Raw genomic sequence first — 72089 nt, 5'->3', positions numbered from 1 at the left:
GGTCTTGAACTTCATCTCCTCTGGTTTGGGGGCTTTCACAACAGCTCCTGGTCAATAAATCACACACTCATAAACTTGATGACAATGATGGACATTTTATGAGAGCCTCCAGTAGAGCTGATGTCACACTCAGGCACAAAAGACCACAGGCAATTTAATTCAGATAAACTTGGGCGCTTAGTTGGGAAACACACAGAAAGTCATAATATATCACTGAGTGAGAATGGTTGTACATTTTTAGCAATAGCCCAGAAATATCACTGCAGATAAACCAGAGCTTCACAATTGGTCACTGACAGATGTGTGATGTCACTGTAATCTGAAGGAACCACACAGGCTGCTTAGAAAGAAATACATGTATACGCAAACAGCAACAGTGTAATGGTGAACTCAGATTATATCTGAATAGGGGCTCATTCAAACAATAAAACTGTACAATAGATACTTGTCTGTAAATCAGTGTATTCAAATCATCAATCTATACAGTGTTATGTTTTTTTTCCAACCTAACCAGAGAATTTGCAAAGAAACAATAATCATTCAAGTGCCACTAGACAAAGACAGATTTGGAAGTTAAAAACACAGCTTGAAGTGTAAAACATAACTTAAGAGTGATTCTGTGGACGATGTCATACCTCCACTGCTCTGACTGTACCGGGTCTCAGGGACGAGGATCTGGACGACATTTGGGTACAAGGAGCCAACTAGCACTGCTGACACAAGTTTCCAGTTCTTAGAGTTAACATTGGCCTGTAACACAAGCAAATATCAAGACAGTTCCTTGGTTTGGTCCTGAGTGAGTGGGTATTGTTTTACGCCACTTTTAGCAAAATTCCAGCAATGTCATGACACGGGACGCCTGGAATGGGCTTCAGCTCAGGTCGGAGCTAACTTTTCATGTCTTTTAGTCTAACCCCCTTCTTCACAAACACTACCAGACCATTTGACACACTCACCTCCTGTCCTGTAGCCTCCAACACTCCATCCCTCCTCCCGCCGGGATGCCTCTCCACGACCCTTAGTGTCACTCCCTCCTTCACAAACACTACCAGACCATCTGACACACTCACCTCCTGTCCTGTCCGGGCCTCTCCTGTCCTGTAGCCTCCACACACTCCATGACACCTCCACCCTCCTGTCCTCCAAGATGCCTCTCCACAACCCTCAGTGTCACCCCCTCCTTCACAAACACTACCTCACCATCTGACACACTCACCTCCTGTCCTGTGGCCTCCAACACTCCATCCCTCCCTCCTGTCCGAGATGCCCTCTCTCCGACCCTCAGTGTCACCCCCTCCTTCACAAACACTACCTCACCATCTGACACTCTCACCTCCTGTCCTGTGGCCTCCAACACTCCATCCCTCCCTCCTGTCCGAGATGCCCTCTCCACGACCCTCAGTGTCACCCCCTCCTTCACAAACACTACCTCACCATCTGACACTCTCACCTCCTGTCCTGTGGCCTCCAACACTCCATCCCTCCCTCCTGTCCGAGATGCCCTCTCCACGACCCTCAGTGTCACCCCCTCCTTCACAAACACTACCTCACCATCTGACACACTCACCTCCTTTCCTGTGGCCTCCAACACTCCATCCCTCCCTTCCGTCCGGGATGCCCTCTCCACGTCCCACAGTGTAACCCCCTTCTTCACAAACACTACCAGACCATCTGACACTCTCACCTCCTGTCCTGTGGCCTCCAACACTCCATCTCTACCTCCCATCCGGGATGCCCTCTCCACGTCCCTCAGTGTCACCCCCTCCTTCACAAACCCAATATCGGACAACAGCTCCACAAACTGCTGCTTCAAACTGCACAGCATCTTCAAACAGATTTTCACAAAGACTTCACACAGTATCTGACAATGGTCATAGAAAATAGTGCAACCTTCATCATAGATGCAGCAAGAACAAGACAAACTACATTCATACTGTCATAATATGGTTAACAAAGTAAATTCACACTATCACAATATGGTTATTTTATTTCATCAATTCCTGTCCAGAGGCACCCCCAACTCCAGCTCTATTGAGAACACTTTAACTGCTTCTTGCTGCAACACCAACTTGATTGGATTGAGAGCAGTTTGTCTTAGATCAGATCCTTGACAGACACGTGTTGAGTTTCAAAATAACACCTCATGTTTCATACTGAGTATCAAACTTTTGTATCACATCATGTCTTTTATCGCGTGTCAAATTGTGCATCACATCTTGTTTCACATCTAATTTCATATCATGTTTCATAGTATGTATCATGTGTCATATCAACAATCACATTTTTATCATACCATGTTTATATCATGTATCATGAAACAAAACACAATCAACTTATCAAGATAACTTTAGCCCTACTCTGACTTCGGTGTCCTCCCATTAGTCATATGTCCCACTAGTCATACGGGTTAAAACAACATATGGTATGGTTGACTGCACCAACAACTACCTTTGTTTCGACGATTCAAAGCTAAAACATTGTCTGAATAGGTGTGTTTTAAGTTTTTGTTTTTTTGGAATGAATCCCTTGATTTTGCAATTTTCAGTTGTGGTGTATTATGTTCATATAACTTCAATGTAATAACATTGTAATTACTTTAATAACATTCATTTATATGTTTTCATTTCCACAGACTGTGGCATTCTCAGTGTTAGAGATTAAACTAACCTCAAGCTCTCAAGCGGGCTAGTCCATTTTGCGCAAAGGGTATATGCCTGTTGTTGTTTTAGTGTGGGTATGACTAATGGGGGTATGATTAGTGTGGGTATGACTAATGGGGTATGACTAGTGTGGGTATGACTAATGGGGGTATGACTAGTGGGCGTATGACTAATGGGGGTATGATTAGTGTGGGTATGACTAATGTGGGTATGACTAGTGGGCGAATGACTAATGGGGGTATGACTAGTGGGTGTATGGCTAGTGGGTGTATGACTAGTGGGTGTATGGCTAGTGGGTGTATGATAAGTGGGTGTATGACTAGTGGGTGTATGACTAATGGAGGTATGACTAATGGGGGTATGACTAGTGGGTGTATGACTAATGGGGTATGACTAGTGGGGTATGACTAATGGGCATGTGACTATTTGGGGTATGACTAGTGGGGGTATGACTAATGGGACATGACCCTGACTTCATCAAACAATACAGGGAGATGTTAACTTACCTGCAGTGATTTCATGGACAGGAAGTTCTCCCGACAGAAGACATACTGGGCGTGTGAACCTCTTTCCTTTGCATCGATCCAGCCCTGTAAAGAAGAAATATCATATTCCAGCTGCCTTAGGAAAAACAAATGAAACACAATGGCCTTTGCACAATACATAGGATTCATAAACTGAGGTTTTAGTAGAAGACAAAATATGAGTGGGATTATGGTTTATCAGAACAGAACAACAGAAAACTGATCTGCTGTTTGGTTTCCGCAGCACAAAAAGAACTGGATCAGTTATTGTTGCATATTTTTCTCTTGAAGCAAGATTCAACACTTCCTGAAACATCCCCATGGGGAGAGTAATGCCCATTAACCATATACACTACACAACTCACCATGTAAGCATTCAACATGGTCAAGTGGTCAGAATTGCCCACAGCGAAGTCCAGCTTCTTTTTGTCGGCTTCATCCCTCTTGTCAAATGGAGAAACCTAAAACAACAGCGCCAGTTGTACAGATTCATACTTTCATTTCAACAGTCAATAGCAATCAGCATTTCCTTTAGAAATGAATATATATATATATAAAGAGCTCACACCTTTTTTGCAATATTCCAGCAATATCACAGCACCATACACGAGACACTGGGCTTCAGACATTTAACCAAGGGTGGAAAAAACCCATTGCCCGACACCCGAGTCCAGTGTTTTTTCCAGTCGGGCAAGCAAATTTGTATATCACGCTGTACCAATGTCCAGTTGACTTTCCAATGTTAATTATGTTGTTTATTTAAACAATCAACAAGAAAATCGGCCGGTATAGAGGAAAAATTATCAGGGCAAGTGATTTTACATGTGCCACTGTACCGGTGTACACTAGCAATTTTAAAGTTATTTCCACCCCTGTTAACATTGATATGTTAGACTGACTCAATATATTGGCTGCATCGACCGATCTATGTTTTATCCCTGAAATGAAATCAGTCAGCTAAGTAAATTACTGACCATAGATAAGCCAAATTTTACGCATCATACAACATTCACTACCCCTTGATGTGCTTTATGCTTCATGGTATAGCCCAACACCTGTGCATTTATCATCATTCACTTGATGCTTAGATAATACTTGTAACTAGAGGTAACACTGCTCAGTTCCTTAGATTACCTGTCAGCTGTCTTGACATTGCATATCCCTATGTCTGATCCAGCTGTTATCATAATAGCCTCAGATATATAAACAGTCAATGCATTACTTACAAATGGTGACTTGGAGCTGAGTGTTGCAGCTATAGTGAGAGCAGCATCCAGACAACGGAAGATGGCACCAAACAGCATCAGCTTCCCGATTCTGTCAGCACAACACAGAGTGAGTGACAATGCCAAGAAACTGTTTCATTTCAATATGGTGTATACAGGTTGAAACACCTAAGTATGCCAGGTAACAGACGTCCATCACTTTAGTGACACCACAAGCATTGGCAAGGAGTTGACAAAACAAGATACTAATCCCCACAACTTTAAACATTCAAACCCATTCAGCAGATCTGGCATTGGCAAAGGCCACAACACTACACAACAAATTTAATCATACAATCATGACTGCACCAACCATGCCTCCCACAGATTACCGGTACAACCCCTAGCATTAGGATCAAGGAAGCTGAGATATGTTCCATAGGAAGTTGCAGCACATACAAAAATGTTCCCAAATATATACTGCAGTCATATGCACTCACTAAAGGGTAAACCACTGTTTATTAGGTATCCATGTAAATACTGCAAAATGACACATGGTTGGTTTGTTGTTTACCTTCAAATTTAGAATATTCCAGCTACATGAAACCAGCTCTTAAATAATTCCACAGATCAATACTTTGAGCTACATTCCACACCCTCTGGGTACAATGACACACCATCAACCAAGAAACTGACTATATGCCGTAACCGCCCAATCCATTTGGTCACCTCTTATGACCAGCACAAGTTATTATTATATGATATTTATATAGCGCACATATCCACGCACTAGTGCATGCTCAAGGCGCTGGTAGTTTTTCCCTTGATCATTGGATGTCAATCTCAACGGCACATCTTATTATCAATCTCAACTCCCTGGGGAGCATACAACTCTTGCAGCCGATAGGCACACCAAGTTATTGCGGCTTTCCCATCCGTACGAGGTACCCATTCACAGCTGGGTGGACTGGGACACATAGTCACAGTATTTTGTCCAAGTTTACTGCATGTTGCTATACCCGCAACTAGGTGTTTGCACGTATTCATATGGCCACCATCTGGTCATATACCAACGGATTCGTGGGTTCTTTTAAGTGCACAGGGTTGTGTACTGTACACTAGGGGTTGTGACAACACTGAAAGTCTGCACACAAAGTTGACTCCAAGGTTTTTACACCCGGTCACAGGTGGGCTCGATCCCGGCACCTCATGCTCGCTGGATCACTAGCCTGGCGCTTTAGCCAGCTCGCCCACCATGCCCTCCAAAGTTGCTGGGAGCCTGTTCTAATCCAGAATACCCATGAAATTACCCAAGGTTAAGACATATTAACAGATACTATTTCCCTGTCCCTGCATACTCAGAAAACACAGGGTCTAAGTGACTTACCGAACATCAACTGGCAATGATCCCACATGGTAGCCTAGAGGAGTAAGGTCCTTGAAAATAGATTTTATATTGTCAGTTTGTGATCAAACAAATGCAGTCACAAGTTAATTCCAAGTAATATACATATGAACAAGTTGTAAAGAAAGTCTGAGTTCAAGTGTAAACTATCAGCATTCAGTTTATGGTGAAAATGGATTCAATGTTTCAACAGATTAACAGCATCATGTACACATGTCATTGCAAATGGAATATGAATTTGAGGACCTTACTGCTGAGTACAATCGTACTCAGTGCGTTTCCTATTTCAAAATCATTCCATTACTCAAAAGACCGCCTCCGTGGTGTAGTGGTTAGAGCGTCCGCCCAGAGAGCGGATGGTCGGGGGTTCGATCCCCGACCGCGTCATACCAAAAGACGTTAAAATATGGTACTTGTTAGTCCCTGCCTGGCGCTCGGCATTAATGGGTACAACAAGGACTGGTCGGCTCGGAGTCAGTATAATGTGTCTGAGTGGGGTATTCATGCTTCACTGCGGCATGGTATCTCAGTGGGCTAGCACTATAAAACGCATGCACGTCGTCATATGAGCGAAATATTCTCAAGCACGACGTAAAACCCAATTTCACCTCACCTCACCTCATTACTCAAAGATGACGATATGCTACTGAATGTTCATTTTAGTCCACAATCGTTACACAGATGAGCCAAAATGTCTATGAGGATCCCATAATGAATTAATCAGTTGGAGCTGACACTCAAGCTTATCGAAACACTTTGAAGATAAAGCTGAACACAATTAACTTCACTGGAAAAAAGTGAACAAGTTAGCTTCAATATAATATTTTTGTCTTCAGTGATCAAAACAAAAGCTTTTGTGTTCCTGTTACCTGTAGGTCATCGAGTGCACCAAGGTCTTGCAGTCTTTTGATGGCGTTGTGGATGGCATCCTCCTTGGGAGGTTCTAGCAGGCTCTCGAGCACCTCCTGTGTAGATAGAACAGTGACTCCTCAAATAGTTTCATGAATACATAGCCGCATTTAGACTTTGGAAGACAAAATAATAAAAGGGATCAGTTTGAACAATTATACCGTGTCAAATATGAATGACTAATATCATCATTTCTATTTTAACAATTTTCTGCTGTCCTGATTTGCTTAAGTTTCATGATCATGAAAATGTAACATAATGTTACCTGTATTCCATGTTTTTTAAATAAGGGAAGCATCTTGATCCTCAGGACAATCTGTTCAAGGGGTGCCCGCTGTATCTCTGAAAAGACATGATTGGACAGTGATAGTCTAAAGTCAGCTGTCTTTGAACTTGTAATTTTTTCCCTACCAATCCTATCTGTACCAATCCTCACCCCATCCCTACCCACACTGTCTCTACCCATCCTATCTCCATCCCTACCCACCCTATCGCATCCCTACCCACCCACATCTCTAACCATCCATTCCTATCCCTACCCACCCTCTCTCTAACCACCTTATCCCATCCCTACCCACCCTATCTCTAACCATCCATTCCTATCTCTACCCACCCTATATCTAAGCTTCCCTGTCCCATCCATACCCACCAACATCTCTAAACATCCATTCCTATCCCTACCCACCCTATCTCTAATCACCCTATCCCATCCCTACCCACCCCTCTCTCTAACCACCTTATCCCATCCTACCTACCCTGTCTCTAACCACCTTATCTCTAACCATCCATTCCTATCTCTACCCACCCTATATCTAAGCTTCCTGTCCCATCCATACCCACCCACATCTCTAAACATCCATTCCTATCCCTACCCACCCTATCTCTAACCACCCTATCCCATCCATACCCACCCACATCTCTAACCATCCATTCCTATCCCTACCCACCCTATCTCTAATCACCCTATCCCATCCATACCCACCCACATCTCTAACCATCCATTCCTATCCCTACCCACCCTATCTCTAACCATCCTATCCCATCCCTACCCACCCTATCTCTAACCATCCTATCCCATCCCTACCCACCCTATCTCTAACCATCCTATCCCATCCCTACCCACCCTATCTCTAACAATCCTATCTCATCCCTACCCACCCTATCTCTAACCATCCTATCTCCATCCATATCCATCCTATATTGTACACATATTCTAATATTGCCCATAACCATACCTGCATACATTGAGCCAGTATCGAAAGTCAAACCTGGGTCATCTACACGATGAGCAAACTACCAGGCTAGAGGAAGTTCTTCAGATAAGTCTACTAGGACTTGCAAGGTAAATCAGGTACAATATCACTACCACTTAACAAGCCTTATTTATTACCTGATCATGTCCATACACATACATAAAGGTACTCAATTTACTATTACCATCATACAACCCTCACTCACTTATCAGGTACAGATAGATATAGGTACATACAGGAGGATAATGTACTCTCATCAACAGACATGCAAATACACAATTCACAATAACATTACACAGAGCCCAGTCACTTAACAGGTACCTACAGATAGATACAGGTATAACAGGTACATACAGGTACACAATGTACCATCACTAACTGACCAGGTACATACAAGTACATACAGGTACACAATGTACCATCACTAATTGACCAGGTACATACAGGTACACAATGTACTGTCACTAACTGACCAGGTACATCCAATTACATACAATTACATAGTGATACAAGTACATAATGTACCATCACTAATTGACCAGGTACATACAGGTACACAATGTACTGTCACTAACTGACCAGGTACATCCAATTACATACAATTACATAGTGATACAAGTACATAATGTACCATCACTAACTGACCAGGTACATACAGGTACATCCAGGTAGACAATGTACTCTTACTAACTGACCAGGTATGGGTTGAGGGCGGAGGTGATGTTCAAATCTGTGTTGTGTGAAGAGATGGAAGCAGACACCCGATGCCACACGACCTGCTCGACCTTTCCTCTGTAGGGCGTTGGCACGAGACACCTACACCATCTCCAAACTCTCCATCCCCTTGCAGGAGTCATACCTGTACAGACAACATTGCAGTATTGTTGATGACCTCGTAGAATCATCAGCATTAACCCAATACTATCAACAATAATAGCCACAAATTTCATGCATAAATAAGTTTAATATGCATTATGTGACAATACCTCACTCCTTATATACTGAACATCACTGAAAACGCACCAGTCTAAAATTGTCCATATTTTCATCAAGATGGATTTCAGCATGACAATGATCAATGAATATAACTAACATGAAGTCGAAGGGCATGTCCAGTTGAAAAAATGCTTGAGAAACAAATTCCTGTCCACAGTATGACTCTTAATTCCAAAATGTATCAACATGCAGCCACGCCATGAAAAAAGCCCAAATTTCATTCTGAACTCATACTGACTGTGACATTAAAAGCAGGTGTATGAGAACCGATTCTCATTGTGAAACGAGGACAGAGATGCCGAGGTTAACACCTCACGAAAGAGAAGTGCACTAGGCATGATTCAGGTTGGCACCAGCAGCAGGGATATTGCATGCGACAACTTGGACTTGGCCACTCCACCATCATTAGGCTTCATAGACGACATCAGTAGACAGGCAGCACCCGTGACCTTCAATTACCTTGGCAACAACGTGTTATGATGCTCCATCAGGATCGCCATATTGACCATGTCCACATCAGTGATTGAACACTGCCGACTGCCAGGACTGCTGCACTAGTTCAAGGTTCGTGGGGTCATCAGCACCGACTCCATCGCGGCGCCGTCTACCGCTACAGGGCTCCATGCTCAACGTCCTTACGTTGGACCAATTCTGACTGACAGACACCGTAATGAGCGTATACAATGGGCTAGCAGGCATTTTCAGTAAAGGTTACCACAATGGCATGGCGTGGTAGTCACTGACGAGTCACGTCTTCATCTACATAATGCTGACGGCAGATTACGTGTTTGGCGTAGACGTGGTGAACGTTATGCTGATGAGTGTGTGGTTCAGACAGACCTTTGGGTGGTGGGAGTGTCATGGTCTGGGGTGGAATAAATTACAATCACAGGACTGCCTTCATGTCTGTCAAGGGAGAGTTAATGCCCTTTATTACCGTGAGCAGATACTTCAGAATAACATCATATCTGTCTTCAATCACCACCAAGATGTCCATACTCTTCAACAGGACAACGCACGGGCACACACAACAAGACTTTCCATGCAGTATTATGACGCTTATTGACTCAATGAGGACACGTTGAACTGCATGTGTCAATGCAAATGGCGGTCACACGCGATATTGACTTTTCGATTTGACCCACGTGTGTTTGATCCTTTGTGACTGTGGAACATTTCAATGAATGAGTGTCTTTTCTGTGTTGTTGTTTTTGTCAGTCGTTCATCTGTTATTATCCACTCCAAAAATATCAATTCCTTACACGTGCTTTTAATAATCTGAACTTTTATAAGTGGTGCATTTTCAATGATGTTCAGTATATTTACAATGCCATACACTGAAAACTATTATTGTCTGTGAAATGAAACATGAGGTCATTGGAGTGTGTGAGTGAGTGAGTGAGTATGGTTTTATGCCGCTTTTAGTAATATCAAGGCGGGGGACACCACAAATGGGCTTCACACATTGTACCCATGTCTGCAAACGCTGATGATGTGCAAACGCTGATGACGTGCAAACGCTTTAACCACTAGGCTATCCCGCTGCCCCTTTAGGTCATTGGGGTTGTTTTATGCCGCACTAAGCAATATTCCAGCTATATGTTGGCGGTCTGTAAATAATCAGTCTGGACCAGACAATCCAGTGATGAACATAATGAGCACCGATCTATGCAACTGGGAACCGATGACATGTGTCAACCAAGTCAGCGAGCCTGACCACCGATCCCGTTAGTCGCCTCTTAAGACAAGCATGCGTTGCTGAAGATCAATATTTTAATTCTAACCCAAATCTTCACGGGTACTGCTACTAAGGGTAGGTTCACCAAACTGCAAACCCTGGAGATACAGAGGATGGGATTTTATTATAACACATTCTGTACTTGCCTCTTCTCCTTCATCCTCCCTGCATCAATGACATACACAACATCATCGATAGTGATGGATGTCTCCGCTATGTTGGTGGATATCACAATTTTAGTGACACCTTCTCGGGGTCGACTGAAACAGTAACATACTGAGTCTCACAATTTACAGTCTTAATAGATAACTTTACCTACATGAATCACATGAGAACAGTGCAGAAAGACCATGGAGTACAACCAAGTCAGTTGAGTGACTTGAACCCAAGGGATACTGTCAGAGGTCAGCACTCTGCTCATTATGTTCCAACAATGATCCCAATAGTATCATACAAAGCAAAGTACCAGAACTTTTCAATAATATGTCTACACTTGAAATCTGTTCTTTAGCTATTACTTACACTGAAAAACATAAATTCTTACTCAAGAATAATATTCATGAAGGGTTTCAGATATCATACTCACGAAAACACAGCATGCTGATCCTCACTGGATAAAGATGAATGAAGAGGCACTATCTTGTATCTGAACAAAGGATGTGTGAGAACTCATTTATACTACGCTTTCAAAAGCTCCAAGAAATTGCAATGATAAAATAATGGAGATAATTGCCTAATTATCTCATTAAAAGTGTTATTGGCCTTAAATATATCACATATCTGTGTTCCCACTAGCTCCCCCACTTCCTGTTCACACACACTGCCCCACTTCCTGTTCCCACACACTTCCCCTTGTCCATGCTCACACTCACCTGCCCCTATTCCTGCTCCCAAACTCTTTGCTTGTCATCAGCATGTCATACAAAGTCTGTATCTCAGCAAAACCAGGCAAGAAGATTAAAACAGCTCCATCTTTGCGATACTGAAAGTAAAGTTTACAACACAAGCCTTGAAAACAGGACAAATTTTGTCCAATAACCTCTCATTGACAATTCTCAACATCTTTGCAACAACAGGAAGGTATTTCAATGTCCATATTACCACTGGAGTTCATATATTTTTTAAAGCAATGGATGATTGAGTAAGGAGTTTGGTTTTACATCGCTTTTAGCAATATTCCAGCAATATCACAACATGGGACACCAGAAATGGGCTTCACACATTGTGCCCATGTGGGCACACGAGTCTTCGGGATGACGTGCAAACGCTTTAGAGTCTTCAAACCCGCGTCTTCAGCGTGACAAGTAAACACTTTAAACACTAGGTTACCCCACCGCCCCTTTAAAGCAATGGATGCTGCAAACCTGTATATGTCTGTTGTACTGTATCTACTGTATGAGCTGTGTAATAACACAATACTATATGAACATATAGTTCCTATCTTCAGTGATCAGTTATGATTCATTCTACAATCACCGTCAATACATTACAATATCACTATGATATGTTTTGTTTATGGTTACAAATTTTCAAGCAGCATTAACCTATCTCAGTGAGTTTCAAGTGGCTTACCTCATGTTTCCCATCCACAATCCACTCCAGTATAGCTACAATGAGGTCATAGTTGATCTTCTCCATGTCCATAATAGCCATAGCTTTGATAGTGGACTTGCGGTATTCTAGAACAAATTGATGAGAAAACAAAGTGAATGTTGAGTTACACTGCAGTCAGCCTGACCATCCAAACCATTAAGTGAGTAAATCAGTGAGTTTCAGTTTTATGCCGCTTTTAGCAATATTCCAGAATATCACAGCAGGGAACACCAGAAATGGGCTTTACACATTGTAGCCATGTGAGGAATCAAACCCAGGTCTTTGGCGTGACGAGCGAACGCTTCCACCAATAGGTGCCGAATCATTAAGTCATTTCTTACAATCTATCAGTTTTACAATCCACAGGACTTGGAATCCCCATGGATTCTATTACCACAACTTTTCACAACTATTCGGATTCATACCACTATATCTGTAGAAGAGATGCTTGACTGAGAGGTTGTAAATATGTTTATTCAGATTCATACCACTATATCTGTAGAAGAGATGCTTGACTGAGAGGTTGTAAATATGTTTATTCAGATTCGTACCACTGTATCTGTAGAAGAGTTGCTTGACTGAAAGGTTGTAAATATGTTTATTCAGATTCGTACCACTGTATCTGTAGAAGAGTTGCTTGACTGAAAGGTTGTAAATATGTTTATTCAGATTCGTACCACTGTATCTGTAGAAGAGTTGCTTGACTGAAAGGTTGTAAATATGTTTATTCAGATTAGTACCACTGTATCTGTAGAAGAGTTGCTTGACTGAAAGGTTGTAAATATGTTTATTCAGATTCGTACCACTGTATCTTTAGAAGAGTTGCTTGACTGAGAGGTTTTAAATATGTTTATTCAGATTCGTACCACTGTATCTGTAGAAGAGATGCTTGACTGAAAGGTTGTAAATATATTTATCAGATTCGTACCACTCTATCTGTAGAAGAGATGCTTGACTGAAAGGTTGTAAATATGTTTATTCAGATTCGTACCACTGTATCTGTAGAAGAGTTGCTTGACTGAGAGGTTATCATCTCTGATGTTGTCCTTGGCTGGCTCCACCATCACAGTGTTTCCGATCTCCTCCAGTTCATCATGAATGTCATCTACCGATATACGACCTTGACCTCTACCTGGCTGGGCACGCATGGCATTGCTTCGCTTGATTGGACGGGCAAAGGCAGAATTCTCTTCCATAACGAACCTGCAATTGTAATCCTAATCGTCATGCATTGATTCAAGGCAATAGACATAACTGCTTCATTTCACATGACAATAATCCTCAATTGAGTGGTGCAATAACACAGGTCAGAAACTGACCACAATCTTCTTAAATTATATGACAGCCCCCTAAAAATAATCATGTTGGGACCAGACGATCCAGTTATTGATAAATCATATTCTGATCAGTTTTTCCCACCACTGACAAACAAAAGCATGCAATCAACCTGATAACTGGGTCAAGTATTACTTCTTTCAATGATGATGGCCAAGAAATAACAACTTGCATTAACCCCAAACCATGACAATAACTTTTTCGTATAGTTCACATCTCATTGATGAAAATAAGCAGTATCTGCCATGACAATGAATGAAGTGCCTCTACTTACCGAGTATATTCAATGGCATCTTCCAAGAAGAACTGGTCAACTGGGAAGGTTCTCCCTGACAACAAATAGACATGTGTTTAACACATGTTAAAGTCCAGGGCCTAGATTTTCAAAGCTCTCTCAGCGCTAAGATCGTCGTAAGTTAATGTAACTGTATGGCAGTTACAACTATCTTAGCGCTAAGAGACCTTCGAATATCTAGGCCCAGGCTTCCGCAAGCAGCTGCATGTTGAGGAAGTGAAGCAAGACACAACAATAACAAAGTAAACAACGTTATGTATAACAACTTCTTGTTTCTTGCGAAGACCGACAATTCAATGTAGATTTCACTTTAGATATAACTTTGAGGTAAAAATCAGTGAAAGATTCTTCATTGCTCTAAGTAATAAACAAAAACCTGTTTTCCATTACCAACTGTATGCTTTGTTGGTTACTCTCTTGAATGCCGAACAAAGCAGAAACGACAGGTTCATCAACTTTTGAAGCTATTTCTCAGAATACATGACAGGGTAGTCCTGCATAATTTTCCAGGTGAATGATCAAGGCTCAACATAAAGTAGGGCTGGATATTGCCCTGATTCTCATATTGAGATATATTGCAATAATTCAAGAGATATTGCAATATATATTGTGATATATTGACTGGAAGGTTTCTGTCCAAGTGGGTACATCATAAATTCATAATAGCTCTCTGTATGCTACATTGTCTTCTTAGTTGCGGTTACTGTGATTGAAAAAGAGAAGCAAACATTATCTTGGGTAATGATGGTAAAAGAATCGTTTGCATTAGGACATATGTTTTCATGGAAAGACTTTTCATATTAAAATATCCTGTATGTAATCTTTTAACTGGTTAACCTACCAGGAATCTCCAGGACTGGGCACTCCTTGAAGTAGTGAGAAAACAGATCAGCATTCAAGGTCGCACTCATCAGTATAACTTTGAGGTCAGGTCGGACTCGCAAGAGGTTACGCAATATCATTATTAGAAAGTCACTGAAATGACATTGAAAAATGTAATTTATTAAGTAAACTTGATATTTTATACTTATCCTGATTCATGATCTTTGCTTATCTCCCTTTTCCATGCGAATGGTAGTGGAACACTTGAATCCTTTGTAGTTCCCTGAAGCGGACGTAAAAATACACTCACCCACGAGTTACCTCCCTTTTCCCGCGCAAACAGTCATGTGACCAGCCTTACTTGTCACTCTCTCCTGATTTTCTGCCCATGCACCTGGATCTACTGTGAAATCCGAAGTGTTTCCAGCGGGGAGGTTGGGAGGGCTTCTCCTCATGAGTCAGGATAAGTATAAAATATCAATTTTACTTTAAAAATTACATATTTTTCCTTATCCTGACTCATGATCTTTGCTTATAGAATCCTACGGATTGGTGGTGGGTCAAGCCACTTCCTGGATTCAACAGCTGTCCATAGATACGTCCTGTATCCCCCCACACACACACACACACCATGGGAACTGCGTAACGGCATTTCCTAGATCCTATTCTTCCAACTTCCGTTATAACTCGGGGGGACCACAATCTTGTCTTACTTCTCTCTCAGACAAGTGAATCTTTTAGATTCATGTGGCTTAAGATATACTAGTATCTTCTTTTTACTAGTTATCTATAACAACCCATAGATTATGATAAGATCTTTATCATAAATGAGTTGTGACCCCTTTACGTACAGGTAAGATCTTTACCCGTACAGAGTCTTAATCACTCATGCTAGCCTAGTCTAGACTGTCTAGTCTAGAGTTGTTGTGCTACAACAAGAGGCCCAAACTGGTGAATGCCTGAGACGTCTTCGTTGGCTATGTATCGGAGGTAGTGGTTGGCAAACACCATATCTGACTTCCAGAAGCAGCCCTCCATAATTGATGATATAGAGCAATTTCCATGCAGAGCAAGTGTTGACGCCAGTGCGCTGACTTCGTGTGGGTTGGAAGCTCTTGGAGGTTCTAATCCTGCTGCTTTGTAGGCTCTTATAGTAACGGCTCTCATCCAAAACAATATGTTCGTTCTTGAGACCTCCACTGATGTCTCCATTGACAAGGGGATGAATAGGCGCTTGAATTTTCTTCTCCTTGTTTTAGTCTTTTGAAGATATATCTTCGAGGCTCTGACAGGACACAAGGATATGTCATGGGTGTCCTCTGATCCGAGGATCGTAGATAGCGCTGGCACATGGAACTGTCTATCTGGTTGACCAGGTAGTTGATTCTTTGCAATAAAGTCCCATCTTAGTCCTAGATGTACTGCAGCACGGTGCCCCGTGTCGAATCTAGTTCGTCCAAAGTCTAGCGCATGTATCTCAAACATTCGAGCTCTCGTGGCTAGGGCAAGTAGGAACAGAGTTTTCTGTGTGAGTAGCTCAAACGTAGTCTGTTGTAGAGGTTTGTAGGCATCGCTCATGAGATGTCGTAGAATTACATTCAGATCCCAGGCTGGTGCTCTGAATTTCTTTTGCTGGTCCTCCAGTTTAAAAGATCACAGCAGAGCAAGTAATTATGGTACTTTCGTCAATTTGATGCCTGACTTCATAGTGACGACTGTACTGATGGCTGCCAGATATGTGGATAATGTCGAACCTTTCAGAAGCTTTCATAGCTGTGAAGCCTCTCCGCCTTGCATATTGTTCAAATTTCTGCCATTTGTTGTCATACAAATTGCGAGTAGCTCTGCGTAACGCTAAGATTACTGCTTTTGCTGCTCTGGCAGAGTATCCTCTTTTCTTCAGACAGGTTTTGATATGGTCCACACGTGTAGCTGGAACAATGTTGGGTTCCTGTGGACTTCCTTGGTGTGCGGATGTCTGAGTAGGTTTGGCCATTCTGGTAGTTTGAGGATTGGACTTCCGAGATCTTCTATTAGGTCTAGGAACCAGACTCTTGCTGGCCAATAGGGCGCGACCAATGTCAGTTGTAGCGTTTGTGTCTGTTTGATCTTCAACAGTACTTTCGGTAGTAAGATCGGAGGTGGAAATGCGTATGCATTTAGTCCTTCCCATGATATACTCAGTGCATCTGTTGCCCAGGCTTGGGGGTCTGGTACTGGTGAGACAAACGTCTGTAGTTGTTTGTTGAACCTCGTGGCGAACAGGTCTATGCATGGGGATCCTATTTTCCTTATAATGAGCCGGAACGCTTCTGGATGGAGCATCCATTCCGTGGATGACGGGTGTAGTGGTCCGGAAATAGCGTCTGCTAGTACGTTCTTGGCTCCCGGTATGTGACACGCCTTTATCCAGATGTTTGCATCCTCTGTGATGTTGAACAACTGGAATGTGAGCTGCAGTAGGCTTGGTGATCTTGTTGATCCTTGCCGATTTATGGCAAATGCCACTTTAGAGTTGTCCGTGTGGACCATCAGCATTCTGTTGCTCAGCGAACTCAATCATAGTTGTACGGCGTTGATCACAGCTTTCATTTCCAGCAGATTGATGTGAAGATGCTGTTCTGCTTTTGACCACTTCCCTGATGCAACTTGGTTGTTGAGATGTGCACCCCATCCCTGTAGCGATGCATCTGCGTAAAGATGTGTGTCAAAGGTCGGCTCTTGTAAATAGGTCCCTCCGCAGACATTCAACCTGTGAGTCCACCAAAGTAGGTACATTTTGAGATTTTCTGGTAGCAAGATAGGGTTGACGCTGTCCAGATGTTTTGCCAGGAATCATTGCAATGGACGTAGTTGTAACCTTCCTGTGCGAGTCAAGTCTTGTGCAGAGGTTAGTAGACCGAGTAGACACCGATATGTTCTTAGTGTTAACGGAGCGATGACTGCTTGAGGAATCATGGCTTGTATCTTGACCCAACGATCTTCTGGGGTCACAATTCGATTCTGTGTCGTGATAAATCTTATCCCCAGGAATTGCAGATCTTGTTTTGGTTCCAACTCCGACTTCATCAGGTTCACTAGCCATCCTAGTTGCGTGAGCAACTTGATTATGAAGTTCAGCTGCTGTCTGAGTTGATTGGCACTTTGATGAACCTGTATGCCGTCGTCCAGGTAAAAGGCATTGCGTAGACCTCGATGATGTAGGTAGGCGACTATGGGCTTGGTTATTCATGTGAATAACCACTGAGACGACGATATTCCAAACGGTAGGACGTTCCATTGGAAGTGCTGACCTCTGAATAGGAATCGTAGACATTTTCTTGATTCCGGATGTATGGGGATGTGTAGATATGCATCCTGGAGGTCTATGCTGGCCATATAATCTGCTGGAAGAATTAGTAGTCTGAGTAGGGGTAGGTGGATAATTCTGAACCTTTCCAGTTTGAGTAGATAGTCTTGGTTGAATTTCCACATGTTGTAAATCAACCTGAATTTCTCTTTGGAATTCTTCTTGGGTACTAGGAAAATTGGGGAGTAGAAGCCTGGTGTGAGATGATGTTGATCTATTCTCTCTACCGCATTCTTGGTTAGAAGCAAGTTAATGGCTTCTTGTAGCTTGTCTGCTTGCTCGTCTGCATAGTTGAAGAGCATCGGTCTGAGGGTTAACGGTGGTGTGGCCTTGATCTGCACTCTGTACCCTTCTCGCAGTACTTGAGAGATGTAGTTGTCCTCCAGGATTCCCCAATTTTCCCAGTACCTTTGTAGACGTCCACCCACTGTCGATGGTTGTACAGGAATGGCTGGGAGTGGAAGCATCCAGTCGTTCCGAACCCCAATTTCAACGTCTAGCCCCTTTGAAACCTCTTAGAGTACGTCCTCTCCCTGAGTTTCCTCTGTAGTTTCCGGATGGGCGACGAAAAGAGCTTATCCCACCTCTGAAGCTGGAGTATTTCTTCTCCTTAGCCTTCTGGATACCAGAATATTTCGACTTGCTGTTGTATTTCTGTGAAGCATGATGAATGACGTTGGCTAGAGTATCTATAGACTTGATCATTATGACTTCCCTTGAGTCGTGAGTAGCTTCCTTAGCTGCTTCATCTATCTCACCTCCGAAGATGGTAGGCGCTCTAAGTAGCGGTTGGGTAAATCTGTCACTCCAGGAACACGACACAAATTACAATAATTTCTTCAAATTTTATACAAATAATACATGATAGTTATAGCCAAATACCATACACAGCGTAATTTTGATAAATAGGATCTAAATATAAAGGATATATGCCATATACGGGACTCCAGTGCTTGCCCAACCATCGCTTGAGCGAAAAGGGAGAGAGTGACAAGTAAGGCTGGTCACATGACTGTTTGCGCGGGAAAAGGGAGGTAACTCGTGGGTGAGTGTATTTTTACGTCCGCTTCAGGGAACTACAAAGGATTCAAGTGTTCCACTACCATTCGCATGGAAAGGGAGATAGGCAAAGATCATGAGTCAGGATAAGGAAAAATAATCTTGAAATAAGAAGCTAATACCACAGCCTTGTAAGAGAAGTTAATGAGTTTTATACAAACGTAACACAGTCATTGTCTATATGGAGAATACTACACGAGGTCTCATTACATACGAATTATACGAAACAAGTGTCCTTCCTATATAGGAAGGTCACGAGTTTCGTATAATTCGTATGTAATGAGACCGAGTGTGGTATTTTATTTATTACCCACGTCTTACATACATTGAATTGACAAAATAGCGTATTTTTGTTATTGTTATGGTTTCAAACCGAAACCGGTTTCATAAAGAGGTTGCGGAAGAATTTTGTTCTGAAGTACACTTTTGCATGACGTCAAACTGTATTGACGTCACTGCGCCATTCTCGTCTGTCCCCTTGGTAACCGACGTCATGATGCATGTCAGTTGTCATCGCCTCTTGTACAGCCTCCTACAGTAAACTACTCCGTAGCACCCCGTTTCTTGGTTTGCAACGTCTTCACTCGGGTAACATCACTGGTGGAAACATTGCGTTTATGTTTTTCGACGGATATAATGTCTCAGTAAGACTCACAATTAAACAGCAACACGGCAAAGTTCGCAATGTTTACATTCCCACAATGCATCTAAGTTGTAGAATGAATGAATTCACGTGTTTGTTATGAATGAACAAGTAGTTCCGTCACAACATGACCTAACTGAGAGGTCATCAGTTATCCAATCAAATCCTTAGAATCTCAGGTCAAGTCGTTACGACACAGGTCAACGCGATATGACACTCGTGTGACGTACGAGATTAGTATGCAACTACCCACTCGTTGACCACGTGGGTAATAAAGAGAAATATCACATAACGTTGAAGTCACTGACAATAATGTAATATGATCATCCATAATTTGTCAAATTTCAAGTTCATATTTACACAGCTGAATACTTGTTAGAAATGATTGAAGTTACTCTAGCATTCTGACCTGTCTTCTGATCGTTCATGTACTTCATCAATAACCAGATGTGTAACGCCCTCAAGGTTAGGGTCACCTTCCAGTTGTCGAAGAATTATTCCTGTAGTGCAGAACAGCAGACGTGTCCAGGCAGACTGGAACAGAAATAGCCAACCTTAATTGCTGAAGTGAAAACGGTGTTATAATATACACTGACACATGGCTACAAATGTAACAAAAATAATCAATCATTCATGTCTTCGACCCATATAAAGCAAGATAGAAGTAAATGTGATTTCATATTGGTTGAGGTGATTTCAAATAGGTGAATCACTTGTATGTTAGTTTTCGTGCTACATGGGTAAAATATGTGATGCCATTTCTGGTGTCCTTGTGAAATTGGGTTTAACATTGCATTTAAGATTAGGCCTCAAAAAAAAATTGTTGTGGTTCCGATTACCCGACTGACCCTTGAATTCTGGTGCCGACCCTAGTCATTTTAGAGGTATGAATAAAAATAACCTTTCAGATACTATTGTTTTTTCCTGGCACCAACGGACATTGGTCATTCTGATAAAGAAAGTTGACATGATGGCCGCAAGCTTGATTGAATAAACACTTACACATCGATAAATGTGTTATTAGTTCGTACTTTACTTCTAAAAAAAAATGTAAAAAAAAAAAAAAGAATCTCTACCTGTATACCCTAAATTTTAAAGAGGTGTTATGGGAACCACAACATTTTTTGTTTGACCCTATTACATGTATATTTCAAGTTGCATGCATGTGCATGAATGAGTGCCTGTGGTTGTTTGTACCAGTCTGGACACATTGCTGGTTTTGTAGTGCTAATCTCTGACCATGGCAAGGTTCAACATGACTACTGCACTCACAATCAGTCAAATAACTCTGAGATGACCAGACCTTAATTCATCCCCTAAATGCCAAGCTAAACAGGGCTGAAAAGGGATATACATGACATGAGTGAGTGAGTGAGTGAGTTTAGTATTACGCCTCTTTTAGCAATATTCCAGCAATATCACGGCGGGGGACACCAGAAATGGGCTTCACACATTGTACCCATGTGGGGAATCGAACCCGGGTCTTCGGCGTGACGAGTGAACGCTTTGACCACTAGGCTACCCCACCGCCCATATACATGACATCCACGGGATATTATATAGGGCTGCCAAACGACTATACCTGCTTGCTCTCCAGTCTGATCTGGTAGCCAACACACCCTAACTTTTCACACGTGGGCTGTGTACGGCCTGAGGTATTCGTCCACTTGGGTTGTCACCCTCTCTTCAGCCACAGATATATCGCAGCAGAAATACGTCGTGGCTGTGTACAGATGATGTTGCACATCTTCGAGTTCTTTGACCTGAGGTATTTGTCCAGAATAAACTGTGGCACTTGGGTTGTCTTTCCACAGCTATGAAACAGAATCAGTATTGCTACTATCAGCTTCCGACCAGGCTTTCAGTCTTCAGTAATTTGAAGACATATTCTAAAGCAGTATTTTAAGAACAAATCCAATTCCCCATGCGAAAAATATTTAATTCAGAATTCCAAAACTACCAAAAGGCACCAGTACACCACCAGATCCATGTATGCCAAGTTTGGTGAAGTTATATTGAACAAATTCAGTTCAAACAAAACAGCATAAATTAGGCTTCAGAGTTAAGCTTTACATATACAAGTGTAAGTAGTGAATATTAAATTACTTTATATTAACACCACCCCTCATTTCAGGTACAACAAACTTGCCTTATATGAGGCAATATACGGTATATTAAGTTATGTTATGCAGTAGTAACTCAAATTTTAAGAGGTTTAGGAATTAGCTAGTCAAGAGATGGCTTAATGATATGTCCAGGGCCCTGTTTCACAAAGCTTCGTAGTGCTACGTCTGTCGTAAGTCTATGTTACAGTATTGGAGGTAGGACAGTAGTAGTGCTACGATAGCTTTGTGAAACGGTGCCCTGGGTCCCAAACATATGAACCTGTTCCCCAAAATGTGGGTTGCAGCCATACCCTGTCATTCCACTGATGACGACAACTTGGTTGCTCTCAATGGTGTCCACAATCTCATCTTGTCTGTCCCAAGCTGGTAGTTTGCCACGCTGAGCAATCATACTCTTGTAACTACCTGATGACTATCAGTCAATGAAAATATGAACATGGTGAAAGGAGGAAATATATATATATACACACTAATATTCCAACATGGATACCATATTTATAATAGAGTACAGGTAGGCACAATTTATGGATAGCAACTTTTATCATGTATTACTATCTTGACATTGTGTGGGTTTGAATACCGGATTGGTTTGAAACCTGGATGGGATTCATGGATTGGTTTGAACCTCAGATGGGATTTCCGGATTGGTTTGAACCTCAGATTGGATTTCTGGATTGGTTTGAACCTCAGATTGGATTTCTGGATTGGTTTGAACCTCATATGGGATTTCCGGATTGGTTTGAACCTCAGATGGGATTTCTGGATTGGTTTGAACCTCAGATGGGATTCAACCATACAAAAGTACTAGAATCTGTTCATTACTGAAGAAATGTACTCCCAAATATAACATATGTTACATTTGACTATTTTCTAAATGGCATTGTGTATTCATAGCTCCCTGTACCTTTGTCAAACTGGTACATGAAAGAATTTGCTGTCCATAAATTGCATCCATAAATTGTCAGTCACTTAGGAACACCTATTAATACAACATAAAGATATCACAATGATAATGACCTGAAAAGAAGATATTGGTGACATTTCATAAATATTTTTAATCATGTTTACCTTTACCAGAGATTAGTTACTTACAGTCATCTCTCAGTGCTGACTGAATTACTCACACCTCAATGATTCTGGCATACCTGTTTCCTTTCAAAGTCATCCTTCATCAGTCTGTTCTTCTTGAATAGTTCTGTTTTGTTTACCCTCCTTGGGACGACATCCTTCCTTCCATATTTCTGTGTTGGAATGACTTCCTCCACTACAATGTTCTTCTGTCCTTCCTTCTCCATCATCTCAATCATCTGCTCCATCTGCTCATCATCTTCATCATCATCATCTGCATCAGCAGACGTGTCAGTGTTGCCCTCTGCAAGATGGCGATACCGATTCCGGGATATGATCGCCTTTGGCACACTGAACTCCAGTGGGGGTTGTTCCACCAGACTTTGCAACACTCCATCATCTTCCAACAGACTCAACAAGGTAAATATCACAGGTTCATGGTGCTCGGAAAGACTTTTGGCTTCTTCTATCAAGAACCGTGTTATATGTAGACAGCTGTGAGCCGAGAGGAAAGGGTGGGAGGAGGAGAAGGCTAAAAATGGGGGTTCATTGGGGTATTTGTTCCCAGGGGGAAACCGCACCTCTAGCTGATATGAACTGTTTATTTTGGTATGCTGTTCATCAACAGTGTCTTCATCTGGGTTTAACACAGAATGCTTGTGCCTACATTTACTTCCAAATTTACATGATCCTTTTTGAAAATATTTACATATATTTTTGTCGTATCGTTGTGTGACCGATTGCTTCGGTTTCGAGGGTGCAGGTTTAAGGATCTGATTCAGGGATTCAAGATCAAGATAAAGAATCCATATATTGTTTGATATCCTTTCTTCAAACTTATCCTCGTAGATAGACTGTAAGGCTGTCATCTCCTCATTGCGAGCGTCCAGTATCTCCTGCCACTCCTCTGACGTCTGCTCACTGTCCTGGGTAGCGTCCACTTTCAGCAGATTGAAACACTCACACAGTAAATGCTCCAGAGAGGCTCCTATATCCTCATCACATGCTTTCAATGCCTCAGTACACCGTTCCTTATCAAACCCATATCTGCAAAAGCAAGATCCGCTGTATCAAGGCATCACCCCATACAGCGACAATAATGTTGGACTTTGGTTACTGATTATTTCAATTCCAAATGTTCCTGCTGGTGCAGGGTTCCAAGACTTCTCAGATTTATGCTGGTTGCTATTTAGGTCTATGAACTAACTAGTAACATGTTCCTACTAACAGAATGCCAATTCCAGTCTCTACTGCAGTACCGCATCAAACAGTCTAAGATGCTTTGCTAAAAGATCAAAGACGACGACCATATTATTTGTGCAAGCATCCTCATGCTTTAACTATTATAGTTCAGGGCAAAACTGTACCTTATCACACTATACACAGGGGTAGAATGAACTGTATTTCTTAATTAATCAAAAATCTCCAGCCATTTTATTAATAAATGAAATAACCTCCCTAGGAGCAAAGCACATTGTTCCATATTGGGAGTAGGGTTAGTTATGCACATTACAAACCTTGCAAGTTTCTGAAGTCCAAACTGATTTATAGTCTTAGGAGCCTTCGTTTTCTTTGATGTATCTCCACCATCTTGGAACTGACCATAGAAAGCGAAGCTGCAGCCATCTTGGATCTGCAGGGGCTGCTGCGTGACCCAGTACTGATGATCATCTCTGGTATCCAGCTCATCATACTCATCCTTTCTGCAACATCACAGTGACATAAGCCATCTGGCAGCACTCAGTGAAACAGGAAACCATTAATTGGGAGAATATGATCATCTTGTTTTCAGAAGATTAACAAGGTTGCAGGTAATAATAATCATGAGGGAGTGGTGGGGTAGTCTAGTGGTTCAAGTGTTTGCTTAGTCAAGCGAAGATCTGGGTTCAGTTCCCCACATGGGGACAATGTGTGAATCCTATTTCTGGTGTTCCCCGCTGTGATATTGCTGGAATGTTGCTAAAACTGGCATATAAATCCTTATTCCCTGATAATAAAGACTCTATATTAACTAAACAAACATAATCAAGCCTTTATTATGTGTTTAAAGCAACAAAAACATTTGTCAAAAACGAACACAAACTGTTCACGAAACATTTAATCATTGTGTCGATTATCAAATTAAAATGTGCGACAATGTTCTTAATCTTACTCAGGCATGTCCAGTTCTTCACCATGCAGGTCTCGCAACATGTCTCGTACCATTTCCTGGTTCTCTGTGCTCATCTGCAGATGCTGCATTGTGACCTTGACCTGTGGCCCATTGTGACGGCGCTTTGGGGCTGTGTATCTGAATTTAGTCAACTAACACATTTATCATGTTCACATTAAGTTTGACAATGGAGGTCCAAATAAGATTCTGAAGATGATATTGTTTATAAGACATTAAGCGAGGGTAGTTTGCTTGTGCATAGTGCTTTGCATTGGTAAGCAAAGATGATATGATTTTCATAATCATGACAATCAAACCTAACGTATATCAAAGATAGTGTTGGGAATTGGTTTAAATCTCATAATTGATGATGGGTACATTACAACCAATCAATCATCGAAAATAATTGGTTAGCGTCATTTATCAAATGTTCCTGTTATGTTTGCTAATGTACACAAAAAATAAAGCAAAAAACATGTAGTCTTTCAGGGTTTTTTGCTTGCACAAAATGCAGGATGACTAGTATGTTAGGAACATAAATTTCCTGGAGTCTTTAAGTTAAATTCAATCCTGACTTGGAATGAGCTTGTAGTGCTTATGAAATGTGAATTTAATGACACTGACAACACCAACCTTGTGAAAAATATTCTTGATGCAAACATGTGTGCCAAAATTGTTTGTGTTTGATTATGAGAAAAGAAGGTCAATTGCTTGGTCATATATATAGTCACTGCCACCAATCTTCGATCATTTCAATAAATGAACCACCACTATTAAAAAATAACCATATTTCTAAGGCTCCAAATAGCCACAAAATGATATCAACAGGAGACATAAATCTACCTAAAGGCAACCAACCACGGTATTAACTGGAGTACATGTATATATCAAGCAGGTGGTGAGCAAAAACATTTCTCTTATTTTCAATATTTAACAATTTTTCACCATGTCTACTTTGAAGCGTTTGTCATTTCATAAATCCTCTGTGCACATAGAAATTATGCTTGGCAATAGTATGCTATTGTTACCCTCTATCATAATAATCTTCATCATCAAGAGGCAATCCATCCAGGGGGTGGTCTTCCCAGTCATATTTATCATCAAGGCCCTTCCTCGTGAAACCCGATCCACCTCCTCGAGAACCTCCACGCTGACTTTCTTGCTGGCCTCGGCCACGTCCCCTCTTCCTCTCTGTCCATGCCCTCTTGTAAATCTTCCTCCTCCTCTGTTTGGGCGTCCACGCCTCTTAACTGACCGGCCCTCCATTAGAACTAAAATATATGTCCTGTTGAATATTGTGTTTCTGTTTCTGGCAATTCATTACAGGAACAGGGATATGGTCTGAATAATTGAAGAAATTAGCAAAAGCTTCAGAAAAATATCATAGTTGTAAGATGTAGTCATAGGAAGACAAGTTTGACTGTTAATTACAACTCTTGCAAGATTTGAATTTACCAGGAATACAAAATTAACAGTAAATGTATACATAAAGAAAATAATGCTGAAAGGATGAATGAGTACTTGAACACAAGTATATATCGTATAATGGGTGCAACTATAGAATTTGTCCACCAGCTATAAAATAGAATATAAGGCACGCAAATAGTTAAATGAACTTCAGCTGTAAAATATGCATACACTGCAGATATTTTACGTTTGATTAGATTTCCCAAATACATGAATTATTTTGAAACACGAATCAGCAAACTTTGTTTTCATTTGTTAGCATACAGCATATGTTTGATGGCCATTCTCTTTGTACGGTTCAAACATATGGTTATTCAAATCATCTTTGGACACAGAAATGCTCAGATTAACGGTTTTCTTTATGCCATGATCCTGTTATCATCTAATTCCAGATATACTCATGAACTCGATCATGTGTGAAGACTGAACAAGTGCTGAAACAAGCCAAAGAGGTGACCCTATACCATTTAGCCCGTCATTTTTAATGTATCTGCAGACATGTGTTAATTATCATGCTCATCATTTTAACAAGTTCAGCTTCAGTGTGATGTTATTCTGCATGCATCATGTTCACATTATAGATTGAAACTTGTTTCTCCACATACAGAGTTGATAGTGAGATAAACAATTACTGAAGACACCAGCTGATAAAAGCTTGACATGGGGTAAAAGAAAACGTTTTGGTTCAGTTGCATTCTCCCAAAACATTAGAGGCTACAGAGATTCAAACAGTGTATAAGAAGTTATTCATTTCACTAGACACGCTTATTTGAACGGTGTTGCCTCCCAACGCTTACTGCTAACAACAAGACATCTGCAAAATATTATCAGACCTGTCAAATGTTGGTTGGTTGTGCAATATTCACAGAGAAAAAAACTGACGCAAATATTCGATAATAGGACTTGCCATTACTGTATAATGACTAGCAAGGATTTATGGTCCTAATTCTAAGAAACGTGTTTCGTAGAATGGTAATTATAGATCACCTGTGTACTTTCTGTCTGTCACTACATATCCACATGTGGCAGTCAAACCGGAAGTTTACGTCTGCCTCGGGCTGCATACAAATATGCTTCCAAACATTTTCCGAAATGCGGTTCATCATTAATAAGATTTTTGTAATTCCTAATAAACACACGTTGTACATGATTGACACGTCTTTATTTTCGATAACTAAATTTTGATGAAATAGAAAGATTCAGGAAATAATTTGTGAATATAGGGACTTCAATATGATTTGACAACATTGCTATGTCAAGAATTATATACTACAGTAGATGTTTCACTGTGTTTATCAGTCAAAATTATAGAACACTGGTTGATTTTTCTCTGCCGCTTGCTACAGGTTTTCAGTATCAAAAAGTATAGTTTGTGTCAGTTCTCATCCTGTGGCTGTAATCGTGAATACTGACCTGAAACGTGTATATCATATCTGTTTCACAATAGTATTCCCAGAAATTATTGAGAAAATTGTTTAGGCAAATACCTCATACATGTATATAAACTATAAAAATGTTACTTGAATGAATGTGTTGAGATATGATTCTCTTACAGTCTAAGTGTCTTTTCAGTACTTTGTGAGGCCTCCCTGTCCTGCAGTACACGACTTAATGCGCCTAGGTACACTACCGATCAAAGTTTGTAGGAAATCGTGCGACAGCTTATCCCAATATTCGACCTCTTCTTTCTTCATATCCTCAATATTTCTAAGTCGTTTTTTTGTTTATGCTGTCTTTTATTAGTCCCAACACATTCTAAATAGGGTGAAGATCTGGGTTGTAGCTGGGCCAGTCCAAAACTTGAACATTTTCTTCCCACAAGCAATTTTGTGTGTAGACCGAAGTGTGTTTTGGGTCGTTATCATGCTGGAAAATCCAATTATCTTCCAAACATCTCATTGATGTAAACGCAGTGTTACAACACATCTTTATTTCACATTTACCTTTGTCATACTCTTGCTTGATAACAGTATAAGGATCCACAACGAAACCAATATAGTGAGTGAGTGAGTATAGTTTTACGCCACACTCAGCAGTATTACGTACAGCTATATGTCGGTGGTCTTTAAATAATAGAGTCTGGACCAGACAATCTAGCGATCAATAGCATGAGCATCCATCTACCATAGGCGGATCCAGAAAGGGGGAAGGGGATGCAGGGGTGCGCATCCCTCCTTTAGTCCTGAAAGTTACCACTGAAACTCTCGTGAAAATGAAGGGTGCACACACACACCCTTCTCAATAGTGTGCAAAACCACCAACCCACCCACCCACCCACATCCCTCTCTCAAAATGCTGTATCCGCCCCTGTCTACGCAATTGGGATACGATGACATGTTCCCAGATCCCGTTAGTCGCCTCTTACGACAAACATGGGTTACTGGAGACCAATTCTAACCAGGATCTTCACGGGTAGGTCTTGAAGAGGAGAAGTCACACAAAATAGGAAATAATAGCAGTGTACACAGTTATATTAGAGTAGCTTTGAGAAGGCAATTTGGAAAAGATGAGATTTTAATGTTGTTCTTAATGAGAACTCTGATGGTAGTGATCTCAAGGAAACTGGCAGTTAATTCCAAAGCGTTGGAGCTGCTGCTGCAAAGGTTCTCTGTCCCATGTTAGGTTGTGTCAGACTGAAGTTGTCCATGGATTGAAGACAGCGTGCTGGAACATGTTGGCTGACAAGGTTTCTGAGGTATCTGGTCTCTTGTACTGGCATATGTGAATGAAATGATCATACCTGTTGGGAGTAGGTAGTGTGATCTAATGGGTTTTAATGGTTGGTGTGGTAAAATACGGTGGTGTACAATGTTGGTAAAGTGGAAAACACCTCTGTTGGCCAGACATGCACAATTTTTCCTGGTATGATTCTGATGTCTCAACTTGACGCATGTTGTTCCACTGATCAGTAAGAGCAGCACCCAGAACACTGAGAGTGATGGGTGGATTTTGACATTGACACACACATCAGCCAATGTTCCAGACAGGGGAAAGGTCAGGACTGAGTACTGGGCATGGCTTGACATGGATGTTTTGCTGTTGGAGGATTTAGGTCACAGTCCTGGCACAATGAGCATGTGTACATATTCATCTTGAAACAGGCATGTAGCAAGCTAATACTTCGTGTGCGCCCGATAGGTTGCAAAGCTATATATTTAGATAGTATTGAGGGCTTGCCCAACCTTTGTAGCAACAATCATGTGTAAGCCCTGGCTTTATTTTACAATGGTAGCTACACCACTGTGAAAGATGAAATGTTGACCAACATGTTGTTATAAAAGTCCTGATAGCATTAACCTGTGACCTGCGATATACAACATGGAGCTCAGTTTGGTCAGTCACTGTGATACCATCCCATACCAATACTAACCCCTAAAACATCATCTTGTATGGCATAAACATCCATAAAACACTCATTAGGACATCTCCTACATCGATCCCTTGGGTTATGTGCCTTGAAAGTGAACCTCTAGTCATCACAAAAGATGACATTAGCCCAACATTGATTGTCTGATGTTTCCTGTATCCAGCAACACCTCTGATTCCAATGATTCAGCAACAAACGTTGTGGGATGACATGCAGATCTATGATTCACACCATCTGGGAATGTACTCCTTCACCAATGGCCTGTTGCAACAAGTCCCTTATCTGAGTGGAAGTTTTTAATCGGAACCCACCAACCAGTGATTTATTATGGTTCTGTTGTGTGGTGCCCAGTGCTTCCGATCTCCAGAAACCTTCCAAACGGCAAGGTGGTTTCATGGGGAATTTGTCAGCAAAGAGCCAGAGTCACAAGAGACCTTTACAATTTTATTGACAATAACAATATTTTAATAGTTGTGAATGACACAGAAAGCTGATACAACCTTTCAGGCTGAGGGTAAGAGCTACCGGTAGAGTCAAACCCCCTATTGCCTAACATCATGGTTCTCTAACTTAACACATTTCACATTTGTTGAGTGGTGACGCATTTAAGTTTGGATTAGCAACAAAACTCCACCTGAACATACTATAGGAGCAGCCCATGAAAGACCTAACTTTGTTTACTTTCTGAGCAAATTATAATAATTATTTCATCAGCATAGTTAATTTACGAATTTATCAATTACACAAGTTTCATTTCGATAATCATTAATAATGATTCCTGATGATATTTCCAATTCTTGATCATTTCAGCCAGCAATACCCCCATTTCCATGATTATTAATGACAAACATACTGCAAATATATAAAAACAACATTGTCACAAACTCTGATTAAAGATTATTTATTCACAAAAATATTCATATGTACAGTTACAAGAACAGGACCAGGTACATGCCTCATAAATGAATTTACACACAGATGAAGTGCTGAAACAGATATTTACACAATAAATATTGGCATTGACACAAATCCATAAGTGGACTGTAATGACATAGCAAGTATTTTGAAGCATTATAAACCAACTGGGGAATAATGTGTCATATGAGAGTATACAAGCTCATATTGACTGGTACTCTGGGTTTCTGTTTGGATGTTTAATTCTGAAGATACAGCATGGAGCTTGGTTGAAGAATCACTTTAATCTCAAGAACAGATTAAAAATATTCCACATATGATCAATAAATTATCCATAGATTTGAACAAACCCTGAAACAATTGTAAAAAGAGCACACAATCTGAAAAATCTTACCGAATTCCCTAACACATCAATAGCACCGCAAAGAAGCCATCCATTATTACTTAACATATTCACAAGGCAACTTTGGTGTCACAAGCATGTGGTATGGAGGAGGTCTGCATTTGCTGCAAACTTGATTTGAAATTAAAAACGAAAGATCCGAACTCAACACATACCCCAAAACCAGCCCCTAACCTGTGATCTCATATTTCTAAACACAATACATTATCATAGTTTTGACTAGATTCATACTGAACTTTGTAATCCACATAGCAGAGGTACAGATAAGCTGTGTATCTGCGTAAATTACGCAAATATTTATGTGAAAACTCAATTCCTATTAAGTCTATTGCGTACAAGAAGCTTGAATTTTTGTAAATACTCAATATATGTGATCTAGCATGCGTACACACAAAATGTCAAATCTTAGCTTGTGTACCGGTGGATAGATAAAATAACTGAGGTATACTGAGAGGTTCTATTTCAGGACATGAACTTGACAACTTGCAGTCTTTAATATCGTTTCTCATATTATATATCAAATATAAATAACAAACACTAACATTTAACTTTATTATATTTTTAAAATTAATGGAAAATTTCAAAATACCCAATTGAGTTTGAGTGGGGTGAGTACAATTTATTTGGTTACTCAAAGGAAACTTAGGATACCCAATCGAGATGAACACATGCGAGTACATAACTCAGTGACCCAAAATGTTATCTGTAGCTCTGCCACATAGTCACATTGTGAAAGTTAATGACAATTTCACATTCTGTTCACAGTTTGTATACCAGGCATACAGACGTTAATGAGAGGCTTCTGAGGTTTCACGGAAATACATCGTACAAGGTAATGAAAGGTATAAAATCTATGGAGGGGACGTCTACTTCCATCATTGGCGACTGCAATCAGTACAGAATGATTGTCAAATCTGACCTCAGATAGTAAGAAAAATTACACTTTCACTCGTACAATCTAAACATGAAACACACTTGTCCTTAATATGTGAAGCTTAGGACTCATACTTGAAGTCCTTCTCTTCCAGTTTCAAACCAATGGATACAATTTTTTAAATTTTCTCCCTGCAGAAACAATTACAATTGAGAAAAAAAAACTTGACATCAATAAAATATTTGACTCTGAACTGAATAGTGAAAGAAACTATGGAATGGTGGTAATATAATCTTGTATGTTGTAAATGAAAGGCCTACACTAGACAGGGCCCAAAATCAGTGAATAAAAGCTTGCAAATAATTAGAAAGGATATTTACATGTACATTCTAGATTGTGAACACTGTGATTGGAAACACATACATTTTTTAGATATGTTTGTTTTTATAAGACATGATCTTGCATGGTCTAAACTATGAAAGAAATGAATGATTTTTTTCTATCTCTGGAGACTATTGTATAATCTTTCTCTGTGCAGACCAGAAGCAGGCCACAAGCATCAAGCTACGATACTCAATACATGAACTGCCATTTCAGATCGCAGTGAAATACTCTGGAAGACCTGTTAACATCTGTTTACATTTTTGTAAAAGTGACTTTTGCATGCTTCTGTGAGTCCAAAATTTGAACAAATGAACTCAGTTCTTCCAATAATATGTTTGAGAAAAGGTTAATTCTTTTTCTGTGATGTGGATCTATCTTGCACAATTAACACATTAACACAAAATACTTGACTAGACTTCTATCAAATGGAATGCATGTGCTGGAGACAAATGGGTCAAGTTGTTGTTTTCACAAATAGGTTTATATCAATGAACAACACACATTTATCATACACTGTTGTCAGTAAAAAAATTATTGCCTTTGTGAAGCATTTTATTAAAATAGTAATATATATTATCATAGAAATAAGAAAATTAACAGTTGCTGTAATGTCTGAAGTCCATAAGTTTTACTGGTGATCATTACAAATTCTTATCAGCTGGCGTACTTAACATATCCAGAAATTACACCATAAACACACCACTGGCTGGAGAAACATTTCAACAAAGCATGTATTATTTATTGTTCTTGCTATATGTCACATTCCCAAATGTCTGATTAGGTAGAAGTCAAAATACAATATTTCCACTTAGTTCTGAATATACTGCCAAGATGTCTGTTACTGCAAAAATGTAGCTGCAGTGTTCATTCTAGCCTTTCTAAGATGTCGGCCCTGGCCCGCCTGTCCTCAGTCATGTGGGTCCTTTAAGAAATATTGTGGGTCATGCCAAATTGCAGTAACTTGTTCGCCATACAACACTAGTTAGTAGTGCATGTAGTGTGAGTACACTTTCTTTTTCTAACTTCCAATACAGTAAGGTCAACAGTTTGAAGAAGAGAAACCAAATCAAGATCTCCTCAACACATTTATTAAATGGTTAACATAAATCCAAAATGAATTTGAAAAATATGAATAAATAATGTGCTATAAATACTATGCAATCTCACTGTTCATTAACAACACATATGAAGTTTCAACATAGACTGAATAGTTTTCTTATTCTAGCTAAAACTGTAAGTCTGAGTTTTCATCCAGAAACCTTGGAAACAACACAACTGGACACTTCAACAATGAGCCATGTTCTTATTATCAGTCTGACAGTGACTAATCCAAAGTGATTATGTAATTTTCATATGTTTCTGTTCGGCAGTGTTTACCGCTAAGCTTTAAGTTGTGCCACCCAGACATTGTAAAACTCTGACAATGATATGTGTGCAAGACAAAGCTGTCTTTAATAAGTTAGTGACATGTATTATAACTGTTCATGTGATACTCGAGAAAACAACGGTTGTTAAACTTCCGAAAACAACTGAACTGCTATACAAAAGGACACCTCTAATGCTGCTTCTAATACTCAGCACGTTTCAGTGAGGGAAAGCAGTGCTATATTATTTGTAACAAAAACCTACTTAGTTTGGAGTTTTGCATTAGTTGTCAAGCGAAAACAAACTGAATGAATGTGTCAACACGACCTGCCCATATTTGTACAGAGCACCACATATCATTTAAGAGCACAAATGGCACTAGAGTGCGGCCTAGAATGAACACTGTAGCTAATTTATTTATTTATTTATATATGAAGCAGGTATTTCATCAAACCATACATTGCTATATGTAAAATGCACCTTTTTTGGTGTTTCTTTAATTAAAATGAAACCATGACAACCAAGCAACATAATCGCAACAAAACATGTAATTTGGCAAGACTTGGATACATTAATCTGCATAGATCATCTGTTTGTGATTGAATCAGCTGTCTATACCAGACATATTCCATTCATCCAAATAAAATACAACCTTGAAGAAACAGTCCATTATTCAACAAGATAAGCAAGTATCTAGATATCTAACCATTACCGTACAAAGATACCAGTTTTAATAGAGACCCCTAACATCTCAATACAAAAGCAACTTGTTTGGGAAACAAAACTTATTAATAATAATGAACATGATTGGACATAATACATGACAATAACTTCCTCTCCAAAGTGAATGTTGGACACATATGTACAGCAGGGACCCAGGGAGTCCCAGTCAGTACCAATACTCTTCCTTATCACATGAATCATGATGAACAGGCATTTAATGCCAGTAACAAAGTAACTACAGTGTAATATCAAGTATACACAATCAACTGTTAATAACAATTTACTGCTAATATTGTTTGATACAATATAGGTTACTTTTCAGCTTTTTTGCAGCAAGAATGGTAAGGAGGACTGGGAGCTAGAAACCATTTCAACATAAAGTCAGATTATGAGATGGCTTCCTTCAGCATTGTTCAAGACATCATACTTTACGAGTGAGTGAGCGAGTTGGGTTTTACGCCGTTTTTAGCAATATCCCAGCTATATCACGGCGGGGGAACACCAGAAATGGGCTTACCACATTGTACCCATGTGGGAATCGATGTGGGTGTCACAAGCGAACGCTTTAACCACTAGGCTAACACACACACACAACCCACACCCCTCTACTTACGAGCCGATGATAGCTATTTAAAAGTCGGAGGAACATGAAGACATGAAACTCTTATGACAAAACCATCTTTATCAGTTGTAACTGTATTTCAGGGCTACATCTTGAACTTCATTCACATCAAGGGTTAAAAGGCCGAAATGAAACATTCTTACAAACAATAATGAAGATGATGAAGATGTTGTCATCCATAAAACTTTCATGTCTGTGTTGTAAAATAACACATTTGATTCTGAGACATTTTAATTAGTGAAATCATAAACTGAGAAATTCATATATGTCTTTAAATATCAACTTGCAAAGTAGGATTTGTAGTACTGAAGTACAACTTACTGGGACTGCCAAATAATCCAACCCAATCTCCCCTTTAAGAAAGTTGGAGGGTTGAAAGGTTGGACAATACCTGCTTCTTTGTATCAAGAAGAAATCTCTTGCTACTATGTAATGCATCCGGGAGACACGACACCCATTACCGAGTTCATCTTTGAAGATATCATCAACAAGATATCCACTGGCATAACTGTGTCTGCTTGAGACAACACTGCAACTACTACACAAGTTTTGAGTCACACCCATTCACGTTATAAGGGATTTCAGTCCAGATCTAGGTTATCCTTATCCTTGTCTCGCTTTGAGAAAACTTTTTAACCTCTCTCTTCCTGACGCCATGAAGCTCATCGGCATGCTCTTCTTAGCGTTGGGTCCACCCACTGAGGAATCTCTTCCTCTGTTGGAGGTGTATAACCCTATTGCACCTTCTAAATCGGAATAATCTGAAATAAACAAATCATGGATGAGAATTGACAGAGGCTACTCAAAACAATTATCATAGATCATATAAGAAATGGGTTGAAAACTGAGATGAATAGCAATTTATTGATGAAATCAAGCTCACGTACCAGATATTCCTCAAATTCTATTACTTTTCAGTTTTACCACAGAACCCAGTGTGGCAAAGACATATTCCTTGCCAATGAGTAGTGTTACACTAGCATACTGGGAGAAATGATCTGTACCCATTAATGAGTGAGTGAGTTTAGTTTTATGCCGCACTATGCAGCAGTATTCTGTAAATAATCGAGTCTGGACCAGACAATCCAGTGATCAAAATCATGAGCAATAATCTATGCGATTGGGATACGATGAAATGTCAACCAGTCACCAGTTAGTCGCCTCTTAGGACAAGCATAGGTTAATGAAGATCAATTCTAACCCGGATGTTCACAGGTCGTATCCCTTCATGATTTAAATTCATCATTCGCCATCACTAAAATCAAATATTAATGAATTTTTCAGTGTTTGCACTTGAATGTGGGTGTTACTTATCGAGATGAGATGTGCATTATGGAATATATCCAAGCCAGGCAGGGTCACAGTTACATGTTTTAAAATGAACTACAATTAGTTGAGCTTACATGAGGGAACACAATTTTGCTTTGAAGTTGAGATTAACAGTTACAGTGCCTGTCTACATATTTTGGTGCGTTCAAGGTTGATGTTACATTTGTCAAAAGTGGTGAAGTTGAACTTTCTTATATATTGGGTTTGTGCAGATATTGCAGAATTTAACATAAGCAATAGTGAATAAGGTATTAAAGTAGATTAAAAACATTAGTCTAGATATTACTTGGAACATTTTCTATATCCAGATAGCGTAATTACAGGATTAAATTGTGTACTTAATTTCAGATTTGTTGCGATGGTATTTGTGAAGGATCAAAACCGAGGAGGAGGTTTTGATCCAACTTATGAACCGATCGAAGATATACTTTAGATACAATTTAAATGTTTGGTATTTACTGTTGAAATCAACTGGGATGCAACTGGCAGCCAATACCTTGCCTTGCACGTGCTACCCGTATCCTGCACGTAAGCTGCACACACTACCCATCTTGTGAGGAACATAGGGTTCATACTGGCAAACGATCACATTCTTCACAGCAATCCTTCGTAGCCTAGTGGATAAAACCGCTGTACTAGTAAGCTATATGACAGTAGCCTGTGATTAATCCAGTCTGGACCAGATACAGTCAGACCTCGTTAATACAAACACTTTGGTTTTTTGAAAAAAACGTTCGGATAGTGAAACGTTCGTACTGCTAAAACCACAGTATATGCACCGAGTTACTTTCCCTTGATATCTTTCCTTACTATCGAGACTCTGAGGTCATAGATGAAGCCTATGTTTATGAAGGAAATTATAAGCTTGTAAAACGTTATTGCTACTACATCCCATACACCATTTAAAAGATCTAATCCTACTGTTGATAAATATGAAGTTTAATTTTACAATGTTATTCAAAAACTATGGCGATTTTTTTCCATTTGTGACATGTCATAACATGCCCGTGCCTTTTTCTTTTATATTTTCATTTTTACGTAATCAGAAAATTATTATAAAAAGATTTCTTAAATAATATGTATGGTCAGCCTATTTCCCGATATCTGTGGCTTTCCGCTCGGTAACATGACATAACAACAACGGAAAAATACCTCCGTTTTGGCCGTCATTATGAATAACATGGAGGCGAATCGAATTTGATGTCGTGGGTATCGTTCGAGAAAGCTCTGAACATCAACAACATCACTGAACCCTTGCCGAGAGTATTTTCACAGTTGTAAGAAGCGATTTTATTGGATAAAATTGGTTTCTGAAGACGCTTTTTCCGCTACAGTCTGCTATATGGGTCGTGATTGGTCAAAATCAGACACGTGACCTAAGGCAGCCAATCATATTACGGCAATGGATACCATCCTAGTAAACGAAAACTTTTAGATTTAGATGAAAGTTTTGGGTAAAATAATGCTATTTTGAACATATAAAGCAAGAAATTGCTACCTATACGTAAATCATGGATTTTATTCATTAGTTTATTCAATTTACATCGTTACTTTGCTCTTTGACAATGTTATTGTGGACCCGCTGCCGAAGCATGTGTCCGAGAATCGTTGATTTCAATAACATTGCGAAAATGTAATTTTTGGAGTAAAATTGATATTTTATACTTATCCTGACTCATGCTCTTTTGCTTGTCTTCTTCTTCTTGCGAACATAGTGGAACAATTGTATCTCCTTATTTGAAGCTCCCTTCAAAATAAAATCACTAATTGGTACTCACCACGAGTTGCTTCCCTTTGTCTTCCCTGGCGGGAAAAGGTGTCGCCACCTTCTGCCCATGTGCTTCACTCTCTCCTGATTTTGCGAGCCCAACACTTGGACTTACAGGGAAATCCAAAGTGTTATGTGGGGAGGATGGGAGGGCTAACCTCATGAGTCAGGATAAGTATAAAATATCAATTTTACTCCAAAAATTACATATTTTTCCTTATCCTGACTCATGCTCTTTCTTTTGTAGCATCCTCACGGAGACGGAGGTGGGAGTAACAGAATACTTTGGATTTATAATTAGTGATTTTGTATAGATATACTGTAATATCCCCTACGGGAACTTCATGAAGGCTTAGATTTAGGATGTTTCCTGTATAAAAACCATAGGTTATATAAAGCCATTAAAGGGGAATTACATTATGAATATATTGAACAATACATATAATATATATATATATATAGGTGACTCTGATAGAGGCACTGAAATTGAATATATCAAAAGTATATGCTTAAGGTTGAATAACTTAAGCTGAACATATATACATAGCCCTAAAACTCCGTAGAGTTATAAGCTAGATAAGTATGTATAAAATACATATTAATCTTGTGAGGATAATATTTTAACGCCTACGAGGGACTGTCAGTTGCTGGCGAGGACCAGTGGTCGAAATGGTGAATGCCAGAGACATCTTCTGTAGTGATGTCTCTCAGGTAGTGATTAGCAAATACCATGTTAGATTTCCAATAGCATCCTTCCATAATCGTGTTCAAGGAACAGTTACGTGTAGGGCGAGGGTGGAGGCCAGTGCCCTGATCTCATGTGGATTTGATGCTGTTGGTGGGTCCAAGCCTGCTGCCTTGTAGGCACGCAGGAGAATGACAGTCCTTATCCAAATAGATATTGTGGTCCGTGACACTTCTGTTTGATTAAGTGGCGATAAGGGGATGAATAAGCGTTTGAGAAATCTTCTCCTTGTTTTGCATCGTCGTAAATAAACTTTGAGCTCTTACTGGACACAGTGATAGGTCTTGTGTATCTTGTGATCGAGAATAGAGGATAGCCCGGGATGTGGAATAATCTGTCTGGTTGACCTGGCAGTTGATTTTTAGCGATGAAATCCCATCTTAAACCGAGGAGTGCTGTGTTATGATTGTCATCAAACTGTATCCTCTCGTAATCCAGCAGTGAATTTCAGACATTCTTGCTGTCGTGGCTAGAATAGCAGAAACAGTGTTTTCTGTGAGAGAAATTCAAAAGTTGTTGATTCCAAAGGTTCATAGACCTCACTCGTGAGGTGTTGTAACACTACATTCAGATCCCAAGCTGGAAGTGGAACTTCCGCTTTTGGTCCTCCAATTGGAATGCTTCAAGTAGTAAGGCCAGTAACTCTGGAGATCTTGTCAATTTGACACCCGTTCTCATGGTGATTACAGAACTAAAGCGGCAAGATATGTTGATATCGTTGAACCTTTTAAATGTTTGTTTTGGCGCAGGTAACACAAATAGTCTGCCACTTGAGGTTGTGAAGCCTCTCTTGCTGTAAAACCTTTCTTTGCTGCATAATTTTGAAACTGTGCCACTTGTCGTCGCATTACAAGTTACGAGTTGAGTAACATAAGGCAAGCGTGACTGCTTTTGCCGCCCTGGCAGAATATCCTCTCTTGTTTAAACACATTTGTATACAGTCCATACGTGTAGTTGGAACATTGCTGGGTTTCCGTGCACTTGTTTGGTGTGAGGATGAATTAACAGGTTTCTTGCCGCTTAGGTAGCTCCAGTGCTGGTTGACAGATTTCTTGAATTAGTGTGGGAAAACCGCGTTCTGGCCGACCAGTAGAGGCTGACCAAAGTGAGTTGTAGGCTCTGTGTTTGTCTGATTTTCTGTAATACTTGAGGTATTATTGCTGGCGCGGAAACGCGATGCGCATTGAGGCCTTCCCATGATAGACTTAAGTCCGTTGCCCAAGCTTGGGGTCTGGGACTGGTGACACGAATGTCGGTAGCTGATTGTTGAATCGCGTGGCGAATAGGTCTATTAGCGGCTCCTAATTGCTTGATTATCTGTGCAAATATTTCCCTGTTGATCATCCACTCTGTCGGTGATGGTAGATGAGGCCGAGAGAGCCAGCGTCTGCTAGTATATTTCTGGCTCGGGAATGTGCACTGCTCTGACATGTAGATTTAGATCTTGTATTAAATCGAACAGTTGAAAGCTTAGGTTCAAAAGGTTCATCGATCTCGTTGAGCCTTGCTTGTTTATGTAGAAACGCCACTGTCGAATTGTCTGTATGGATCATTAGATGCGCATTTTGTAGAAATGTGCTCCAATGCAGAATGGCGTTGATTACAGCTTTCATTTCTAGACTGTTTATATGGAGTTTGCATTCTTGCTGATTCCATAATCCTGATATCGCGGTGGTTGGTGAGATGAGCTCCCCAACCTTGAGTGACGCGATCTACATACAGATGGGTTTTGTATTCCTGCTCTGCTAAACAAATCCCTTCGCAGACATAATGCATTTCTTGGTCCACCATAGTAGATGAGGTCTGAGATGTTTGGTAGACTGAATGGTTGTACATCGTTGAGATGTGCTGATGAGGACCTGTAGGGACGTAACTGCAATCTGCCTGTGACAGTCATGTCTTGGGCTGATGTGAGAAGACCTAGTAGGCTCTGCCATTGTCGAAGTGTGGTAACGGAGAGAGTAGAGCTGGTGGAATGGTCTGTTGTATCTTGAATAACGGTCTTCTGGTACCATAATACGGTTGCAATTTGTGATGAATCGAATACCTAGGAACTGCAGGTCTTGCGATGGTACTAAGGTCCGACTTATGTAAGTTTACTAACCAACCTAGTTGTGTTAGTAGCTTTATGATGTAATTTAACTGTAGTTTGAGACGCTGTGGATCTTGATCTACTTGTATCCCGTCGTCGAGGTAAAAGCGACTCGCGTAGCCCTTGACTTGATGTAGAAATATGATAATCGGTTTCGCGTTATCCTCGTGAATAGCCAGGGGCTGATGATATTCAATGGGAGTACTTTCCACTGGTAATGTAGCCCTTCTAGAGTAAATCGTAGGGTATTTCCTGGAATCGGGATGAATGGGGATGTGCAGGTAGGCATCCTGTAGATCTATGCTGCCCATGTAGTCCATAGGGCCTAATCATCTGGCGTAACTGAGATAAATGTATCATGAAACTTCGTGGTTTGGCGTAGATAATTCTTGTTGAAAAAGCTCATGTTGTAGATGAGTCTGTATTTCTCCGTGGGAGTTTTTCTTGGGAACTAGGAAAACTGGGGAGTAGAAACCTGGTTCGACGCTTGCTTGATCTATTACTTCTATGGCCTGTTTGGATAGGAGTGATGAAACAGCCCTCTTATCTTTGGTAGTTGTTGCTGCTTGTAAATCGAACTTGGGGGGTTTGATTGTCAGCGGAGGCTTGGCCTGTAGTGGGATACTTAAATGCGTGTTGAAGAATGTTGGAGACGTAGGGTCTTGCAATATTCCCCAGTTTTCCCAGTGTAGTTGGAGGCGCCCACCCACTTGTGCTGGCTGTACTGGAACGGCGGCTGGGGGTGGAAGACTCCAGTCGTTCAACCTGTGTTTCAGCTGCCTATAGTTCGCGTGGAACCTCTGGGTGTCCTGCCTCTTCCTGATCCTCCTCTATAGTTGCCATATGGGCTTTAATTTAAAAGAATCTTTACCTCTAGAGCTGGCTATCTTCCTGTCTCTTGCTCTTTGTAGGCCCGTGAACTTAGATCTGCCTGAGTATCTTTGTGAAGTCTGATCTAATGACGCTGGCTAGTGTGTCCATCGATTTAATCATAAGGACTTCCCTGGAATCCTTAGAGACTTCTTGGCGACTTTGTCGATTTCTCCGTCCAAAGATGGATGTTGTATTCTACCACGGGCTGTATAAAGTGGGGCTGTAAAGTTCTCCCCAATTACAGGAAGCGAGGAGGCCTTGACGACGAAGCCAAGGTCAGTGCTGCTGAAACAGATGTAAGATGATCCGCTAAAACTGCTGATCTTTCTTTTGCATAAGTAAGGCAGAATAAATCATTCTATCATCTTCCATCGTGGAATCCCGGAATCTAGTAATAAGAGTCTCATTGATCGTCCTAGATCTATTTAACCCAAAGAACATACCGCACCTCGCCATGGTTTCTATATGAGCCAACATCCTATGCATCATCCATCTTGTAAATCTTGTTCTTTACATCGCTGATGATCTTATAGTTCTCATCGATGTCCTGGGCTTTGTAGAAGGAGTCCATGTTATGCGGAGAACTTCTTGGCATGAAAGTTGGGCAGATGTGGTGTCTGAACTTTCATTGGCTTTCTGGAAAGCTGCATCTAGATTCTGTGGCACTGCCGTCAATCGGGTCGATCGGGGTAGAGTGATTGCATCTGGATCGTCTTCCTTCATCAAATACGTCTGCTGCTGTATTGCCACTTTTAGATGGTGATGTGAGATCTAGGTTATTGACCATCCAATACCGTATCTCTGCATCAGAAAATATGATTCCTCCATCATCCTCAATACCATCATCATTAACAAATTGTTGATGCTCTTCGGGACTGCGTGTAGCTGTCTGTATATCTGATGAGGTTTGTGGCGATCTAGTTGACTTGTGCGCCGCTCTATGTGGAGATCTGACGGGTGATCGACCTGGTGATGAACGAAGTGGAGATCGTCTATGGGATGATCTTCTCGGAGACTTGTGAGGTGAACGTTGATAGCTTCGCGAAGCTCTTCTATAGTCCCTCGATGTTCTTCTAGATGATGAGGATCTGGAATCATATGTCCTTCGCTTCATTTGCGTCCGGTCCGGGGGATCGATGATATGACCTTCGCGAAGGTGACATCGTCTTGGCTGCTACGTTGACTGGGGGTGCCTCTGGGGTGCTGTCTACGTTGGAGCCTTTGCGAAGGCTCGGACCCTGCTTCTGCAGTTTGTAGTGGTCCTCCATGATGTTCATAATCTGCCGCATCATGTCTTCTGGGATGATCTGTGACGAAGTCGTCGGCGTCTTCTCTGCGATGGGGTTCACATCAATAACGTCTGACGTCGGTGTAGAGGCATCAGGCTGCATGGTGATCTCTGCAGAAGTCACAGTCGCTGACACCGGTCAGCTTCTTCTGCCCGTAAAGTCAGGGATGATTATCGGCTGATCATCGTAGAGACCAATTCTGCTGCTGGAGCGATCTCGGCTGAGAAGTTCTCGCTGTCTTCGTGAATTTTTCCTTTGGAAGTCTCGCGCTGCCAGTTTGGAGTCCTCAATCTGCGTTGAGGCGACGATGAGGCCCTCTTAGACTTGGTCTGCAATGACGGGATGTCTGGGGAGGCGGTCGTTTCTTCGAGGTAACGGACTGCGTCCCACGTTCCTCTACCGCAGGGGTCTCTAGCAGAACACCAGACGGGAGAGGGTCGATCGCTAGCAGCTGACTGGATGGAATATCTGGATTCTCTGCCATGTTTTGCCCTTGTTTGCGTGATCTATCTGCAGCACGTCTTAAGACGCAAAGATGATATTTATTAAATGCAGAAAGGGATAAATTAATGCAGTAACTGCAACGTGAATTAAACGCATTACAGTAGAACAACTAGGGCATATTACATGTGGATCGGAGGCAGAAAAGCGTAATCTACAAATCGTACAGATTTTTCATCAACATAAAGCTAGCTGAACAATCCACGAATACACGTGAATAAACAGTAGAAATACGATAATTAATCAATACAAATAGTAAAGGATACTAGCTATACCTCTATAGTAACCTATGAGAGGTAAAAACTAAGAGATTATCAAAGGATATGGTGTGTAAGGAGACACGAGGCGCTCTCACATCCTGCTCACTGGGCGAAGAAGGAGAGAGTGAAGCACATGGGCAGAAGGTGGCGACACCTTTTCCCGCCAGGGGAGACAAAGGGAAGCAACTCGTGGTGAGTACCAATTAGTGATTTTATTTTGAAGGGAGCTTCAAATAAGGAGATACAAGTGTTCCACTATGTTCGCAAGAAGAAGAAGACAAGCAAAAGAGCATGAGTCAGGATAAGGAAAAATAATAGTTCATAATTTTAATTCAGTACCGAGCATATATTTCTGGATTGAAGTCCCAAAACAGCGTGGTCGTCGAAATTTCCATATCACTTATGATAAAGGGATCAAAGGGATGAGTCGCTAAACAAACAACGTGTCACTTTGGGTGGACCAGTCAGCAGCGCGGTCAACTTCAATCGTTCGGATTAACGCAGCTGTTTACAACTTAATTAGTCCAATCCGTTCCGACTGACCAGCGTTCGGAGGCGGAAACTGAATCATCGGATTAACGAGGTGTCAATTATATACAATATATCGGGAGATGATTTGGTGCCCGGTGAGTAGCGTTCGGAAGTCGGTGGATTCGGATTAACGAGGACCGGATTACCGGGGCCTGACTGTAATCCAGTGATTGATGATGTTGGAACTGTCCAAGCAGGTTACAGAACCTGACCACATGATCCACTTAGTTGCTGGGACCTATTCCAACAAGGATCCCCACATGGAACCTCATAATATCATCAATCCAATCAGTAATAGGAAATCAGGGGTGTCGTTTTAATGACAAGTAATCACAAATACAGATAACAAAATAAACACATGTTATTTGACTGCTCACGAATACCCACCTGTTTTATCATCTTTCTTAACTTGTGTAAAATGTGCTTCTGATTTTGAAATATTGCTCTCAGACTTCACTGTAGTTTTTGGCCTTGCTCCCATTGATGGCGTCGATGTTGTCGACGAACATGGAGTAGTGGCTGTGGGGGAGTTAACTCTTGTAGAAGAGATGCCTGGCATGCTAGAACAAAGAAAGTTTGGGTTAAAACTTTACATTACATCAACTAATTATCAATTAAAAATATGCAACATTGAACATTTTCCATCATGATGAAAGTAACTATTGTTTTTTATTCTGCAAAGATAATGTAATTTTCTGGCTAAAATTGATATTTTATACTTATCCTGACTCATGCTCTTTTGCTTGTCTCCTTCTTCTTGCGAATGATAGTGGAACACTTGAATCCCCTTTTGAAGCTCCCGTCTAAAAAGCGGACGTAAAATCACTCACCCCACGAGTAGCCTCCCTTTGCCGCCCTTATTGGTCATCTGACCAGCCATGCTTGTCACTCTCTCCGTATATGAGCCCGACACCCAGATTACCGGGAAGTTCAGAGTGTCATGAGGGGCGGTTGGGAGGTCTGACCTCATGAGTCAGGATAAGTATCAAACATCAATTTTAGCCAGAAAATTACATATTTTTCCTTATCCTGACTCATGCTCTTTTGCTTGTAGAATCCAACGGAACCGGTGGTGGGTCAGGCCACTTCTGGATTCATTGGCTGTAGATTTACGTCCTGCATACCCCCCATGGGAACTTATGATGGCACTTGTGCTGATCCTATTTTTCTTCCAGCTTCCTCTGATGAGTTGGGGGGAGGAGAAAGAGAGAGAGAGAGAGAGAGAGAGAGGGGGGAACCACAACTTGTCATATTTCTCAGGAACTCTTCTTCTGACATTATGTGTGGATTTATGCAACTCCATGTCCAGTGGAGAAGCAGGGTCTATCACTCATGCTGGTCTGCCCTAGACGTGCGCATGGACTCTAAAGCTCTAGCTCTCCAGAGCGTTGGCTTTTACAAGTCGCGTGATAAAAGGGTGAGATCCATCTCAGCGCCTTTGTGGAACCGTCAATTGTTGTGCTACAACAAGAGGCCCAAGCTGGTGAATGCCGGAGACATCCTCGGTAGCAACGTCTCTGAGGTAGTGGTTAGCAAACACCGTCTCCGACTTCTGTATGGATCATCAGTTGTGCGTTCCTTAGTATGCTGGACCAGTGTAGTAAGACGTATATTACTGCTTTCATCTCGAGCATGTTGATGTACAGGCTCTGCTCCTGACTCGACCATTTCCCTGCTGCCACTTCGTTGTCAAAGTGAGCTCCCCATCCTTGAAGCGATGCATCTACGTAGAGATGAGTGCTGCACTCCGGCTCTGATAAATAGGTTCCTCCACAGACATTCGACTTCCGAGTCCACCATAGAAGATACGGTTTCAGACTGTCCGGTAACACGAAGGGGTCCAGACTGTTGAGATGGGCGTTCACGAACACTTGTAGTTGTAGTCTTGTAGTTGTAGTCTTCCTCTGCGAGTCATGTCTTTAGCTGACGTGAGAAGACTGAGTAGGCTCTGCCAACTTCGTAGTGGTAACGGAGAGAGTAGTGCTTGAGCTACCATGGCTTGTATCTAGACCCAACGATCCTCTGAGACGACCATGCGATTATGTGGTGAGATGAACATCTTCCCAGAAATCTGCTCATATCCTACGTTGTAGGTACCTTTGCCATGTCTGTAATGGAAGCGGAGCAATGTCCGGTTCTGGAATCATGACTTCCGATAATATGTCAAGAAGACTTGTCCCCAGAATCCCAACAAAGTGCAGTGATGATGCATAATTCATCGTCTCTAGATGTACTGGAACTGCCATCGCTGTGAAGTCTATGTATAGTAGACTGGCTGCTGCGAGCAGAATTCGTCAAACGTATGTTGCTGCAAATCTCCGGATAAACAATCTTCAATCTGCTGACAGGGAAGGTCCTTATGACCCGTGAAGACAGTCGAATCACACTGTACCATGCAAACTGGACTGTAGATGGAGCCTTCCTCCAACGTTGAAAAGTTGTTTACGACTGTAGACGACTTCCTGGCACGTGAGCTATGCCCGACTTCTGCACAGGGCATTGTCTCTCATGGACCAATCAAATTGCAGCATTTGATTCATCTCAAATACCCGCTATGTGACGTCACCGGTGTTGCAGGAAAAAGATCCTTGTAAAAATCTTGTGCAGTTGTTGATTTCTTCATCAACACTCGGCCTTGTCCATAACCTCCCGGAGTTACACGAGTGAACACGTGTATAGCAGGCTGAGTGGAAAACGCGCGGATTTCGCCGCGTAATTCGATGTAGGTAGACTGTCTCCCTGGCTGTTGTGATTGTTTCCTTCTTCACTGAAGATAATGCAGTCGTCATCTTATACAGATGATCAGCTGAAGTTCCATACTTGCTTAACGCTGTTATTTGTAGACTGTAGTCATCAGTCTCAATGAAGCGCCATAAAATAACCAATTGTGTTGAATAAACAAAGGTTCTTGTAGAGTTGATTATTTGCTACGATGACCGTGAAAAACGATGTCATGCTGAGGACTGCGACAATGCCAATGCTAGGCCAGTGGTAACTGTCAAGCTGTCCCCTTCCTCACAAGAGTCAAGCCCACTGATGTTGGATCTGTCTAGCCCGAAACAAGTACGTCTAGTAGTTGTGTAAGTTCTGCAATGGAAGTCGTTGATGATCTTGTACTTCTCATCAATCTCTGAAGCCTTCATGAAGGGTTCCATATGAAGTAGTGGGAAATTCCTGGCGTTGAATGTCGGGACATGTTGACTCTGGAACTTCGTAGCCTTACCAAAGCTGTGCTGAGATTCTCCGGTACTTGAGCTATCAGGTCGATAGGTGAAAGGTGAACGTATCAAATCATCGTTAGATATCTTGTACGTGAGTGCTTCTGATCCACGACGACGTGAGTCCCTGCCGGCCTGAAGACCTGCGCGCAGGTGTACGGTTGGAATATGAATCTTACCTTGAATCTTGAGACGTATCCCTCTGCCTTCGTGAAGGTGTGGATTCTCTTCTCCGTGATGAGGAGTGCCTGCACGCAGGCTCACGACGAAGATCCGCATCTGAGGGTGAAGATGATCCATGTGACCTACTTCTGCGATACTCCGAAGAACGTCTACTGTGCAAAGGCTCCTTGGAAGGTCGTTCCGGCACGTCTAGGGCTGCATCATCGTTGTCGAGGTTGCAGTCAAGAGTGAACCTTCACGCAGGCTTCCATCTTGGTAGGAATGCGATGTGAAGACTGCTGATCCTTCGTGCTGGATGCGATCCGCGAAGTATCGTAGATGAGGTCTTCGTATCAGCCTTCATGCAGACTTCCTCCTTCACGCAGGCTTCCATCTTCGTTGGAATGCGATGTGAAGACTGCTGATCCTTCGTGCTGGCTCATCATCGTAGTGGGCGGTGGGGTAGCCTAATGGTTAAAGCGTTGGCTCGTCACGGTGAAGATCCGGGTTCGATTCCCCACATGGGCACAATGTGTGAAGCCGATTTCTGGTGTCCCCCGTCGTGATATTGCTGGAATATTGCTATAAGCGCTGAAAAACCCAACTCACTCACTCACTCACTCATCATCGTAGATGAGGTCTTCGTATCAGCCTTCACGCAGACTTCCTCCACGCAGGCTTCCATCTTCGTTGGGATGCGATGTGAAGACTGCTGGTCCTTCGTACAGGCTCGTCGTCATAGATGAGGTCTTCATAGCAGCCTTCACGCAGGCTACCATCTTCAACCGGATGCAATGTGCAGACTGCTTGTCCTTCGTGCAGGCTCGTCATAGATGGGGCCATCGCCGCAGCCTTCTTCTGTGCAAACCGAATTTATACAAACCTGTAGAGGTTATGAATTCTTTGAAGAAAGTCCTCCTTGGGGTACATATAAGCATTAAAATGTCCATTTTAAATCCTCGACAGTTGTAACTATATTTTTAATAAAATATTTACAAAACAAAAACTTCGTTTTGTCTTGTGAGACCACCCTACAGGGCCCCACGGACCAACACAGCCAAGAGCAGGTAACTCTGCGCCGTCTACCTCGTACCTCACTTTTCATGCTGAGCGTGTCAGACAGAATGAGGGGAGGGGGGTGTGCCTTACCCCAAGGAGGACTTTCTTCAAAGAATTCATAACCTCTACAGGTTTGTATAATTCTTTTCAGAAGAAGTCCTCCTTGGGGTACATATAAGCATATGACAGACTCCCAAAGATATTTGAGGCGGGAGTGGCATTCTGTCTGGCAACAACTAAACCCGTGGTGGAGTGAAATCTACAACCCGATCACGAGGAAATAGAAAACACCGAGCCACCTGACGCTGATGTCAATCAGGCGAGTGAGGAACTAGAGAGCCCAAGCTTATATGTCAATTGGCTCAATATCAATGACATAAAACCCGCCCCAACCATTACAATGGAAGGAATGTATGGGGACATGCGAAACAACTCCCAACCCTAATATAGCCCCAGCCAGACAATGCGTGGCGAGAGGTATAAGGGTAGGAAAGCGTAAAAATTTAAGCGCTACAAAGCCAATAACCCAGAAGTCGAGCTAATAAGTACTGCAAACTAATGCTCGAGATGCAGCCCCTGTTTGGAAGAGGGCTTGCGGGACCTCGATAAAACCCAGAGAAATTATTAGCCTCGCTAAAACTTTCTGAAATCGAGCAGTACAAGCGCCATGCATTTATGCAGTGAAAAACACCACCAAACACTCTCGGGTGAGGAGGGTAAGTGTAGGCCACCATCCCACAAAGCTGATTAACACAGACTCCCAAATGCGAAGGCTCGGGAAGAGGAAAAACTGTAAGCGTGCAAAATCCCTGAATAGCGAAAGCGTGGCCGAACATATGTTGGCTCACCATTACACTAACCTGGTCGCGTGACATGCGGCTCGAAGAGGCATACCAAACAGTGCCCGTGGGGTTCGCACCCAATTCCGTCGCAAGACGGGTTAATAACATATGACTGGTTAAAGCGTTCAAAGCGGACCCGCCCTCTTGAAGGGGCGTAAAGGGGCGTATGTACACCCAAACCGACCCAACCGAAAGGATGGTAAGGCTAATCACGATGTAGTGATATGAAATATATCGACATTGAACACAGAACCGATACCAATGACCAGTTACTAGCTTGGTCAGGGTGGCAGAGTCACTCTCCACTGGAGAGAACCGAAGACCGAACCGAGCCACGATCCTTAGAATCGTGTCAAGTTGGTAATGGCGAATGAAGCGTTCTGCTGGCTCCAAAGGCGACAGAACCGATCTCTTCATTGAGCAGTGCGCTGTGTATTGTCAACAAAGCGGCATCTGCCCTACAGTCTGCCTTCAACCCCTCGGGGAGGTAAACCGTATCATTGTAACCATACAATTCACGGAAACAAGCCAGCGAGATAAAAAGTCGCTTGCTAGCAGACTCCCCAGTCTTCCGCCACCAAACAGCACACATGGGTACCCGATACGGATCCCTTTTGTTAGTTAAGTTAAGTGACAGAACGCGGGTGAGCAATCGAAAGATTGGTCCCGGTCGCGAAAGGCTGGGTAAGGGGTGGAAAGTGCGATATGAGCAGTCGCGTGGAAAGCAATATCGCGCACTGAGAGTGGTAGGTATCCGAGTCGAATCACGGACATGATCAGTATAAAATACTGTCAGTGTCGGGTCAGTGGGAATCGCATGGATGTACCCGACCCTTCTACCAGAGTTCACCACAACAAGTAAAGTCGTCTTCCGTCAACAAGTGAAGTGAGAGAGGCGATATACTTGAAAAATTAGGGCCAGACAGCCAATTGTGAATAAGTGGCAATTTTAAGGTGGGCTGGAATTAGCCCGGCGAAGCGGTCGAACCCTGTTCATGCCAGCTCTGACGATATGCGAGAGGATGCTGCCTAGGCAGAGCACCATCGAGCGAGGTGTGAAGCGTGGAAATAGCCATGGAGTACCCGGCAATGGTGGAGGTCATAAGGCTCTCAACCAAAGCGAGGTTATAGTAACTCCAATATCGAACTAAGTCCGCCAGAATAGGGATTATGAAATCCCCTATCTGCACACCAGCAGCGCCCACCTATCAACACACTGAGCAGCAGTTGCCGAATCCCAGGCAGAATTGTGTCTGCAGCGGTTGCAGGAATTCCGTGTGTTATACCCGACAGAGGCCAAGCCACCCAGTGAATCGAGGATTGGTGTGGCGCCCGTGCAAGTGAGAATGTCTGGCGAAGAGGTAATCGAGATCCGGCGTGCGGGATCGAACACCAACCTGACTGCTGTCAATTCCAGCACATTGATGTGCAGGTTGTGACCGTCTCAAGAGGCTGCAGGTCACCCAGAACATCGCCCTAACCGGTAGGGATGTATCTGGCTGGACTGAAGCGGCGGTGTCTCCAGGGGTGGGGACCCTCGGAGAGCGCCTGGCGTCTGTCCATCTGACTGCGTGAGGTTGACAATTCCGCCCAGTTTAAGTAACTGATCGTGAGGTCCCCAGACTCAACAGTTATCTGAAACCCACGATGAGTCAGTCGCCTATATGCGGGTGACAACACGGCACTGCGATCTGGCTATCTGAGCTGTAATAAACCTCAATTTGGTGAACACCCTTGGCACCGTAATGTAGCCTAAGGAGAGCACCGCGAAACTGGTAGCGCGTCCGTCAAACAAGAAACCCGAAGGTAAATCTTGAAATCAGGGTGCAATGGAACAAGGAAGTGCAGCGACCACCGAGGTCGATTGGCGTCGCCAATCCCTGTCTCGGCAGATGAGATCACCGGGCGGTGTCTCCATCTTGAAGGACAGTACCTCTATAAACTTGTTCAGCTCTCAGATGAGAATGGGTCTGAACATTCCGTTAAGTAATGGCAACTATGAAATAAGTGGAGTCAAACCCCACATATTCCTGACCATTGGAAACCACCACACTGGTTGCCTAGCCCAGCAAAGACTGGATCTGGGCGCGGGTATTGTCGCCGTCTCGGGAAGCCGACACAGGAGTGTGTGTCGGCTCCGCCCGGTGTTCGCGGCAGAATATAGTAACCCAGCAGTCGGCAGCTTAGCGTTTGCGATGCCTGGGCACCTGAGGAAGTAGCGAAGCTCAACAGACTTCCGTATTCCTCGAAACTGTCGGTATATGCCCATAACCGCCCTCATCATTTGACTGGCACAGCTACAATGCAGTCCCTAGCCAGATGAGAGTTGCCCCGTCAGATGCCGCCCAGAGTCGCCCGGCGAAAAATTCCACCGGCGGCTCTCTCCCCTTTCCACCAGCTCCCTCAGCGAAGCTGAGAGATGCGCCAGTGGAGCATACAGCGTTGAGCTGTGAAGGGAAAAGAGCGGCAGACTTAAGGGAGAGTGTGAGGCCTTGTCCCGGATGCGTGCTGGAAGCAGGCTTCCCTCGAGGCCGAACTCCAGCGGTTCGGGTAGTCGACATGGACAACACCTGAGGCAACACAGCAGCGATTCTATCTCGCACTTGCCCTCAGGGGGCGAACCTACTTAGTGGTAAGTTCAAAGTAGCGAAATGAGCGAAGCTCAAATCGACTTGTCCACTGTGCGAGCCTGAACCCGATTCGAGGCACATGTGAGAAGCCTGACAATCAAGGTTTCACAAGCACTCAGACAGACCCACCGGGCGAGGTGACAGTCACACCGGCACTTTCGATGGCATCTAGGTCAATCGTCGATAGACATCAGGCGAGACCTGAACTACAGGCGAGACCTGAACTACGGTCGGGAATCTGCGCCCTACCAGTGCGAAGCCTGGGTCGGCGCTACCCGCGAGGGTTCAGAGAATCCGCCAGAGCGAAGCTCAGCTGTTCTAGAGCCGAACCCGATCGAGACTGCGTAGGAGTAGCCTGATAAATCAGGTTTCCCCAAGTACTCTCAAAAAGCACTGGTATAGTCAAACATAGCCTATGGCTATATAAATACCCATACATACACATGTATATGCGTCAGTGCTTTCGGGTCGGCGGTTCGAGTTGAACCCGATCCCCAAACATGGGAGTGGCCTGACAATGCAGGGCTCCCCTGGTGTAAGTGCAGGTGAACCTCGGCGTCGAGGTGATCGGCAGCTTCGTCACACTCAGCGGCCTCTTGGCCAGGGCATCGATAGACATCAGGCGAGACCTGAGCTAACAGCGCCGGGGATCTGCTCGTGCGGGGCGAAGCCCAGGTCGGTGCTAGTCGATCTGCAGTCGAGACACAAAGGGAGTAGCCTGGCAATGCAGGTTGCCCCTGGTGGACACAGGTAGACCTAGGGCGCCCGAGGTGATCGGCAGCTCAGTGGAACAGACGAGCCGAGAGGAACCTGCCGATATACAGGTTTCCGGGCAGCCCGACTGACCGCGTGGCGCCGAGGTGTCCCGAGCTGGTGGCGCCTAGGCGACCGCCAGTCAGGGCACCAGGGCAAAACCTGCAGGCGAAACCTGCATCGCCCGGCCAGAAGCCCGTGGCGAACCTGAGCCGAAGCTAATTAAGCCACAAGGTGCGAAGAGCGCCCGGTGTCCCGAGCTGGTCTGCGCCTGGCGACCGCCAGTCAGGGCACCAGGCGAAGACAGGGCAAAACCTGCATCGCCCGGCCAGAGCCCGTGGCGAACCTGAGCCGAAGCTGGGTAAGCCACAAGGTGCGAAGGCACACCATCACCTGAGCGAAGCCAGGATCAAGCTGCCTGGGAGGGCTGGCGTTCTCGAGCCAGAGCTCGGGCGCGCCAACCCCCAGATCGTCCGATCCACCCCGGCGACAGGCGTGCTGAGCTCCTTGCGGAACCCAGACAGCACCGTGTCAATCGGTGGGAATTTCACCACAGGCGACACCTGGTGAACTTACGCCGAGATCAACACTGCGAGCGAGCTCCTTACGGGCCGGACATGGCGCTATCAATCATCGAATTGACATTATGTTGAAGAATATGTTGCTGCAATAGTGAAGCAAATTGAGTCATATTTAAGTCAGCAACATTGTTTTGGGGAAGCGATAAAGGGATTTCCTTAGAAACCTTTTATCAAATATTATCCCCGCCTGAAGCAGATTAGTGAAAAACATAAAATCTGCGTGTCGGAAAGAATCTTGGCGTGGTAGCAGAAACCCAGACAAAACCACAACCTCGGCCTATGAGCCGCGTTGTGTGTAAGCGTATGAAATATGTATCATAATACAACATAATGTAACAGGAATATTGGCGCAAAGGCGTTTATTATGAGCATCCTTGATGCGTCGTGGCGTCCTCGGCTAAACACGGAGGCACACTTTATAACCATCCTGTGGCGGTAGTGTGCATGGCTGCTGCGCACAGGGCTTAAACTGCAACAAACAGAACCGCGCCAGTGTTACTAGCAGGAACTGTGAAGCAGCAAACACATAAACACAAGTAATAGCAAGAATAATCCGCGCGGGCGATATATAAATGCTACAAGCTACAGCCATTTAAATACTAAACATACAATGCAAAGCAGAAAAAGGCTAGCCACCCCTCGTGTACTAGTGATAGAGTAAAGTTGGTGAGTGATCTGAAGCGAACACTATCAAAATTACTCAACAACGACTTACCACAAATTAAGCTGAAAGAAGAGAATTTAGGCAAGCCTACCATATAATATGCAAACATAATATATGAACTCCCTACTACAAGCTACCAAGAACATATAGCAAGGAAACCCGCGATCGTGGCGGTCCGCCATTTTGCCTGCCACATGGCTGGAAAACAGAGACCCCCGGCAAAGTTACAACAAAGATGAATGAAAATATCCACATATGGCGTCCATCTAGCGCCGTGCGTGAGAAAGGAACCATACATACAGATTGAGACTCTTTTACACTCATCATTATCGGTGGGAGAGCAAACTTCGAAGCGAACACCGCGCCGCGTCTATTCAACAGAGCGACAGCATGAAAAGTGAGGTCACGAGGTAGGCGGCGAGTTACCTGCTCTTGGCTGTGTTGGTCGGTGGGGCCCTGTAGGGGGTGGTCTCACAAGACAAAGCGAGTTTTTGTTTTGTAAATATTTTATTAAAAATATAGTTACAACTGTCGTAGGATTTAAAATGGACATTTTAATGCTTATATGTACCCCAAGGAGGACTTCTTCTGAACCACCGAGACTACCCCACCGCCCCTTCTCTGAAGCAACTGATAACTCAAATCAATGATATTTCACTGTATATCCCTGCATTTCGCTCACAGTAATACAATACACAGTAGATTCCACTTCCAGCTTACCTCATCTGTGAAGCCACTTGGTTATACTGGTTTATAAGAACCATAGCACCATCCAGTAGTGCCTGTATATCACGTAACCACTGAATCCGTGCCTCCACATTCTCTCGCTCCTGGCCCTCCATCATCTTGAGCTCCTCTGTAGACAACCCAGTCATGTTAGACGGAGCTTGTGGAAAGCCTGTAAACACAATAAGCCCTAGTTTCAGTTGTACTCTTAAAACATCTGATCATCACAGAGTGTATGCAGTTCTTAATCGGTCACTGTAAATACATCTTTTCTGTAAAGATCATACTGTTCTTTCATATGTGTTGTGAAGAACATATTGTAGACAATATGTTATAGCTAATACGAAAAAAGTTAACAGTTGCAGTGTGTTATGCAGTTCATTAGAGACCATGAAACATACCATGTTGCCATATTAAGCAAATATTCAAAATGCCTGCTGACCAACTTCTATACTGATTTATGAGTAATTTTAAAAGCAACCATACAAAGTTCAAACACTTACATATAATATTCCTTATTTTAGGCGGTGGATATAATAATGAGTTTGACTGAGGTTGGAACAATGTTTGCTTTTCCCACTGTGTATGATTTTACTAGAGAGTGAGTGAGTGAGCATAGTTTTACGCCACCTTTGTTAATATTCTAGCAATATCATGGCGGGAGACACCAGAAATGGGCTTCACACATTGTACCCATGTGGGGCATCGAACCTGGGTCTTCAGCATGATGAGCGAACGCTTGAACCACTAGGCTACCCCATGATTTTACAAAGTAAACTCTCCTTTACCAGTGTTCTGAGCACCCAAGATCTAAATCACAGCAAATATATTACTACCATATGTCTCAGAACCATGAAAGAGTGAGTGAGTGAGTTATTATTTAAGTTATCGGCAATATTTCAGCCACATCGTGACGAAGCATGAAAGATATCATCATACTGCTGAATGAAGTATCTGAAAAAGTCATACCAAAGGGAGGGTAGTATGGCATCATAGGAAAGAAGGAACCATATGGGGGCATGGCACCAGGGAATGGTGATGGTGGAGTGCCCGGGGCTGTACTTGTTGCTGTAGAAGCTGTTGGAGTTGTGGGTGTAGTAGGTGTCGAAGGAGTTGTACCTGTAGTGTTTGGGGCCCCTCCTGCTGCTGAGATAAAGATGTAATTTTCTGATTAAAATTGACATTTTATACTTATCCTGACTCATGCTTTTTGCTTGTCTCCTTCTTCTTGCGAATGATAGTGGAACACTTGAATCCCTTTTTGAAGCTCCCTTCAAAAAAGCGGACGTAAAATCAATCACCCAAGGTTGCCTCCCATTACTGTTTTGGCGCCAAAATCAGTCACATGATAGCCCATGCTCGTTACTCTCTCCATTTATGAGCCCCGACACCCGGATTTATAGGAAAATCCAGAGTGCCATGAGGGGAGGTTGGGAGTACTGACCTCATTAGTCAGAATAAGTATAAAATATCAATTTTAGTCAGAAAATTACATATTTTTCCTCATCCTGACTCATGCTTTTTGCTTGTAGAATGTGATGAAAACCGGTGGTGGGTCAGGCCACTTCTGGATTCATAGGTTGCTGATTTACGTCCTGCATTCCCCCCGTGGGAACTTCTTATGGCACTTGTGCTGATCCTTTTCTTCCAGCTTCCTCTGATGAGTCTGGGGGGACCACAACTTGTCATATTCTCTGGAACTCTTCTCCTGACATTATGTGTGGTTTATTTACTCCATGTCTTGATGCTTGCATCAAGTGGAGAAGCGACCCTTCTTCATGTACGAGTAACTCCTTTACAAGTACAGGGTCTATCAATCATGCTGGTCTGTCTTAGACGTGCGCATGGACTCTAAAGCTCTAGCTCTCCAGAGCGTTGGCTTTTACAAGTCACGTGAAAAAGGGTGAGATCCATCTCAGCGCCTTTGTGGAACCGTCAATTGTTGTGCTACAACAAGAGGCCCAAGCTGGTGAATGCCGGAGACATCCTCGGTAGCAATGTCTCTGAGGTAGTGGTTGGCAAACACCGTCTCCGACTTCTGTATGGATCATCAGCTGTGCGTTCCTTAGTATGCTGGACCAGTGTAGTAAGGCTTTTATTACTGCTTTCATCACTTCCAAAAGCAGCCCTCCATTATAGTCGAGATGGAGCAGTTTCCATGCAGAGCGAGTGTTGATGCCAGAGCTCTGACTTCATGAGGGTTGGAGGCTCGTGTATGCTCAAGTCCTGCCGCTTTGTAGGCCCTTAAGATGACGGCTCTCATCCAAATGGATATTGTTGTATGTGAGACTTCTGTGGTTGTCTCCGTGGATAGAGGGATGAAAAGGCGCTTGAATTTTCGTCTCCTGGTGTTAGTTCTTTGTAGGTAGAGTTTTAATGCTCTGACTGGGCATAAGGATAGATCCTGGATATCCTGTGGCCCAAGGACTGTAGAGAGTGCTGGGATGTGGAACTGTCTGTCCGGGCAGCTGGTTCTTTGCTATGAAATCCCATCTCAGTCCTAGATGTACGATGTTACGATGTGCATCAAATCGTATTCGTTCAAAGTCCAGAGCATGTATCTCCTACATCCGTGCTGCTGTTGCCAAAGCGATCAGGAACAGAGTTTTGTGCATTAAAAACTCGTAAGATATCCTTTCTAGTGGTTCGTAAGCGTCACTGGTGAGACGCTGCAAGACTACGTTGAGATCCCAAGTAGGCGCATTAAACGTCTTTTGTTGGTCTTCCAACTTGAAGGAGAGTAGTAGTGGCAGTAGCTCTGGTACTTTGGTCAGCTTAACACCAAACTTGATGGTGATAACCGTGCTGAGGGCCTTTTAACCGCCTCGTTTGTCTTAGATAACATAGGTATTCCGCCACTTGAGGATGCATTGCTTTCATCGCCGTGAAGCCCTTCCTCAAAGCGTATTCCTCAAATCTCTGCCACTTGTCGTCGTACAAGTTGCGGGTTGATCTACGTAGAGCTAGTGTCACTGCTTTCGCTGCTCTAGCGGAATATCCTCTATTCTCAAGCAAGTCTTGATACGCTCCATGCGTGTAACTGGAACACTGTGGGATTCCCGTGTGCTTGCTTGGTGTGCGGATGGATGAGTAGGTTCGGACACTCTGGGAGTTCAGGGTTGGACTTCCGAGTTCTTGCATGAGGATGGGAAACCACACCCTTGCTGGCCAATAGGGCGCTACCAAAATCAGTTGCGATATTAAAGCTGGAAGTGGAAACGCTTAAGCGTTTAGTCCTTCCCAAGAGATGCTTAGAGCATCTGTTGCCCATGCTTATGGATCGGGAATCAGAGAGACGAATGTTGGTAGTTGTTTGTTGTACTTTGTGGCAAACAGGTCTATCAGCGGAGATCCTATCATCTGTATGATGCATCGGAAGGCTTCTGATGTAACATCCATTCCGTCGGGGATGGTTGTGCAGGACAAGATAGGGCATCTGCTATCACATTCTTGGCTCCCGGAATATGGCATGCTTTTATGTAGATGTTCAGGTCGTCTATTATGCTGAACAGATGAAAGCTGAGATCTAGAAGATTTCTTGATCTTGTTGATCCTTGTTTGTTGATGTAGAACGCTACTGTGGAGTTGTCCGTATGGATCATCAGTTGTGCGTTCCTTAGTATGCTGGACCAGTGTAGTAAGGAGTATATTACTGCTTTCATCTCGAGCATGTTGATGTACAGGCTCTGCTCCTGACTCGACCATTTCCCTGCTGCCACTTCGTTGTCAAAGTGAGCTCCCCATCCTTGAAGCGATGCATCTACGTAGAGATGAGTGCTGCACTCCGGCTCTGATAAATAGGTTCCTCCGCAGACATTCGACTTCCGAGTCCACCATAGAAGATACGGTTTCAGACTGTCCGGTAACACGAAGAGGTCCAGACTGTCGAGATGGGCGTTCACGAACACTTGTAGTCTTCCTCTGCGAGTCATGTCTTGAGCTGACGTAAGAAGACCGAGTAGGCTCTGCCAACTTCGTGAGTGGTAACGGAGAGAGTAGTGCTTGAGATATCATGTGTTGTATCTTGACCCAACGCTCCTCTGGGACGACTATGCGATTTGCCGACGTGATGAGCCGCATTCCTAGGAATTGAAGATCCCGTGTTGGTTCTAGTTCCAACTTGGGGAGATTTACTAGCTATCCTAGTTGAGTGAGAAGCCTGATGGTTAAGTCTTGTTGCAGTCTGAGTTGACTGAGTTGATCTTGATGAATTTGAATCCCGTCGTCCAGGTAAAATGCACTGCGTAGACCTCGATGATGTAGATATGTGATGATGGGCTTTGTCACTCGAGTAAGCAACCAGGGGACCAACGATATTCCAAATGGTAGCACTTTCCATCGGAAATGACATCTGTTGAAGAGGAATCGTAGGTATTTCCTTGAGTCCGGATAAATCGGGATGTGAAGATACGCATCCTGTAGATCTATGCTGGCGAGGTAGTCTAACAGACGAACGAGTTGTCGCAGCTGAGGAAGATGTATCATCCTGAACTTAGCGGGTCTGCGTAGATAATCTTGGTTGAATTTCCTCATGTGGTAGATGAGTCGGAACTTTTCCTTGGAATGTTTCTTTGGTACTAGGAAGATTGGGGAATAAAAACTGGGCATGATGAGCTCCTGTTTTATCTCTTCGACTGCCTTTTTCGCAAGTAGAGTTGTGATGGCATTGTGTAGTTTCTCCATCTGGTCGACATTGTGTAGTTTCTCCATCTGGTCGGCAGCGTAGATATGGGTCAGAGGGTTGCTTGTAAGCGATGGTACTGCTTGCAGTTGTATCTTGTATCCTCTGCGTAGGATCTGGGATATGTAGTCGTCCTGAAGAATTCCCCAATTCTCCCAGTAGCGTTGCAGACGTCCACCCACTGTCGAAGGTTGTATGGGAGCGGCTGGGGGTTGAAGACCCCAGTCGTTCCAAACCCATCCATCAGCGTCTAAATCCTCTGGCACCTCTGGGTGCTCGGCCTCTTCCGGGGTTACACCGGCTAGTGTGTCGATGGACTTGATCATCATCACCTCCCTTGACTCTTTCATAGCTTCTTTGGCTCAGCATCAATTTCCCCTGCGAAGATGGATGATGCTGACCACGGAGCTCTGTACAACGTCTTAGTGAACCGCTCACTCCAGTTGCAGGAAGACAGCAAACCTTGTCTTCTCAGGAGCGTCAGGCCTGCTGACGTGGATGCCAGATGTTCGGACATAAACTGATGATCCTTCTTTTGGGTCAGTAATGCAGAGTAAATCATCCGATCCTCTTCAGAGGTCGAGTTCCTGAACTTAGCGATGAGGGTTTCATTAATGGCTCTTGATCTGGCGAGACCAAAGAAGGTACGTCTAGTAGTTGTATCTAGTTGTGCCAGCTTCTTATCCTCTATCTTATAAGTTCTAGATCGGGAGTTGTTGGTGGTTTTGTAGTTCTCATATCATCAATCCAAGATTTGATCTCTGTATCGGAAAATATGATTCCGCCATCATCTTCAGATCTAGTGGCCTCTCGGTCTGAAGATGGTCGCCACTGTGAATCCCTTCCTGAAGAGCTGCCTGGAGATCTGCATGGAGACCTGCCTGAAGACCTGCGCGCAGGTGACTGGTTGGGATAAGGTTCCTCCCTGGAGTCTTGAGGCGTATCTCTGCGCCTTCCAGAAGGTGTAGATTCTCTTCTACGGGATGAGGAGTGCCTGCGTGCAGTCACCTGATGGTTGTCCATATCTGAGGTCGAAGATGATCCTTGTGATCTGCTTCTGGAACATCTACAGCAGTCTCATCGTTATCAGGGCTGCCAGGGTCTCTGGAAGTTGCCGTAGACGATCGTCGAGTGAGTGACCCTTTACGCAGGCTTCCTCCTTCACGCAGGCTTCTATCTTCAACCGGATGCGAAGTGCAGACTGCTTGTCCTTCGTGCAGGCTTGTCGTAGATGGGGTCTTCGCCGCAGCCTTCTCATGCGCGCGCAGCTGCGTCCCATCAGCTCTAACATCTGCTCAGTGTACTGCTGCATAAAGATACCCGGGTTGAAGTTCTGCGACGACGGCTGCTGCTGCTGCAGAGATGACGACGCACCTGAGAGGGATGAGGCTTCTTCCAAGGAGCGCTGTACTTGTGAAGAACTGACGTCTCTGGTACCTGATGTCTGTGTTGATAGATCATCTGTCTGTGCTGGCTGCTGATGTCGCTGTAGAAGAGGATCTCGTCTTCTTCTTAACTGCTACTTCAGGAATGAGGATACGTGGAATGTCATACACGTCTACTTCGTCTGGAGGGATGATCTCTGCAGAGAAGGACCTCATCTTCTGTGCTGCACCGTGGGAAGACTTCACCGAAGTCTTATCTGCAGTCGATGACCTGCAGACGATGCCCTGGTCTTCTTGGACTGCGACGAGGCTACTTCAGACGTTGACAATGGAATGGTGAATCTCAGCAGCAAACAATAAACGGTTATCAGCGCATTCACTCGGTTTAGATATGACTTGTAAATGCCTTCTAGACCAGTCCTTAGCACGTCTAAGAATGGATTATAAATAATTATTGAATTCAATTTCAGATAAATGCTGACAAAGTTGACAGCGAAAGCTGGAAGAGCATGTAGACAACCGGTACCTGCAACGAATGCAAGTTTTCATCAATTGTAAACAAGATGAAATATCATGTCAACAACGTGAAAAAAACAGATAAATTAGACAAAAATTCAAACCATATTGCTGGTATATCTTCCTAAATGCCATATACAGCTAAATTTTGCGGTAAAGGCTTAAAATTAAAAGGATATAGTGCCGTATAGGGGATCCAGGCGCTCTCACAACCGTCCTCTAGGGCGAAGAAGGAGAGAGTGACAAGCATGGGCTATCATGTGACTGATTTAGGCGCCAAAACAGTAAAGGGAGGCAACCTTGGGTGAGTGATTTTACGTCCGCTTTTATTAAGGGAGCTTCAAAAAGGGATTCAAGTGTTCCACTATCATTCGCAAGAAGAAGGAGACAAGCAAAAAAGCATGAGTCAGGATAAGGAAAAATTAATGCTTTCAACTTTTTCACTACAATAAGGATTACATCAAATATCTGGGTCACAACAAATCATCACAGTTACAGTTGATAATAATAGAACACAATACAAAAGTTGCATAATGATTGGATTAGCATTTGGAATAGCTGTATGTTTTAGTGAGTTTTACCTCACCTGTGGAATAAAATCACGGATGCGTATTTTAAAGACTGTTATCATTTTTTAACATTTTTTTCTTAAAAAGAAAGAAAGCTAGAACTGGGACATAAATAATTAATCTGAAAGGTGAAAAGAATGAAGGGTGTCTGTGTTGCTTACCTTGTGGTTGTTGGGCTGGAAGCTGTGGAGGGGGCCAAAAAGGCATCCCTTGAAACATGGCTTGAACTGTAAAAGAACACACAACAAAGATAGTAAATCATCAAATGCAGCAGGTAAGAACCAAACAAAAGACATCAAAACAAATAGAAAAAGATTCTCTGGCACTAGTCACATCCAAACATCTTAAATATCACAAGCCTTCATGATACATTAAACTTGGAGAAATGAGAACTAGCTAGTGGTTTAATTCTATCCCTGTCATACTTACAATTCTGCATCTGGACATCCTGCTCGGGTTGAGGTGGCCTGGCTGCAGGAGTTGGCTGTGGACGGGGCATGCGCATCACGTCCATCCTGCAGGTTGGGCAGGTCTGTTGTCGCTGGAACCAGGATCTCAGACAGTTGGTGTGGAAGATGTGATTACAAGGCAGTTTTTTGGAAGATGTAACCATCTCTTCTCGACAAATAATACACACATTGTCCCCAGCTTCTAGTTCCTCTGGAGTTGCATCTGGGTACCTTTTAAAAAGAATAGAACATTCAATCATAACATCAAAACCCTTAATGCTTTCGTACAGTTTTTTGCATGAAGTTAATGAAAAAGTCAAGCTAAAAACATATGACAACGTAAAATACATCACTAAAATTTATTTGTGCCTAGTGGGCAAGTCATGAAATGAATGTACCTAACAAATATTCTTGGAGTAAGTGAAGGAGTTGGCATGGTTTTACAGTTTATAGCAATAGGCTACCTCACTGAAGCCCTAATCCTTGGCACACTGAGGACATTTAGATTTTGTTGGTTTGTTTGTTGTTCAAGGCCACACACAGCAATATCCCAGCTATATGGTGGCGTTCTGTAATTAAGCAAGTCTGGACTACACAATCCAGTGATCAACAGCATGAGCATGGATCTACACAATGGGGATGCGAGGAACCGATCTCGTCAGTTGCCTCTTACGACAAGTGTGGGCTACTGAAGATCAATTCTAACCCGGATCTTCATGGCTGAGTTTGAGGGAGTTCAGTTTTTACGCCACTTTCAGCATTATGTCAGCAACATTACGGCTGGGAACACCAGAAATTGTACCCATGTGGGGATTCAAACTCGGGTCTTCGGTATAAGAAGTGAAATCTTAAACCAATAGGCTATCCCATCGCCCCTAGAGGACAGTTAGAAGCTATGGAACAGTACACATAACAATAAACTTATATATTCTCAAAACACTTGTATCATGCAAACAGGAATGTATCACTTACAATGTGTTCATATTTCTTATGGCTCTCCGAGACATTATCACATCGTGAAGAGCCTTCTTGAAAGACCTTAAACAAAGACATCCAATTTAATTAGGAAAACACTGAAACCTTTTCTCAGAGCAAAAATACAGATTTGCGTAATCACAGAGATAATTACCAATTTCAATGCATTTATGAGTAAATAGATCACAAGGTGTTGGAGTAAGTATTTACCTGAGTGAAAGGTACATCGGTCTGATGGCAAATAATGGGAAGGTGTGCACCTTAATCATAATTGCCATAAACACTATGTACAGCATGACTCGAATGAACCCTGAAACAAAGACAGAAACTTATCAAACCATGAAGAGATTCCAATTGAAGGCTGGAAACAGTGTTATTGCTATTCCCCATCACAGAGCGAATGAGAATTTTGTTTGTTTATACCATGCCGTCATACGAATCCGTGGTACTTACGTTTCCGTGGTATTTTCTAATGACATAATTTCTCACGAGCCACTCACCAAATCTGCGCCACCTATCGATTGTTTACGTTTCATCAGTCGATCGTCACGGCTCTGACCAAAAAATGTTCAGACTTTCTTCAATTTGTGTACGTACGTACAGTCATCCACTATTAAAAACTAATGCAACTTTATGTATAGCACGTAATGCACTTTTTGTGCAATCTTTACAAACATTTTCTATAAACTTATTAAGCTTCAAAGTTTTCCAAACATCGCTCGTCTGCTAGCTGATGAAATCAATAAAAATAATCACGTGACTGAAGGGAGGAATCCCAGCTCTATTTTTTAAACTATGGAAGCCCGATAGGGTCATCTCTAAAGTCGTTTTTTCACTTTTCACTTCGCGTATCCCGTTGATGAACTCTTACATATTTTGTGAACTGGAAATTTATGCTGAAGAAATGTGACTATTGTGTTAATTTTATAAAATCGTTGACTGTATTACAATTTATCAACTTCGTTATTACTGTAAACCTACATTCACACTTCGGATTGGCTGTTGACAACGTGTGAGATTGTGACATATGCTGTGCGCCCGTAATTTGATCTGTAGGGAATACCAAGGAAACATATAGACGTCACCAGAGTTTGTGCACAATGGCTGCCTGTCGTCTGATACGGACAAAATTGAACTTCAGAATGACAAAAGTGACATTAAATGATACAAAGGTATGTCGCCTAACACTATGTTATGTTTATATGACTTGACAATATCAGCGATCATATTCATAGTCGTAAATTTCTTAATACCATGGAAACCCATGACGCGAGGGTATAGTGACAATGAAATATATGAAGTTAACATTGATAAGCAAGAAATGTAAAATATACATGCAGCAAGGGATGTAACTCCCAACTGCTGTCATATTTATGGCATCAAGTTTTAAACTCAAATTCCTAAGTAGCTCATTGTTAAACTTGCAAAGCCTTATTCATGTAGGTTCATTAGCTTCCGAGGAGACTTGTCCAGTACAACACCATGCACTAATTGAGCAAATATACAGATTCTGAGTTATGTTCCGGCAACAATTGTTACACGCATTAGTCTAATATGTTGCCAAGGAAACACACAAAAATAAATTCATCAATAAGCACCAGTTCAGCATGAGTTTGACAAATGTGCAAACTTTCATAATATAACAGTAAACAGTCTTCAAGGTATGCTCTGTAAATGAAACATGATGGATAGAAAGAGAGAGTACCAAGTCCCATATCACCCTCCACTTCAGAGTGGCAGATATTAATATAGGTATACACATCATTAGTGCCCCTTCCTTAATACCAATAACTGAAAATTTTAGACCTCGTGCATATTATGTCCCCTTAACTTTTATTACAAAGACACCAAACTAGCGTTTTAGCAATGTGGAGAATAATATTTCCACATTTCAATATGTTGGTTAGCATTTATTTATCATGACAGCAATAGTTTTGCTGGTTGACAAATTTAAGAGCAGAATTAATTTTGTGTTTGGTAACAATCCAGGTCTAATACCTGTATAATTACTTATCCCTGAATTTGTACGTACCCATGATAAGCTCTGTATATAAGAGATACACAGCTTTGTTCTCCCAAGGGTTCTCACTCTGTAGATCTACTGTGTGCAGTACGTATTTCATGAAGGTCATCAACACTACTGTCAGTAGGATTGCATACTGAAACAAGTCAGACATAACATTGGGTCAAACTAAAGCTCCAAGATCAAATTTTTCAGGGCTGTTCATAAAGTAGGAATGACAATGAAGCAAACGAGAAAACACGCGGATTAATCCAGATAGTGTGATTTCAAAATTCCTGCTGCATAAACATTTTCTTTATTTTTAAATGCCACTATATTGCAGTAATATAATTAATACCAAACAAATATTCTGAGATTAAAAACTTGCCAGGCACTGAAGTGAACCTAAATGCCATCTCAGAAGGACAACGTAAGAGGCAACCATTGGGATCGGGTGGTCAGGCTCGCTGACTTGGTTGACACATGTCATCGGTTCCCAATTGTGCAGATCAATGCTCATGCTGTTGATCACTGGATTGTCTGGTCCAGACTCGATTATTTACAGACCACCGCCATATAGCTGGAATATTGCTGAGTGCGCGTGAAAATTAACCTCACTCACTCACTCAGAAGGACAAATATTTTATGATATTCAACCCCTTCCTGGATGAAAAACAGGATGGCCAACAGCACCCTTCTTTTATCACCCATCCACTACACAGCAGGGAACAATAAAATGCCTCCACAAAACGTTTGAGATAAAATTTAAATGAATTTCTTCTTGCCTTATACTCATAAGACATCTACTGATCTAGGTACAGATAAGTCTAACAGCTATTAATGGGATGAGATATGTGAGCATACCTCAAATCCAAACACCAACTGCACAGATGCTCCCTTCAACAAGGTGCTGTAGTAAGCATGATTTATGAAGTAAACATCCAAAACACCAAGAAACGACAAAAGTGCTGAAACAAAATAAAACATCAATGATTGACACTTCCATTTAAAGTTTACCAATCTCAAAGCCATTCAAGGTTACAGTGGTATATCCAGACCTGTTCAGGGGCCAAAACTCATCCCAGAGACAGCAGAATAAATCAGAAAAAATTCCCCCAAATCATATCAAAAATCTTCTAATTAATAGTAACATCTTTGGTAAGGGATCACTTTTATACTACTGACACTGGGATCAATGGAATGGCACTGATTAAAATTCCTTACTTCTACATCCCTGCACTGAATGCAGTGTTAAAATACAATGCTGAAATTCTTATTGGTCCAGTAAGCTCAACGAATGATGGTCCATACTATGACAAAAATGTTTTGAACATGATGCTAAAATGGACTCAATGACAAAAATTATTCGGCACAGATTGTAACAGTTGTGACACCATGATTGATACTTACATAATACTCGACAGTGAAACAATATAGATATTACAGGGCTTCTTTCCATCTGAAATGGAACATATTGCAATAAAATCAGATGTACAGAAAACATCAGTAAACATAACAATAATTCATAAATTTGAATATCAAGAATTTCATATGATTAAAAAAGAAAAACAAATTTACAAACAAAATTAATAACAGAAATTGTTTACATTATTTTAATCAATAATTTCTATGACTTACATAATCAACCCTATCCTCTGCCAGCCAATGGAAGCACTTTAGAAACAAGAGTAAGGTAAACATGGCCACAAAACGTGGACTGAAGTCATCCCTGAACACTGTAAAGGCCAGGCAAGTTTCTGTGACAGCATACCAGGACCTCTCTATGAGATGCTGCAACATTAGAATGGCACAGTACACACATATGCACTAACATTTAGGCTCAGAAAAGAAAATACTTCACAAACTCTCTTAAGACATGATTGAGGAATACAATCCTTTAAATGTGTTAATGGAATCGAGGGATAGTTCTATTTTCAGAAAGAGAAGAAAGCTATATTTGGCAAACATGCCAAAGTGTTGTAGATTTACTTGAACACTTTCAAATACTTTTGTACAGTCTGTACAGGAGACAATAAATAGACACATATTTTACTCCATTTTTATGCTTATCACCTACTTATCACTTAGACACCTAAACTGGGCATCAACATTTCTCTTTCTTACTATTTGGGTATATTTCCACCAAAAATACATATAAAAACCCTGCATCACCATAATGATAACTATATTTTCAGCAATGCAATGACAGTTGCAGTTCTGACCCAGCTTACACAAAGATTTATATATTGCTCCAGCCTTGCAGATTAATTTACATCTTCAAAACAAACATGCTTCAAATTTATGCTTGAAGACAAGAGTTTGGAAACAGAAACATTTATACATACCTCCATTTCTGCTGCTCTTAGCTGACCGAAAAATATCTTTCTCATAAGTTTGCCCATGAGTATTACAAACACAAAGGCCTGAATGTAGAGCACCTGTAAAGAAACAAAACACATGATATAGGGTTCTAAATAAGATGACACATCAATTATTCAAAATATAATGGCTGGAGTGAGTGAGTGAGTATGGTTTAATGAAGCTTTTAGCAATTTCCAGCAATATCACAGCGGGGACACATGAAATTAACTTCACACATTGTACCTATGTGGGGAAATGACCTAGGTGTTCAGCATAATGAAAGAATACTTTAACATCTAAGCAATCCCACTGCCCAAAAGTGTCTTGGAGTCCTTACTACAGTATTCAAATGTAGCACTCCCTTAAATCAATGTAACCATGTGATTATTAACATTAAGGCTAATGCAAGAATCTCATAACTTCGATTCTTAACTTTGAACTCAGCATATCAGAACTTGTGAAGTACTGTTTTCTCTTCATATAGTCCTTGTCCATCACTAGTTAATACTGAATAACGCATAATGTTGTTGTACTTCTGCTAAAGTGCAGTATCATGAAACCTAAGAGAAAGCCAATATTGTCAAGTTATAGTAGTAATGAGTTCAGTTTTACGCCACACTCAGCAATATTCCAGCTATATGGCAGCAGTCTATAAATAATCGAAGTCTGGACCAGACAATCCAATGATCAACAACATGAGCATCGATCTACGCAATGGGGATAAGATGACATATGTCAGCCAAGTCAACGAGCCTGACCACCCGATCCCGTTTGTCGCCTTTTATGACAAGCATGGGCTACTGAAGACCAATTCTAACCTCGATCTTTCAGTTATAATAATTATCATGATTATCATCATTATGACATGTATCTCGGTGTTCACGAATGGTGTTTCAAAGTAACAGCACATGGGGTCCTGTAAGTTTCAGATGTCTGTCTGACCCACTGAAAATTCACAGGACCCATAGAATAAAAATTAAACACACAGTTCAGATTTAACATTTCTTATATTATAATTGGCGTTGAAATTATTAACAAACGTAAAATTTATAGACAGCAAACAAGTGTGACACATATAACAACTTCAATCAAAGTCATTGTGAAATATACAGTCGGACACTGGGGCCGACGGGTTGTAGACTTCCATCGGACTGTGGGTGAATCTGCCGCATTTGTCCGAAGGTCCAACGCTATTCATGAACACTGGATAGTATCTACATTCAGAACTTATCTATCCATGCAGAATATTACAGCAATATTTATCTCAGTTTCAGTATCAGTACTAGTAATAGTATAACATAGCTAGATGGACAAAGATCCCAACTGATACTTCCACAAAATGTCATATTTGTCTAAACGGCAGAATGTAATAGTTCATTATGCTGTTTCTATCAAGACTTCCCATAGAACATTGCTAGCTGGTCTGTAGCTCTGAAAAGAACAGAGCTCATGTGCCATATCAACGGCGTTATGGAGGCATATTTCAACACAGCTGCATGAACTCCTGCTATAACATCATGACAGTATACAGATACCATGAGTACAGAGTTAATGTACTGAATGTAGGCTTGCAAAACCTACAAAAGCACCCTCAAAAGTCCTAAAAAACACGCTTTTTTAAGGGATAAGTGTTCAGCTGTCTGTCACACAAACAAGAACATGGCCCTTTGTGTTTTGCTGTTGTTTTTCATAGGAGTAGAAATGGGATTGTACGCAGTAGGGTAGTCTGTCTCACAGTCCCTGAACCACATTATTTTCCCTACAGCCTAGCCTTCCCTGTAGTGCTAAAGCCCTAAACGAAGCAAGTCTAGATTTCCCCAGGTTCAGGTTCTGAATCTCTGGTCTCCCTGGGGCTCCTTTTCAATTTAAATGGGCTTGTTTGTTACTATCAAAATTAAATAAAATCAGAGACTAAGCCTTAGTCTAGCAGTAGGGCTGCAATGATGCTACTGTGAGGTGAATACAATACATAGTTGGAATACAATGATTTACCCGATTTCCATAACACGCCACCAGCTGACGTTACGGTCTTCATATTCAGTCAAATGATAACAAAATAAACAATGTGATATGTTTTGACCATGTTGACAGTGTTAACTTGTCCTGACAATGACATGTGACAACATTACTGACAAATTAAATAAAAGACACAGTTGGTTATAATCAGTACACCGACTGAGATACCAGTCCATGTTTTATTCGAAATGACTGAGCACTAGACACATAAACAAGGAGTACCATCTTTTAACATATTTTGGTAAATGCTGTCACTCCACCAAACTTCCAATCTATCCATATGGAGACATACGGAGACAATACTTCTTTGAACTCAACAATATTTTGGTAAACTGTTTGGGCACTTTGAGTGGATGAATGGGGATTTGCACCACTGTTAGCAATATTAAAGCAACATTACGGGAGAGGACACTAGGAATGGGCTTTGCACAATGTTGGCAATCAAACTCAGTCCTTCACCATGGCAAGCGGATGCTTTAACCATGAGGCTACCCCACCACCCCTTGGCATGTTGAGACACTAGGAATATTATGTTCACCACACAACTCAATCATTTCAAGGCAAAGACAAACATATGTTCTGTTATTATTCCTATATTGCTTGTCTGTAGTCTGTATGAAAGGTGAATGTTGATTATATGAGTCAGCAATATTCCAGAAATTTCAAACATTTTCTATAATCATGATAAGTTTGTAAACAATTGAGCCTCAGGTAATCGTTAAATGATTTCCTGAAACTATGACCAAACATATTGAGTGAGATGGGTTTCAAATAGCATTTACATGATTTAGTGTTATTGCCACCAGACCAAGCTTGGGACACTGGAATGTGCTTCAAACCATGGATAGGCTACTGTACCTGTTAATCAAATGTGGGCTTGTGAACAAACACTTTTACCACTAGACCACAACACCACCTCTGATACTACCCCATGTTCTGGGGATGAGACAGGAGAGCACAAGAAGTTGAATCAAAGGTTATTTCCGTGCATGTTAGCCACATCTCCTAACACCAAATCACCCTATTATGCTGATGTTCTTTTGAATTCGTGAACAATTTCTCTGGCCCATTGTGTTGACATTGTGAAATGTAATTTACAGGTCACATAATAGACACAAATAAGGTAATTGTGATGGATCCAAATGATTTTAAATCATACAAACTTGGGTAAAGAGACCGATCTAACTATTTGTTTTGAAATCTGAAATCGAAAACATTCTGATTTTGGTTTTCCAGTCTTGTTTTCTTATTTACAGGATTTGCACTCCGGTACTTATATGGACCAAATTACGAACGAGTTAAATGAATCTAAAAAACGACCATGAACTAAAACAATCATGCTGGTATCATATTTCACATATTGTACCGGCAAGTGAGCAGACGATCATTTTGCCCCGGTAAGACTGCGTGTCAATGCCAAGGTGAAGTTTACATTTGGGTACGAGAAACTCACCGCCATACTCGGATTCGACTTGGTAATATACACCACGGAGGGATAAAACTGTTTCTTTTGATAGTATGCATTTCCTACAACGAAACCAGTTAGAGCAAAACTGGCCACTGTTAATACAAGGGACCGCATCTTGCAGTTACGACTGATTGTGTTCCTGTATCCGAGCTTTTGACGTCACCAACATGGCGGTGATTTAGGTCGATTAGTAGGCCAATGTGCTAAAAATAGCACTTGCTATTCGTGGCCTAACATCATTGGATTGGAGGGAAATAGCAGCACTTTTGGTTTTCAGTTAGTAGCCTTTACGCGTGTAGATATATATTGCATTATGTTTCCCAGCATATTCATAAATTACACCTTCATACTTTTTTTAATGAATATACACCCTTGTTTACCAACTGAAAAAA

The 72089-nt window shown here is 42.1% G+C and overlaps 2 protein-coding genes across 2 annotated transcripts in view; both read right to left on the bottom strand.

Annotated features, from left to right (window-relative positions):
- The window catches only part of LOC124280449 (putative ATP-dependent RNA helicase DHX57), a 27945-nt gene extending 1547 nt beyond the window's left edge, over positions 1-26398 (bottom strand). Inside the window, 25 exon segments of the mRNA XM_046716386.1 lie at positions 1-47; positions 636-750; positions 1685-1825; positions 3167-3250; positions 3550-3645; positions 4411-4501; positions 5777-5826; positions 6664-6759; positions 6969-7045; positions 8652-8815; positions 10837-10950; positions 11277-11336; positions 11563-11672; positions 12263-12369; positions 13275-13486; positions 13893-13947; positions 14755-14888; positions 20196-20320; positions 21369-21600; positions 22203-22324; positions 23058-24027; positions 24498-24683; positions 25133-25270; positions 26161-26355; positions 26388-26398. The exon segment at positions 1-47 is cut by the window's left edge and continues 15 nt beyond it. Of these exon segments, the coding sequence (XP_046572342.1) occupies positions 1-47; positions 636-750; positions 1685-1825; positions 3167-3250; positions 3550-3645; positions 4411-4501; positions 5777-5826; positions 6664-6759; positions 6969-7045; positions 8652-8815; positions 10837-10950; positions 11277-11336; positions 11563-11672; positions 12263-12369; positions 13275-13486; positions 13893-13947; positions 14755-14888; positions 20196-20320; positions 21369-21600; positions 22203-22324; positions 23058-24027; positions 24498-24683; positions 25133-25270; positions 26161-26355; positions 26388-26398 (3732 nt within the window).
- Positions 26399-35855: 9457 nt separating this feature from the next.
- On the bottom strand, positions 35856-71836 carry LOC124280447 (E3 ubiquitin-protein ligase synoviolin-like). The gene is made up of 14 exons (XM_046716385.1): positions 71683-71836; positions 68198-68290; positions 67491-67643; positions 67263-67311; positions 66717-66820; positions 65883-66009; positions 64061-64160; positions 63848-63913; positions 62856-63106; positions 62588-62653; positions 56245-56421; positions 55270-55447; positions 45028-45200; positions 35856-36013 (listed from the first exon to the last, which is right to left on the bottom strand). Exons 1-14 carry the CDS (start codon positions 71809-71811, stop codon positions 35856-35858), a joined length of 1824 nt encoding a protein of 607 aa, XP_046572341.1. The 5' UTR covers positions 71812-71836.
- Positions 71837-72089: the final 253 nt, after the last annotated feature.

The sequence above is a fragment of the Haliotis rubra genome, unplaced genomic scaffold, assembly GCF_003918875.1.
Source record: "Haliotis rubra isolate DU_JTF1 unplaced genomic scaffold, ASM391887v1 Scf268, whole genome shotgun sequence".
NCBI classification, from domain to species: domain Eukaryota; kingdom Metazoa; phylum Mollusca; class Gastropoda; order Lepetellida; family Haliotidae; genus Haliotis; species Haliotis rubra.
This window is presented reverse-complemented; position numbering and strand designations above follow the sequence as displayed.

Excerpts from the sequence above, each read along its gene's own strand:
- LOC124280447 (XM_046716385.1), bottom strand. The coding sequence starts at position 71,811 with ATGCGGTCCCTTGTATTAACAGTGGCCAGTTTTGCTCTAACTGGTTTC. Across the intron at positions 63,914-64,060 it reads CCGATGTACCTTTCACTCAG|GTCTTTCAAGAAGGCTCTTC; the intron begins GTAAATACTTAC and ends TCTTTGTTTAAG. Across the intron at positions 56,422-62,587 it reads TCCAGCCCAACAACCACAAG|CAGCAGGAGGGGCCCCAAAC; the intron begins GTAAGCAACACA and ends TCTTTATCTCAG.